At 34.4% G+C, this 67188-nt stretch overlaps 3 protein-coding genes and 1 long non-coding RNA gene across 30 annotated transcripts; 2 read left to right on the plus strand and 2 right to left on the minus strand.

Moving 5' to 3' along the window:
* Positions 1–8877: 8877 nt before the first annotated feature.
* Positions 8878–10560, minus strand: LOC148780646 (uncharacterized). The gene is made up of 2 exons (XR_016040056.1): positions 9785–10560; positions 8878–9729 (listed from the first exon to the last, which is right to left on the minus strand). It is a non-coding gene; the product is annotated as an uncharacterized LOC148780646 (long non-coding RNA).
* Positions 9407–19513, plus strand: ACBP3 (acyl-CoA-binding domain 3). 3 transcript variants are annotated; one of them, XR_016040055.1, is made up of 5 exons: positions 9407–11053; positions 14113–14218; positions 14310–14428; positions 15180–15271; positions 19210–19513. XR_016040055.1 is itself a non-coding variant. In XM_006851846.4 (5 exons), exons 1-5 carry the CDS (start codon positions 10068–10070, stop codon positions 19257–19259), a joined length of 1332 nt encoding a protein of 443 aa, XP_006851908.2. In that variant the 5' UTR covers positions 9407–10067; the 3' UTR covers positions 19260–19513. The 3 variants fall into 3 exon arrangements, 1 of the variants encoding a protein (XP_006851908.2); XM_006851846.4 differs by having other exon boundaries at positions 14331–14428; XR_002282168.2 differs by lacking the exon at positions 14310–14428.
* Positions 19514–25246: 5733 nt separating this feature from the next.
* On the plus strand, positions 25247–40260 carry LOC18441618 (Major facilitator superfamily protein). Of its 24 annotated transcripts, none has more exons than XR_016040062.1 (11): positions 25247–25384; positions 25536–25773; positions 25882–26026; positions 26605–26767; positions 26870–27128; positions 27385–27473; positions 34969–35125; positions 38657–38839; positions 38941–39026; positions 39147–39231; positions 39532–40260. XR_016040062.1 is itself a non-coding variant. In XM_088845886.1 (10 exons), exons 2-10 carry the CDS (start codon positions 25560–25562, stop codon positions 39621–39623), a joined length of 1398 nt encoding a protein of 465 aa, XP_088702012.1. In that variant the 5' UTR covers positions 25247–25384; positions 25536–25559; the 3' UTR covers positions 39624–40260. The 24 variants fall into 24 exon arrangements, 7 of the variants coding, with proteins under 7 accessions (XP_088702012.1, XP_006851906.1, XP_088702014.1 ...); XR_016040059.1 differs by lacking the exon at positions 25247–25384 and adding an exon at positions 28039–28141 and having other exon boundaries at positions 25529–25773; XM_088845886.1 differs by lacking the exon at positions 34969–35125 and having other exon boundaries at positions 39147–39313.
* Positions 40232–45006, minus strand: LOC18441617 (protein NUCLEAR FUSION DEFECTIVE 4). 2 transcript variants are annotated; one of them, XR_002282161.2, is made up of 4 exons: positions 44348–45006; positions 43295–44100; positions 41020–41123; positions 40232–40872 (listed from the first exon to the last, which is right to left on the minus strand). XR_002282161.2 is itself a non-coding variant. In XM_006851843.4 (3 exons), the coding sequence occupies exons 1-3, from the start codon at positions 44681–44683 to the stop codon at positions 40401–40403; spliced, it is 1614 nt and encodes a 537-aa protein (XP_006851905.1). In that variant the 5' UTR covers positions 44684–45006; the 3' UTR covers positions 40232–40400. The 2 variants fall into 2 exon arrangements, 1 of the variants encoding a protein (XP_006851905.1); XM_006851843.4 differs by lacking the exon at positions 41020–41123.
* Positions 45007–67188: the final 22182 nt, after the last annotated feature.

Genomic DNA, 67188 nt, shown 5'->3' on the forward strand with positions numbered 1-67188 from the left:
TGGAAGGGGGTAAGGCTTTAAGAGAAAAGAGGATGGATAATGTGTAACTGTAAACTGTGAGTTGCTTTGTTTTTATTGGTTGGAGATTAATGTGGCTTTTTGGTAGTCTACATTGGTGGAGAAAATTGTAAATCTTCTTTTCTGTTGAATGAAATTTATTTGTTATTGTTGTCAAAACACAAAAAAAAAGAGAGTCTCACTTCGAAAATCCATATTAGAGACACAGGTTGTTAGCTCCCAACACCACAATCATGTACTGGGAAGAAAAAAAAAAAAAAAAATTGAATTAAAAAATAAGCTATTTTAATTTTTTTTATTTTGGACCGTTTATTTTAAATGTGGATAAGGATTCAATTGTTAATTTTCGATCTGGATAACGATTCAATTGTTAATTGACCAAGGCACCTTGGGACGTCAAAATTGGATAGGACTTAACGACTCTAAATAAGGAGGCCATTTTCCTCCATCTCCATTGGTTTAAAAGAGTTATCTTTTCTTTCTTTTCTTTCTTTTTTTTTTAAAGCATTTTTACTATAGAACATTTTGGGTGTTTTCTTGGTGGTCCTACCAGACCAAATGTATAGCAAATTGCATATTTGGTCTTGCAGCCAGATCACTACTAAGATAGAGGGATTTTTTATGACTGGAACCTTTTAATTCAGCTTGTGTTCATTCAATTTATCATTTTCATTAGACAAGGAGGGATATCGAGCTCAAAATTCCATTGATGACCATCGGTCTAAACCGACAATCCATATTCAATCTTTCCCTTGAGTGGTTTCTTTTTATTTTGTCATGTGGATCTTCAAATGAGATCAAGGGGATTTGAGAGTTTTTGAATGCAGTGAATCTGCTAACAAAATATTTGACCTATAGGGCCAATCGTAACAAAGTATTTGACTTATAGGGCCAATCGTAAAATTTGGTCCAAAGCACCATAACCCTCTCCCAATAAATAATTTTTGGGAAAATATAGAATGAGACCATTTACCTTTGATATGAAATGGTCACATTAATCTTGACCGTTGAATGTGAAATTAGTGGCTATAATTATTCCATTGACCTAACTCAAACTTCAAAAGAAGTTTTTTGGAACTTGTGACACATCTAAACTATCAAATTTTACTATTGGATAGTTATAAGTAAAGGAAAATATCTTTATACCCTATATTTTTAGTTTTCATATCTCAATTGATCCAAGATTTCAAAAGATATCTTGTAACATAGAAACCTTAACTTTTATATCTTCTAACCCTTTAGATTAATTTTATCTACTTTATTCTTTTTTTTTTTAACCCAAACAATTTGTTTAAAGACAACTCTTTGTAAACCACATCTTTTCTATCTCTTCCCATGATATTCTCTTTATTTCTCTCTCTTTCTCTTTCTACCGTGACTCTCCCTTGCCCCTTCTCTCTCTTGCCAGACTCCATATTGGCCTCCCGTGAACATAATGAGAGATAATTTCACTAGATTTAAGATATATTTTAAAAGAGAGTGTAATGGAGTTTTACAATTGTTTTAAAGATCATCCCACCATAATTTGTTGTCCATAATTTTGTGGCTTTATATTGGATGATTTTTGTGATATCTCAATGTCTCTAGCCAAAGAATCCGCACACATTTGTATTTTTGAGGTTCATCTGTTTATTACTTTGCATTTCCTCCCGATAATCAAAATTATCACGGAAGGTCGAAGGGCTATGGATTTATCGAGAACACAACAAGAGGAAGCAGCGAGCGCGGCCTTGAAGGAAATGAATGGCAAGGTAATGCTGCTAGATGAGGCTGCTTTCTCTCTCTCTCTCCTTATGGATGACTTTTTCATATCATCGGATGATTGTTGTTGATGGAGGTTTCAGAGAGACGGTGATTCCAAATAGAGAGAGATGGTGTTTTGGGTTTTTTTAAAGAGTTTGTGGTTTACTTTTTAGAAACAGATGAGATAGAAACGATGTAGAAAAGGGCAACTGTGATAGAAACGATGTAGAGAAGGGCAACTTTGGGTACTAAAGACAAATGAAGTGTTGAGAGAGAAGGTGATTTGAGAGAGATATAGTGCTTTAAAAGATAGATGTTATTTTAGTATTTGTGTAGGTCAAAAATTCACGGTAAAAAAAGGTAGGGGTTTGTAAGATTGAAAAGATCGGTGATTCTATACTGCAAGTAACATTTTCAAACATTGGGTTTGATGAGAAATAAAAGTATAAATATTTTCTCTGTAAGTCATTGTGACAACTTTGTATCAATAGTAAATAGTCTCATTGTATACAATCCTATAATTTTAATTCATTAAACAAATCAAAATAAATTGTGATAATGCATTGAAGTTACAAATAGCAAAGCTCATGTCGCATCAACCGCTCATTGGTGATATGAGATAGATGATGTGAACTGCAATTTACAGATTAGAAATTGCACGCACTGTGGAATATAATCCTTAAAGTTTATTCTTGTATACGAGAGGAATATTGCTCCTGACCAAATTGCCATTACAATATAGGAAATCTATATAATGTAACCACTTACTTATGAAAGAATGTCACAACCATGATTGGCGGTCATATTTGATATTGGATGGTTGATGATGCGTGATTATTTAGGCATAAATTCTCCAACAAAATTTTTAGAATATTGAGACACACCTTTATTTATTAGATTTTATAATGATTATAACCTATTTATACCAAAACTTTCAGGATGCCATTTAAAGGTTTGTATGTTGTGCTACCATTCGGTACCAATACAGTTTGCTAGCACCTCTTCGAGGATGTCAATGTTAGCAAGCCACAATTGGGTACCTACTTCAAGGAAAGTCACAGGCTCAAAACTCAACAGTCAATTTTTGCCAATCTTTTGACATTGTAGTTATTGGTTGGAGAGCAATGGGATCGGTCAAAGAGCAATAGGAGACCCATATATTGAAGACGGTCGGGTTCAGGTCTATTTGATATGGACCAAAATTGAGTCGGGTTCATGTCCATTCCATACATACACTATCATGTAGGGTAGGGGTTGACTAGACCCTCATATATATATAAAATAGGGAAAATTTCGTATAGAACTCTAATTCCTCGTATTATTTCATGGTAGATCCGCCTTCTGTTTTTTTTTCAAGCAGTATAAAAAATCTTTAAAGATTTCACCATACCTTTTTATCTTTTATATCCATCTTTTATTGACTTTTGATCATAACATGTTGTACTTCAATTTTATTTTATTTTCGAAATCTCATTCTAAGCCACATGATGAAGATCTGCCGGCTCCAATTCCATATATATTACTATTCATTATAGCTACCCAGCTATTGTAAAGTTTACTCATATATACATATATATGAGTAATGATACTATTAGACCCTCCCACAACTATGTGAGTAAGACCTAAATGATCGCCATTAAATTTTGACACATATCTTTAAAAAAATTATGATATGGTTGAGGGACTTGGGTGAATGGGTTTATAAATAACTTTTCTAAAAATCTATGTCAAATTTAATAGTGATCTTTTAGGGTCCTATTCACATGGGTATAGGAGGATCTCATAATTTCATTACTCAAAGTATTTATGCCATAAATTACTTTCTTCATTTCAAGCCAAAAATAAAGAAATCTATGTCCTTGATTTCACCTTCAAATTTTGATTTTTAAATTTCCCTGTTACGGAGACGCCCATTTTATAAAATACAATTAATTCCCCCAAAACATCTCCACCAATTAGAGATAGAAATTATCTCAAATTTTAAGTTTTTGAGAGAAATATCTTAAAATTTTAGAGAGAGAAAGTATATCTAATTTAGAGAGAAAAACTACCTAAAGTTTTTTTTGAGAGAAACTATCTCAAAATTTTTACAAAGCTAAATTATCCCAAATTTTAAGTTTTAGAGAGAAACAATTTTTTAAAAGAACTTGAGAGAGAAAGTACCTAAAAAATTTTAGAGAGAGAAACTATCTGAATTTTTAAATTTTAGAGAGAGAATACCTGAAATTTTTTAGAGAGAAAAAGTATCTAAAATTTTTTAGAGAAAAACTATCTCAAATTTTAAGGTTTAGAGAGAAATTATCTCGATTTTTAAGTTTTAGAGAGAGAAAGTGCTTAAAAGTTTTTAGAGAGCAACTATCTCAAAATTTTTAAAGAGAGAAACTGTCTCAATTTTTAAGTTTAGAGATAGAAACTTTAAGTTTAGAGATAGAAACTATCTCGAAATTTTTAGGGCGAGAAAGTACCTAAATTTTTTTAGATAGAATCAAAATCTTAAGAGAGTGAAACTATCTCAAATTTTAAAATATAGAGAGAAAGTATTTTAAAATTTTAGACAGATAAATTATATCAAATTTTAAGTTTTACAAAGAGAAAATAACCCAAACTTTTTAGAGAGAGAAACTATCTCAAATTTTAAGTTTTAAAGAGATAAAGTATTTTAAAATTTTAAAGAGTAACTATATTAAATTTTAAAAAGAGAAACTATATCAAATTTAAGTTTTAGAGAGAGAAAGTTTAAATTTTTTTTAGAGAGAAACTGTCTAAAAATGTTTAGAGAGATAAATTATCTCCAATTTTAAGTTTTAAAGAGAGAACATTTGAAAAGTTTTAAATCGAGAAATTATCTCTAAATTTTAGAGAGAGAAACTATTTTTAATTTTAAGTTTTAGAGAAAAAAAGTATATTAAAATTTTAGGAAGAGAGAAACTAAATCAAAGTTTAGAGAGAGAAACTACCTGAAAAACATTTAGAAAGAGAAACTCTCTCACAATTTCAGTTATAGAGAGGGAGTATTTTCAAATTTTAGAGAGAGAAAGCATATCAAATTTTAGAGAGAGAAAGTTCCTAGAAATTTTAGAGAGATAAACTATAGAAAATTTTAGAGAAAGTACTTGAAAATCTTTAATGAGAAACTATCTCAAAAATTTTAGAGAAAAAAATTATCTCAATTAGATGCATTTTTAAAAAAGGGATTGTCTACAAAGAGACATTTATCTTTAAGACACGGATTCTATGAGTCCATGTAGAACAGAGTCACCTCTTAAAAATCTATTTTTGAGATGAATTTTTTGACTTAATTTTTAAGGACATGTAACCTCTAACATGGAGATCAGGAATATAAAAAATCTAACATAGAGATCATGAATATAAAAAAATAAAAGAAAAAGTTTATATAAGTGTGAGGCTCTAAACAATCAAATTAGGGGCACACCTCAAAATTTTCACCAGAAGAAGTTGTTTTGATACCCAAATATCCTCAAATTAATCATCTTGTCCTGAAGATGCATGATTACATGAGAAAAAAATAGATTTAAAGTTTTGGAAATAGTGCATCTTGTAATGCATTTTTTTACCATCAATTTCAATTTTTCATAGATTTGCTTGTTCTATACTATTTTTGAAGTTTTAAATTTTATAATTAGATATGGAAATATATTTAAGGCTATCACAAATATTTCTAGTAATGAAACTGCATTTCTTGATACTATTTGAAGGTGTGCTTTATTTTAACTGTTTATAGCTTTGTCTCTATAGAAAGAAACTGCCTCAAAAAATAAATAAATTTAAAAAATTAGAAATAATAATTCTATTAAGAAGGGGTAATAATGATTGTGACATTCTTGTACAAAAACTAAAAGACACAGTTTCTACGAATCCATGTAGAAATGAGTCGACTCTTAAAAATCTATTTTTTAGATGGATTTTTTGACCTAATTTTTAAAGATATATAATCTATAACATGGAGATCATGAATATGAATAAATAAATGAATTTAAAATCATAATCCTATTAAAAATATCTGGACAGTTAGTTTCAATTATCTTTCGTTGGATCACCTATTTGTATCTATCTTTGAGATGGATGCTTTATACTTCGGAGACCGCAAATATAGAAAAGCAATCCCCATTGCAAGAAATAATTTTCCAAAAGTAAGTAGACAATCCCTTTTAAAAGATGTATAAAAAAAATAAAAAAAAGCCATAAAAGTATTTTGCATTCATGTACCATCCAAACAACACATTGATTTTATAGAAAATACTTTTCTCAAAAAAGTTATTATTTTTTAATATGAAAATACTTTTCGCAAAAAATTATATTTCAAAGGAAATATATTCTTCGTGACAAATTTTTCCTTATATCGAGGAGTTGATGTGAACCTTGTGTCTCCATCGTCATGGGTGTACTGTGGAGGCACATAAACCTTTATGATGTAACATACATCACAAGCCATGTACCAATGTTTGGATTTTTTTTTTCTTTTTTGGAACGAAGTTATAAAATTTTATGAAAGGAGACTAAAACGAAATTACAAAATTAAAGATAATTGCTTTAGATAAAAAAAATGCCGCTTAAGAAGAGAATCACATATCACATTGGCTTCTCGGTAGATATGTACAAAAAAAATAGGAAAAGCCTAGATAAATCCAAGATTTATAAGAACACAGTTTTTAAGCTCTTAGAGCTGGTTCTGCTCCTTTTGCACTACTAACCTTGGAATCACCTTCGATAACACGAAAAAGAATTAAAAAAAATGAAAAAAAGACTTAGATAGATCCAAGATTTTTAACAACACAAGTTTTAAGCTCCTAATGCTGCTTTTACTCCATTGCACCACTAGCATTTAGGGAATCACCTTCCATAACAAAATAAAGAACTAAATTTCTTGCCACAAAAAAAAAAATTGAAAACGATAAAGTAGAGCCAAAAGTTCTACATAGTTACCTCATTGGATTTTACTGTTGAATGGGGTTTTGGTGTGACCCAATTCAAATGCACTTTCCTTTAAAAACCTTATCTTAGAAATGGATTTTTTATCTAAATTTTTATAGATTGATAATTTCGATCACTAGGAACATAAATTTAAAAAGAAGAAAATTAAAATAGACTATTTCGAACTTTATTTTGGACACATTCATCTGAATCCTTTGTTTGCACAAAATTTTTGTACTACAAAACCATTGGATCTAAAGCTGTGACGCATCTGGAGTTACTTAAGATGTGCTTCAAATCTTAGGTCCATTTTTTTTTTTTTTTTGTAAGGCGACCTATTTGAATATGACGGCACCAAAACTTTTCCCTTTATTCCTTTACGACCTGAAAAGCAATTTCAATTCTTCCAAGTTGGGACCGTTCTTATGCATTGCATTAAGGTTTATAAAAAAGGGTCGGTGACCTCGATCGTCTATCTGAAAAATGGGTCATGTTTGGAGGGTCGGCGATCCAGTCAAGTTAAACAACTAACAGAAAATCTAAAAAAAATGCTATAGAATAAAAATTAAAAAATTTAAAATAAAATATGAAATGTCTACCAAAAAACTGACGGCGATCCGGTCAAGTGAAACCGCTAACATAAAAAGAAAAAAAAAACTAGAGAATAACAAATTGAAAAACTTAAAAATAAAATATAAAATTTGTATATAGAAAAAGGAAAATTACAAAAAAAAAAAAAAAAAATTCCTAAAATGAGCTATCTCTGCAACTTACCCACCCCAATCTTTTCTCTTATTTTTTTCCCAAACAACATTTCCTCGCAAATAATCCCCCACCCAAAAGTAGGTATCCAATCATTCCTTCTATTTCCCAAGCTATCTTTCAGTTTACGATTAAATCCCTCGATGGTAAGGAGTGAAATGCTAGCGAATTCATTTATGATAGATGTTGTTATCAAGAGATTTGATACACTAGTCTCAACTATTTTTCTTATTGGATCCTTGGCTAAAGTAAAAATATGTAACGTATTAGGACATCCTATTAGTAAGCCGGTCTGCGCCGATTCGTCAGATTTTGATATTATCGATCAATTTGGACAGATATGCAGAAATCTCTCTCATTATCACAGTGGGTCTTCAAAAAAACACAGTTTGTGTCATGAAATAAGACTAAACTACCCTTATTTGTTTACACACAACCTTCTCTCTTCTGTTTTCACATGCACTTTGCACTTTGGCAGTACGAACATGCGCTCCGGCAATGCAGGTCTGAGCTGCAACAATCCGGCATTATGAGAACTCGCTCCGGTAGTGCAAAGACGCGCTCCGGCAATGAAGTCTCTAGAGCCACGGTGCTCCGTCAATGGAGGAGCGCACTCTGGCAGTATAAACAAGGGCTTCGGTATTCTGAATGTGCACTCCGGCAATGCAGGTCCGAGCCATAGCGATTCGGCTTTATGAGAACGCGCTCTGGTAATGTAAAGACGCGCTCCGCACACGTTACTTGGGACCCACGAATTGATTTGAAAGAACAACTTTTTACCTTGGAGGTTTTTGCAAGGAAATGTTGTGTTGGAGAAAAAAATGAGAGAAAAAATTGGGAAGTTGCATAGATAGCCCATTTTAGAGTGTATTTTGTAATTTTCCTTAAAAAAAAAACTGACTTAGTTCCTAAACTTCAATCTCCACTCCACTGCATATAGGCGGGAAGAACCCAAGAAATAATACTTACCCAAAAAAAAACAAAGGATAATGTTTCTATAAGAACTTGCTTTATAAAAACAAAATAAAGCCCCACCTCATATTTTTGTCCGGAAAGCACTTTCAGTAAAGAAAGTCTCCATGATGGCTCTATAATCAATTTTCAATACCAACAATAAAATTAAAAATTAAAAAAAAGTACAGCTCTTTTCGGATCTATGAACAGTTATTTTTAAAGGTAAATGGACGGTCTAGATAATTTGTTACAGTATACACTATTTTTAGAGCTTCAAATCGTAATTTTTTTCACAACTATAATATTAAAGTCGAGATGATTGAAGTAAAAGATTTCCAACGCTTGAATGGTAATTTTGGATGAGTTATTAAGTGAGGCTTTACTTATTTTGATAGGGGTGCATCCCTATCAAACCATTTTCCAAAAAAACAAACTCAAGAGGAAGAATAAAAAGGAAAGGACAAATTCGAAAAATTCAGCCATCCGAAGGCCACTTCCCCGTTTTCCAATTATAATAATAGGTGGCAATCATATCCATAACAAATGCTCCCCTATTCAACTCATTTAAATATCGCAAGTGCTCTCTTACTCCACGTAAAGAAAGAAAGACAGAAGAAAGAGAATGAGAAGAATAGGATAACTTCAATGAGGAGTATAAAAACAAGTTCCAAATCTAAAGAGGGACTCCGATTTATGCGCCACTTTTCGAACGTCCATGGTACTCCACATAAATTGCAAGCAGCTGCTATGCTTTTGTTGCGACGAAACGTACGTTATGATGCGAAACCGTAACAACCGTTAGATTGGGGGTCGTGGGTTAAATGTATAGAGGACAAATGTTTGTTGGATTTACAACGAGTGTCCTTCAAATCGATGCCGTGGCTCCAACTTGATGCAAAGAATATACCCGCCAAGCTCAAAGGTCCATTCCCGCTCTCTCCTCCTCTTTCTCTCTCCTCTGCCTGTTCGACGAGAGAGAGAGAGAGAGAGAGAGAGAGAGAGAGAGATAAAGAGTGTTAAACTCCTCACGCAAGTCTCTGCGGTTTCTCTCTCTACAACCCTGCACTCATCTTTTTGGCTCTGAATTAACTCGACTTTCTCTCTCTAGACTCCTCTCATTTTTCTGGGCCTCTCCTTTCAATCCCTCTTTGAATTACCCCGGACTTTCTCTCTCTCTAGACCCCTCCTCTCTTTTTTTGGGCATCTCCTTTCAATCACTCTTTGAATTACCTCTACTTTCTCTCTCTGTGATTCTCTCTCTCTCTACCTCAGTTTTACCTCTACTTTCTCTCTGCTTCAATTCTCTCTCTCTCTCTCTACCTCAGTTTTACCTCTACTTTCTCTCTGCTTCAATTCTCTCTCTCTCTCTCTAGACCCCCGTCCTCATCTTTTTGGGTCTCTCATTTCAGTCACTCTTTGAATTAACTTCTCTCTCTCTCTCTCTCTGCGTTACAATCGGCTCTGTCTTCCTACTTCAATAAACACATTTTCTCTTTCTATGCGCTTCTAATCAACCCGAATTACTCTCTCGCTGCCAGGTTTCTCTCTCTCTCTCTCTGCCTGCTTCGATCAAGGAGGTTCTCTCTCTATCTCAATAAGCGTTTCTCTCTGAAACAGTCCGGTATTCGCTCTCTGCGTTTGTTTTGTGAATAGTAAGCATGGAGATATTACAGGAGCTTCTTATAACCGCCTTTATTTCCCTGGTTCTCGCTTTTCTTATAGCAAAACTCGTCTCCGATTCTAATGGAGAACATGATCCAAGCCCTCCGTCGAATGCTTCTAAGCCTAACACACGTATATTATCAGAGGAAGAGCCTTCTAAACTTAATTACACCTCGACACTGCAAGGATCAAACGTAGAGTCTGCTTCTGCAACAAATCCCGATAAAAATGGCGATGATTTGGCTGAGGAAATGGTAAATGTGCAGGAATTTGCCCTAAATTTGGTCAAAAAATCTCCTGAAAAGGATACAGTAAACGAATTAGACCTTGGATCTCTGGAAAGAGAGGGAGAATTCCTAGTTGCTGAAGAACTTGACCTAGAGACTTTGACGGACACCTTGACTGAAGATGAAACGGTTGGTGACGTAAACCCTGAACCAGTGCCATCTGTAACAGAAGAACAAGAGCATACTAAACCTTGTGAATTTGAACAAAATTCAAAGGAAGAACCGGAGTTAGTTGATGCTATCAAATCTGAACTAGAATTGGAAAAGGAAGAATCGAAACCAGTAAAGGTCTCTGAGGTCGAGGAGAAACTAACAGAGGATGGAACTCAACATGTAAATCCTGGCTTTGGAGAAGAGAGGATAGAGAAAGAGAAAACGTCTGGTGAGAAAGAGGAGTTGCTTTTAGAGGATAAAGGAGAACCAGCCTCTGAAGATGATAAAGTGAACAATTTGAGAGCAAACGAGAGAGAGAGCTTACTTGGTGATGATGAAGAATGGGAAGGGATCGAGCGGAGCGATCTCGAGAAGCTCTTTGCTGTTGCATCAAAATTTGTCGAATCAGAGAGTAATGAATTGCTATCAAGGGTGGGGAGCGATGTGCAAATGCAATTGTATGGTCTTCATAAAGTTGCAACAGAGGGAACCTGCTATGGATCACAACCCTCAGCTCTCAAGATCTCTGCTCGTGCAAAGTGGTACTTTCTGTTTTCCTTATTGAATTCCATCTCTCTTGGATTATTAAGTATATCAAAGCAGGGTGCTTGATTGTTAAGGCTTGGGTTAAATGATATATGTGATGTGGTCTTAGAATTATTTGGACTTTAAGCTATTATGTATCTTTTACAAATGTGTTGAGTAATTGAAAACAAAAACATTGGTGGATATTTGCAATGGGACGATGTATTTTATGAATTCTTTTATTACTTTAGAAATTGGTGGATATTTAGATGGAATGATATTTTGATTGGGCAGACTCTTGATGCTTTTTGGGTGGGTTAAATTTTGTGGTGTTGTGGGTGCCTGAAATAAACGTTTTCTTTCCCCTGAATTCAGCAACATCATTTGGAAATGGATAAAATTCATGTGTATTTATTAGGCGTTGAGGCATGAGTATTGAGACATGGAAGTGGAGTAAACTGCGAATAATTCATTTTGTCTCTTTTGATGTGTCCAATTCGTCTTTGGGCTCCTATACCTGTGTGTTTATTCAGACAAATTTATGCAAGTTTAGTAGGATAGGTAGGTTTTTATTTATTTATTTAATATTTTTAGTTAATAGAAAAGATGATGGTTAAATTTTCAAATGATGATTTAGGATCTTTATTTCTTTCCACCTTTCTTTTCAATTTTGATAATAGACAAGAATCTGACGTGGGTCCTCAATTTTAGGGCCCCTCAAGTTGAACTGCATAGGCAAAACAGATTGGTTACCATTTCGAGTGATGTTTTGTTCTCCAGCCAACAGAAAATATATTTTTCTTGTGACCTATAAAATGATTATACTTTTACCCCAAAAAAATATATAATTATCATACTTTGCAATGCAGAAACTGGTTCAAGTAGGGAAACAATAGTTAATGGAACCATGGATCTAGGAATTCATGCTCAAACTAAATTAAACAAAACATCAATATCTATATCATTTATTTTTTTTGCTTTTTTTATTGATAATTGTCACTCTTTTCCACATAAGTTGTATTGTGCATTTCACCACTCTCATGTGCGAACAACTTAACATTCACTTCTAGGAATGTGCTGGCCTTTTTATTGTGCATAAGATGTGACCCATCAGGAATGTATCCAATATATTTGCTTAAGCAACTTGTGGTACCATACAACCATATAAATCATGTTCAAAAGTAGTTCAAATTATGGCTAGTATTTCCTTACTATTGCCATCACTTTGTGCATTGTGGTTACCTTGGCTACAAATTGTCCTTTTAATGGATCCAATATTCAGAAGTATAGAGAATGCTACCAACCATCATTCCAAAGATCCATTTTGCTTGAGCATAATTTTCTAGACCATATACACCTAATGACCTCTTTTCTTTTCAAATCCTCATTTTCTTTTGATGTTGAGAAGAAAGCTTAATCATGCTTAGCCTTTTGCCAATAGGTTTAAGTGGATGCTTCTTTATATGTTGTAGGCCTAAACATAAAAGCACATGAATGAAAAGATTGATTATGAGTAACTAGGCAATACAATATAGCAGCTATTTCATGTGCCAGCTGTGGAGTCCTCTAAAGAGATCTTGGAGTTCACAACTCATTTTGTTTTTGGACTGATCTTTTTTTTTGTTGTTGAGTCATTATTATTCTTTTACCACTTTACATGGTGATAGTATTTGTTTTATCTCCTTCTTTCATCCGGTCTTGTAATTTATGGTTGAAAAAAGCATATATAGATGTTGAACCATCTAGAAATGAAAAAAAAAAAAGCATAGAGGAGTTGACTATATGGTTACGTTCATTGTTTTCTGCTAAACATTGGCACATCACGTAGTGAATATAATAGGTTAATGAATGATTCCAGATTTATAAATATTAGTGTTTTGTTTAGCTAAAAAATTTAAACCAAGAATAAACAACCATGTGTATGCTCAAAATTATCTTCCACTACATATGAAAACAACTGTACCCTCGAGAGAAATGGATGCCCCTTAGCAATTTTCCAAATAAAAACTTGCACCACAAAAAGACCTCAAGAGAAAATAGAAAAAATGTACTCACCTTAAATATATCTTTTGCAGCTCATCTTCCTGGCTGGTCTCTTGGATTAAGTATTCCTCAGGCTGGATGACTAAGGGTCCATGCATGCTGCAGGATTATCATGCTTCATCTCTTCTACAATCTCTTCTTCAATCCTATTTGTGTAGTGCATTTGTTCAGAATGATGCTCTCCTTTATTTTGTCATGCATTATCTGTAATCTCTTGAATCGGTATTAAATGTTCATTATATGGTTGGATGCTTTCGTACTCTGTTTTTCAAATAAAATATATATGCCATAAGTGCGGTAAGTGCTAAACTACTTGTATCAAATCATGGTATGCATCTTTGGGAAATCCTCTGACCCATGTTGGGGACTTTGATTTTTCTTTCTCCACCACCTTTCTCCTTAGTGGCCTTTAAAGTTTTAAAATACATGTAATGAAGAATGGATGAAAAAACCAAGGGAATTGTGATCAAGAACCTTTCTACGAGATATAATTGACATATCTATGAGATATAATGACTTTCAAGATTGATATGGTTCTTCCATTGCCTTTCCTTGATCTTACGTTGACTCTGGAAGTCAAATCAAGAGAATCTTTGCAACCCTTAGTTGGAACAGAAAACAATCGAGGATGCAATTCAGATTCAACAAAAGCGTAAAGCTTCTTAAGTTAGCCCTTTATGCATCAATATGGGAACTTTTATTGGGACATGGTGTACACACTCAATGAAGTAAGCACCATTGAATAAAAAAATGCTGCAACTCTTAGAATTAGTCTCCTTCAATTTGGTTATGATTTATCATGGAGAAACTAGGAAAAATGGCTTGAAATCTTCTGCTCTCCATGGACAGGAATTGTAACATATAATGTACTATTGGAATTGTAGCATATAATGTATCATAAGATCACATAAGATTCTATATATTGAAATTCCACTCACAAAATTGTTTTCTTAATGTTTGAATCTGAGTCTTGGGAACTATTATCCAGATCTCAATCTTGACTACACTAAATGGGACCCATTATGTTTTCTAGGAATGCTTGGCAACGATTGGGGATCATGAATCCAGAGGTTGCAATGGAGCAATATATCGATCTACTTTCTGACAAAATTCCTGGCTGGAAGGAAAAAATACCAGAAGTAAGTTAGTAATTCCTGATATTACTAGTATTTAAGTATTTGCTATTGTGGGTGATTGTAGATGGCATAGTTTGTTTGTTCTATGTTGTAGTTTCATCTGGATGAGTAACAGGTAGGAGGCATCTATTCCCCGAAAGCAGGAATATCTTTAACAGCAGATCCTGTTTTATGCTCTTCTATAAATAGTCAGGCAACCTCAGAAAGTGAAAGGTGTGGATTTACTTAATACCATTGTTCTTTTAGGAAATCCTTCTTTCTTCTGCAGTGGAATGGGTGCTAATATGTGCACTTATCTGCCTGTGTTGGTATGCTTGCATGTGTGTGTACATGTGCTTTTGTGTGGTGATGGGCAATGTTTTGCTTGTGTCTCCATGCATGTGCAGTGAAATAATTCTCTACAAAAAAGGAGGTGAAATTTGGTCTACATTCATTCGTTCAATGAAACCTAGACTAGCATGCATGTTTCTGCACACGGGTGTGAGCACCAGCTCCCTCATTGGTGTGCTTCAAGTAATTGAAGTTACTGTTCTTTGATTTTTTTACCCCTAATTTACTCTCATAGAAAATCAGTGATTTTCTCTCTCCTCGTTCTCTCTCTCTCTTTACACACACACACGTGACACTTACCATGTGCATGAATACGGTCTAAATCTATGTTATATAATATGTTTTGTTATTTTTTTATTTATGACAAACATGCTAGGCATCTTACTCAATAATATCACTCCAAAAAAGACTAGGGATTGGCAAACACAATAATACCAGAAGTATTTGGAGAATTTTCACTTGATGACTGTTGCTTTATTTTGTTGCACACTTTCAGACTGAGCAGAACCTTTTGATTTGTATTAAATTATGATATGTAACTGCTCAAACATGACTGTTTTTGGGGAACTCTGCCCATCTGTTATCCTGTTCTAGTTGTTGGCAGGCCACTATACAATGATGTTTGGCCTTGCAGGAAAAAGGAAGACATTTATGATTGTGGGCTACAGGGTGATACTATTGGTTTTTCAAATATGGCGCAGCAGGACATTCCTGTTAACTTACATGGTAAAGCTTTTTACTTCCTGATGATTTGTGTTTACCTTTTATACTTGCACTACAGAAAAAAATGTTGCTGAAAAAATTGGAAAACCTGTCTTATTCGTGGCAAAAGAACTCATCGAGGGTCTGTCTTTGTTAAGAGCACATGCTTAGCTGAGCTGGTATGCAGTTGTTAAGGCCATTTGCCTTGTAAGAGAGCCTTTTGATGGTTCCAAAATCTCCAAGACTAAACCAAATTTGTTTTAGAAAATGCTTTCAAAGGCGGAACTTGAGACATTTTGTGATATGTGAACCACATGGCACTTTCATTTTAATGTTAAAGGAGAGTGTGTCTCACACACGTAGATATCGTGTCAAACAGTTATGGACATGGAATCCCAAGAAACTGTTGAAGTTGATTATATTTTAAATTTGTCGTATATATTATGAATGATGTGCAGATTTTGATTAGTACTGGTCTGCTTACTTTTAAGTACCGGTCTGTTTACTTTTTATCGATGAGGTAAGGTTAATGCTGTGGATTGTTTTGTAACTAAAAGGTGTTCTTCTTTGTTGGAATCATGGAATGTTGGTTATTAAGAAGCATACTCCATGATCAGCACATCAACACTTCAATATCACATTGCAAGCCGCAGTGAAAATTCCTCCTGGTGTTAGGATTTAATTTTTATGTTACCTTGTGAATGCATGATATTGATCAAGTGAATTACAACTAGACCAATACTGTGATGGACATCAAATTATGAGCTATAGAGGTTTTACTACAATCAGTTAGACGTGTTTTTGAATCTACGAGCATATGGCTTGGTACACTAGACATGTTGCTGTTATCTGAACCAAGTTTCTTTGCTGCTTAGTTCATTAGTTTGGGACTCAAAGTGAAGTTACTCTGCTCACCTCTTCATTAGGTTTAACTTTTGATATGGTTGGCCTAATCATCAGATTCATGAGGGTCAAGACCCAGAATTAAGAAATAAGAAATATAAGAAACAAGTTTGTATGAGTATCAGGGTGAGCCAACTGAATAAACTGACTTAACCAAGTCCACTTAAGCGAGTCAGGTTTTTTAAATTCAAGATCCCATGCATGTATGAGCATTGAAGCTATGAAAGGAGTGGTAAATTTTCAATCTTTCATTTTTGTTTTATTTCCATGCTCAAATATACTGATGTTGATTTGTAGTGTCTTTCTGTTATTGCCTCCTCGGTATTATATCTCCTTATAATCAGATCCGTATCCAACTTTTCAAGCTTCCTAGGACAAGTACTAAAAGGTTGTACAAGTATAGGTGCCCCCCTCTCTTAGGTTAGAATGGATACCCTAGTTTTTGCATAGTACTAGTGGCTTCATGCTTCAAAATACTGAAGATGCTAGCATAATCAGCCTTTAGGAGTAAGTTGATGAATTAGAGTCAATTCTTTCAAGTAAGAAGTCTTTGTTACTGAAACCTCCCCCGCCCCCCCCCCCCCCACCAAAAAAAAGGGTCTTTGTTACTCTCTTTAGAGAGAGATGCAAAGCTTCATTGTTTGAAAGTCCATAGGGTTGAATGCTATAAGGTGCCTTGCAACCAAAATAATTATTAAAGTAATCGAAGTCATGCCTCAATATGATTTGAAAATATGCAACTAATTCTCATTAATCAATACAAAGAAATGCAAAAATGATTGGACATGTTAATTGCAATGACAACTTGGTAGCACCTCAGTTACATCCTATTTATCTCGCAGTATCTGAAAATAACCTTGATATGGTATCTTGTGTCTCTCTCAACATTTAGAGTGAAGATCCAATTGATCTCAAACTTTGTGTAAAGGTACATTATTTCTTTCCCTTTTTTTCTTGGGGGGGGGGGGGGGGGGGGGGGCGGGGGGAGATAATTGACTGCTTGTGAAAGTAACCTTGCTTGATATGGTATCCATCATTTTCATCCGCCTTAAATATGAACTATGAAGAAAACTAGCGTTTAAAATGCTCTCCTATATTAAAATTTGGGACTAAATGGAAAAATGTGGTTAATGTCCACCTTTACTAAAAGAATCTTTCTACTTAACTGCCTCATTAAATGCTCCTATTCTTATCACAACTTATTCCAGTAGATAAAGCGAATATAAGCTTCTTGAAATTTGAATAATGAATGAATTCTGAGCTAACTTGGTCTCCAACTGAAGGTAAAACTCCTCACTTTTAGCAATAGATTAAAATTCAAGAATCTTCATTTTGTTGTTCAACCTTTTATTGTAGTTGCTTTGTCCGTATCCAAACATCAGGTCTTTGTTATTTTCCAGCATAGAATATGGCACTGAAACTACAGACCCATAGGTTCCTGCGGGGCCATGAGTAACAAGCACCTCTCGTGCCAAGATCTATCTCTCTCTCTCTCTCCACCTCTGGGATTACATTTATATCCTTGGGAGATTCTAGTGAAGAGTCATGAAGTATGGGGAAATCAGTCAAAAAGGATATCCAAGATCTTTCGTAAAACAGATATTTATTATTCCAAATAATCTTATGTGCTATGTGCAGCTCATTACAAGATGGCAAGGAGTCAAAATTAGTAAATTACCATTTTATTCCAAATTGGCTCATACCTCAAAACATACTGCTTTTTTTTCCCCCCAATAACCCAGAGGAAAGGAAATAGGTGGTTTTGGGAAAGTTTCCCTTCCCCTTACTTTTTCAGGTGTTCTCTCGCTCTCTCTCTCTTTAAAGCCTCTTTCCGGAGCCTAGGAGTGTGGATCGTGAAGTGGTGGTTCAAGACTGTCAAGAGGTGGTTTTTCTCTTCGGTGTAGAACTGTTACGAACGTTGCAATTAGGAAATATTTAAAATAGGAAACTATTATCTAAATATTCTAAATAGGAAAAGATTAGGTTTTGGGTTAGGTAGGTACGTTGGAGTTGAGTTGGGTTTCTACTTCCTTATATGGGAGTAGATAGAATATGGATAAGGACAAGGTCGATTTGTCTTTTAATAGTGATTAGGAGTTCAAAGTTAAGGTTAAGGTTCTAGTAGGTTAGAGATGACAAATAAGGTGTTATGAGATATGTAGAGAGAGAGAGAGAGAATTAGAGAGAAGCCCTAATGGAGAACCAGCCCCCCTCAAAGTGACTTGTAAGGAGGTTTGCCTATGAAGAGGCTATCTAATAAAGTTATTATTCAACTTTAGCATTTCTTTTCTATATATGTATGGGATCTATGCAAGTGGTATCAAAGCACTTTTCTGGAGCACAATCAAAATTATGAACACGAGGTGGGACCAAATCTGAGAAGACATTAACTCTTGTGCTATATAAAATAGTAGCACAACTGCATAGGTGCACATATATGCATGTATATGTGTGTAGGGCACCATGAAACCGAGGCTCCCACCTCGATGGCTGGAACCAACAAAACGGCATAACTTTGTAGCAAATGCTCTTTGGCTGGACCTGCTATTGAATTTGGGAGACAAACTCAAAAATAGGGTCTGTGTAGAATGATTCATCACATCCTTAAAAAATTTATCCCTTCCCCTTCTTCTGTTTTCTTTTCTTTTTCTCATGAAGTTAGCTGCAAGTCTGAATTGATGCGAGGAAACCAGCCCAAGTTGACCTGCGAATGGTACTCCTTACACAGTGGGATTCTACAAAGATTATGTTTTACTCCCATTCCCTTTCCAGTTCTTTGTGTTTTCCCTATTAGGGAGGAATTGTTTTTGTTTCTATATATGTTTGTAGTTTCCATTGTAAATATTGGATCCTGTTAATACCTTATTCTTTATGATTAGTGTATTTTATTTGGTAGTAATTTTCCTTTCAAGCTAGCAATTATTGCATAGTAATTTCTTCTGCTATAACCTAGAGTTCATTTATATAATTCTTTGGAGCACATTGAACAGATTCTAATGTATTAAACTTGAGAATTTGTATGTCTTGGACTGTGACTGGTTTTTTATCTCAACATCAAGGACATGGAAAGGCGGAGTCCACTACATCGTTCTCTACAGGCCCAACATGAAAAATACTGCTGAAGTATCATTTTTATGCTTGAAGGGCCAGCTATTGTGACAATCCCTGCAAGGATTTGGGATAGTTATGCTGATCATGATTTCCATGTCTCACAAAATCAAGATTGCAAATAATCTAAAATTCGTTTGTCTTGTGTATATGCATGTAATTATGTTGAAGAAGCCTTCCCTTTTATGTCTATTCTACAATGACTGGCATTGATTATCTGTATTTAATTGTGGTTTGGAATTGGTAGTTCCAAAATGGGATCTGGGAACTGGTATCTTGAGCATTCTTGTCTATTTGATTGTCCTATTTTTGTAGTTGTTGTGAACGCTTTCTTACTTGTCTCTGTGCGGGGTTTTTTCTTAGTGATTGGTGGGACTGCTAAGCAGTTCTTACTTACCTTTGTTCGAGGCTGCTGAACAGGTTAGGGCAACCTGTTCGGTCACCCAGCCTGATCTGGGTCTGGATCTGGGTCTGAGTTTGGACCCTAAAAGTGGGCCAAGGCGGTGGGCTCCTGCTCTTTTTGATGCCTGGAAGGGATTGATCCAACCAGGACTTTGACCCATTTGCAGCTCTAAGCAGACCCATTGCAGCCCTAGACTGCTTAGAGCCTGAAGTCTATCCAGTTCCTCAAATTGACTATATCCTCGACTTATTAAGAAATGCTTCCACAAATTTACCTGTTTTATCATTAATTAACCAGAATACTTGTTTAGATTTCAAGCCAGTCTGGTTTGCTCAAGTTCGGGAGTCTCTTTGTACGGAGGACTGGTCATATGGATTGAGTTTTCCCTTAAGAAGCGGAACGTCCAATTTAATTATTGATTTTACTCTTTCTTTGGCCTAGCGTTTGAAAATCGCCGGGTCAGCAATAGTTAGTTCTTGACTGAATTGGTGAGTTGACCTCCTGTAATTTACATATGAAATTAAGTAAATCCAGTTTTTAAAATTTGAAATCTATTAAATAATCAAGGAAACATATGAAAATAAGATTATTTCCTTTCTACTGTTTTTCTCTCTTCTGTTTTTTTTTTTGAGTTATTTTGTTTGGTGGTAGTGTTTTAATAAGGAAAAAGGTTTATATAAGGTTGCAATCTGATACTATAAACGTAACATGGACATCGGAAATTCAAAAAATAATGTTTTAAAGTTAGAAAACCTTTCTTATTGATCATGTTAATCTCAAGATGTATGGATATATGATGTAAATAAAAAAAGTATTTTTTAAATGGGTTAGCGTGAGTTTTTAGGAGATGGTTAAGAATTAGGGTGATTGGATTGGTTCGGATGCGATTAGATTTGGTTTTAATGTGAGGTTGCATGGTGTAGGAGAGAGGAAAGGAAGATATTAGGAAAATTGAGTGATGGCGTGGGGAGCTTTCTAAATTCATGGACTCGTGATGGGATTGAGGGAGAAAGAGATTTGTATAAGATTTTGTGTTGAGTGAGGTGAAGAGAGAGAAGATAGGGAGAGAAAAATGTAGGATTCAGGGAGAGTTTTGTGAGTTTGTTTTATTTTACTTTATTTATTATTTATTAAATTTTATTTAAAGAAAAATACGTCTCTGCAAAGATAATAAAGAAAGTTTGATTTTGCTATGAAAAGATTTTATCTACAGAAGATTTTTTTATAAAATCAAATTTTTTTTTTTTTTTCCAATAACTATCTCTACAAAGAAGGGGCTTCTTCTTTTTAAATACAAATGACAAGGAATAAAAAAAATAAAATAAAAATAGAAAACTAAATTCTCTCTCTCCTATATTTTTTAAAAACAATGATAAGGTATCCTAATTAACTTAACCATGTTAATCTTTATCCATATCTATCTTTTTTAAAAAAAAATAAAATAAAATTAAAGGAATCTCAAAACCCAAATAATCCTAAAATCTAAAAAGCTAAAAATTGTAAAATTTAAAAACCCCGTTGCATCAATATAAAGAGAAACAAAAAAGAATTTTCAAATCCTAAATATAGTGTATATTGTAATAACTTATCTAGACCGCCTATTCATTTTTGAAAATTTAAATTTTATAATTAGAGTGAAACATGGATTTTCACGCCTTTGTAAGGTTTCCTATATTAGAACTATATCTTTCAAGAAGCACCTTATATGAGCCTTTCCCTTTAATAAGTAGGGTTTCGAAGGGCGCCTCCCATGAATAGTGGAGCAATCTAGGGGTGGCAACATGTCGGGTATGGGTCGGGTCCGGTTGGACACGGATCTACATCCAAATGTACTCAGGTCTAGGTTTTGGATCCGGACCCGATCCGTCGGGTCTAAAAGCTGGACCCATACTTGTTGTACCCATCAGGTCTCGGGTCTGTTCAGGTCCATTGCCACCCTCACTATGAGCTTCTTCTTTTTTTTTCTGCTTTTTTTTTTACCATCATATAGTCAAATTATTGACAAAAGGTCACAATCACTTGCTGTTAGATTCAAGCCGTCTTATTTGTCGTTTAATAGCTAAATATGATTACGAGTTTTTATTGTATATGATCTTTAATACACCCAAATGAATAGGGCTTGAAGTATATTATCCCCAACAGTTTGTGGGTACGGGTGGATCCAACCGGACCCGGACCTAGGCCCGAATAGTGTTCAGGTCCAGGTTTTGGACCAAGACCCAACCTGTCAGGTCCAAATGTACCTAGGCTCGAATAGTATTCAGGTCCAAGTTTTGGATCCAAACCCAACCTGTCGGGTCCAAATGTTGGACCCATACCCAAACCGGGTGGGTATACCCGAAGGGTCTCAGGTCAGGTCTGGGTCTATTGCCACCTCTAGAGCAAAGCAAGTTGTGCCCCTTCTCACTTCCGAGTGGGAGTGAGAAAGCGGGATGCTCTTCATTAATAAAATGGTATGTCTTATCGTGCTTGGGAACCCATGAACTAAGTAGGGTTTCCCATAAATAATTTGTCTCCAAAGAATTGGAAAAAGACTAAGTAGGGTTCCCCATAAATAATTTGTCTCCAAATAATTGGAAAAAGGGACGGAGAAACTTCGTTAGCCTACACACTCATTCTCATGTAGTCTTCTTCAAAAGTCCATACTAAAATGACTTTGTGCATGAAATTTCAAAGACCGATAATTTTGACAATCACGATAATGAATTTGAAAAAAAAAAGAAAAAAGAAGAAACGTTTTTAATTAGAAAAAATATTATTTTAAACTATCTTTTTGGACGTTTATTTTAAGGGTGTGGTTTTGATAAGGTTACAAGTTTAAGCAATCCATTTAAGGTGCACCTTCAAATTTTATCATAACATATAGTTTTGATGTAAAATATTCTTAAGATTATCTCAAAATTTATTTTCATATCTAATTTTAAAAATTTAGACTCCAAAATTGATTAAAATCAAGTAGATCTATAAATATATGAAAATCTTGAAAATGGATAGTCTAGATAATGTGTTGTAAGATGCACCATTTTTGAGACTCAAAATCCTTTTTTTTTTCATAGTCATTTATCTCGACGTCAAGATGATCAATTAGAGGGTTTTTCAATATTAAAACAACTTTTTCCAATAGATTTTTGAGGTGTATCTGTAGTTCTACATTTTAAGATTGCAACCTTATATAAACTTGTCTCGTATTTTAATTCCTTTTCTACATTTTAAAATTGCAACCTTATATAAAATTTTCCCTTATTTTAATTCCTTGAACGTAATTAGATATGCACTATCATTTGGGTTTCAGAACTCATGGATCTAAAACAGAAATGTCTCTGGAGTGATTTAAAATTTGTTCAAATCTAAAATCCATCTCTATTACAAATTTTCGGAAGTGACGATTTTTTCCCTTTATTTATTCTGTACATAGGGCTTATTCACAACATAATATAAAAATAAAAATTTTATATAAGGTATCAGAAGTAAGGTGCATATCAAGAATCCATTCGAAAAGGTCATATGAGATGAACAAATATGGAAAAAAAAAAGATTTAACATCCAAAAGTAGAGTATCTTGTAACACATTATTTTGAATCCTTATTTATAAAATTTTCATGTACTTATTAATTGAAGACTATGTTAGTTAAACATTGTTTTGAAAAGGAAAATAGTTTAATAGGGCTGCAGCTCTATCAAAATAAGTAAGTCCTCACCTTATAACCCCTCGAAAATTGCAAGTCATGCATTGGAAAACCTTTACATGGATCGTCTCAACTTGAATATTGTGGTTGTGAAAAAGAATTAGGATTTCAAGCACTAAAAATAATATATATTATAATAAATTAGCTAGATCGTCCATTTTGCCTTAAAAAATAAGTGTTCTTATATCCGCAAGTTTTGAACCATTTTTTGAGTTTTCAAACTTATTTTCGGTGTTAGAAATTGATTTTAGAGTCATCATAAAGATTTCCATTGTCAAAAATACTTTCCACACGAGGATTTGGGATGGGGCTTTATTTTGTTTTTATAAAGCCTAGGCCCTATAGAAACCTCACCCTTTTGAAAATGCCTATGAGTGTATAATTAATCCAGTTGTACAGCTTAATTGATATCATTAATCCATTCGTATAGCTTCATTAATTGGGCAACTCTTCGCAATCAATTTGCATTTTCAAAAGATTAGTTGAATTATGCAAAAACCAATTTGAACAAAGGCTACATTTAAATGCCAAAAGCAGCCATCACATGTTGTTATAGAATGCAGAGGTAGCGGCAAGGAGAAACAATAGTCTATCACAATGTATTTTGAATTTTTATTTTCTAAATTCATTACCTTTTTTTTATTTATTTTTAACCTTTTCTGAAAATGCCCCCACTTTGGACTTTGGACCTTTGAGGTAATAACCACTTAGGACTGAAGTTTCGAATAATTTGTTTAATGTCACTTTTAAATATTCATGATCCGATGCCAAGTTTTATCGCAATGTCAACTCTCTTTCAAAATTTTTTTAATTGATTTAGATATTGAAGATTTGAAGTTAAACCTTCAAATCTTAACCTTACATTTTTAAGATTTGAAGCTAAAAATTGTCTTCTTAGACCTTGAAGGTCAATAAATAAAAAATATAAAAAATAAAAATAATATATATATATATATATATATATATATATATATATATATATATATATATATATATATATATATATGATAAAGATATAAAGAACAATAATGTAGAACTTATTTTTTTATGATAATATTACTTCAGGGGAACATGAGCCTAAATTCCTCTATAAATGACGTTGCAAAACGGAATCACACCGATGATACATGGCCTCAGTTTTTACATACAAGGCTTAGTTTTTATTCATAAAATAACTTGCGGAAATGGAAAATGACAAAAAATACGATTATGATTTAGATTAGTTTATAATATATATCCTTCTAAAGTTCTGTGTTTTATAAATCCCTAAAATTTTCATGTTAATACATCTATACCAATTTGTTTACAATTTTTTAAAAATAATAATACTGCCCTACATCGGATTTTGAGAGCCAAAGTTTAATATTTATAGACACCGGACTAGTGAGGCTATTAAGGAAATCTAAGAATACTTCAAAATTGGAATATTCGAAGTAATTTTAGTTGAGCAACTACTTTGAAACTTGTAATTCCAATTATTTTTTGTCAAACTTATAGAATATCAAAATATTTATCTAACTAAAATACTTTGAATTTTAAAGTTCTGAAGAATTTCCTCAACTAAAATACTTCAAAATTTCAAATTGCAAGTATTCTTATGGCTCCTTACAATATAAATGTTAAACTTTGGATTCTCAAAAATCCAAAGTAGTAGCGAGATCGTTATTTATGAGAAATTACAAACAAATTGCATACAAATTTGCTAAAATGACAATTTTGAGGATTTTTAAATAATGGGACTTCATGAGGATACTCACGTAAATCACTCTAAAAGGTCTTGAGAATAATGCCCTTACCTTAGTGTACGCCTTTTTGAATTAGTAAAACAATTTTCTTAAAAACATTTCTCATGATTTTCAATTTTCTTTCGGTTTTCGTTATTTTACCTTTGACTCCATATTTTCCCTTTTTATGGGTAAGCCTAGTTTCTGATACAACGGTCATTACTGTTGCAAAATAGAAACGCGCCAGCTCCGATCCGTTACGTTATACCCGTTTTTTCTGAACATTAACAAAACAAGGCAAAATTGCAAATGGGTAATTTTCCGATCACTCTCTTGTAACCTGGTTTCTGAAACTACTTTTGAGTTGTTATTCTACGAAATTGGAGTTAGTTCAGAGCAGAGAGCAATCAATTTCTATTTAATTGGTTTTTTTTTTTTTGCTTTATTTTGCGCATTCAATCTAGGGTTTCAAGAACCAGTACACAACAATGGGTGTGGTGATCCAGAACCAAGTATGGGAGCCACCCCCTTGGCTCAATCTCTTCCTCTTCTCCTCTTCTTTCGTCTCCATTTTTGGGTTTACTTTCTTCTCTAACAATGCCAACCCATCAACTGCTTTCGATCTTGGAAGCTCTCATTCTCTTTCTTCCATCTTTCTAAGATTTCAAAGGACCTTCTTGGCTATATACTCGCTTGTTTCAGGTGGGTGCTCTCCTACCTCTTTCTTTTACTTCATGCAATAATAACGGTGGTCGATAATGGTTCTTTCTGTTACTGATTTGGTTTTTCATTTATCACACTGTTTTTCAGTGCTTGAGGGGCTACAATCTGTTTATGGAGAGGTTGAGTACAGTTATTATGGTTTTACAAGGGATCAGATGTTCATGGTTGTTCTCTATGGGTTTATTGTTTGCACTTCTGTTGGTACTTTTTTGGGTTTCTTTGCTAGTTCCATGTGAGTGAACTTCTTTCCTTGCTTCATCTGGGTTTATTATGTTGTATATGATATCCTTGTTTTTTTCCATTTTCAAATTGGTGTTGCCATTGGTGATGGTCTTTTAACCATGGTGATCTGTGTTTTAGCTTTTGTTGATATGTGGGCATATTGTGATGCTTGATGAAACAGTTTGTTGTGGGTGTTAATGATGTCAAATCTATGTTATCATTGAGCTCGTTTGGGATCATTTGCAGAAATTTTAATTTTATTTTTTTCAAGAATTGTAGTGGAAGGTATCCAAATTAGTAATCACATGGATGATAACACTATAGGATTGAAAATAAGACAAAGTTCTTATGAGAACCAATATGCAATGTGCTTGTTTAAATGACACACGTTGAGAACAGCACTCGGAAAGAAAAGAATCAGATCAGAAATCCTTCTTAAATACCTCGATAAGAAAGTTATTTTTTGTGTAATTTTTACCAGTGTTATCGTCTCAAATGTTTGTTTTTTTGGTGGATATAAGTATTTAGCTTATGAGTTTTAGGAGAATGAGTATTTGGGCTTCTGATAAAATTGTCTGGCTTTTGTAGGGATCAGAAGAAGGCTTGTGTTATATGTTGCATTTTCCATCTCGTTGCATCTGTCTTAAAGGGTTTGGCTAAGCTTCCATTATTGTCTAGTATCTGTTCAGCGATAGCATCATTTGTATTTTCCTACAGTTTTGAAGCATGGATGGTATCTGAGATTGAGAAGGTTAGTATCTAACAAAATTACTCTATATTCTAGCTCTTCCTAAGAGTGATATGCTAATCCAATTCACTCTTTTTTATGAATTAAATTTCCTTTGTTTTTCAGCTCGGTTTTCGACGTGACTCTCTAAATGAAATGTTTTGGTTAATGACATTTTGGGAATCTGTTGCTCTCATTGGAAGCCAAGTGATAGCGAATTGGTTGATCAGTGGGAATATTGAGAATGGGGTGGTTTTCCCATCAGCTGTTGCTGCTTATATGGCTATCGCATGTTTGATTTGCATTGGCAAAGGTTGGAAAACAAGTGTTTTCACTTCAGTATCAAAGAGCCATGAGATGGCTTTTTCTCCTCCAATTCTCATTGGTAGGCACTAATTCTTTTCATAAAGTTGAAGACTACTCCAACTTTATGTGTTATGTCAGTTTCATGTAGAAGTCTCCTTACCGTAACATACATTCTAGTTTCCCTTTTGCCAAAAACTTTCATGTGGTTTTTTTATGATCGTCCTTGGTTGATTTTTTTTGGAATTTTCAATAAAATCTTATGATACCTGTCACTAAATTATTCGAATATATACCTTTTAGATTTTTGTTGATCAGAAATAATTGTTGTGTGGCAGATAAGAGGGTATATTTATTGGGAGTAGCACAAGCATGTGTTCACTTTGCTCTGACTATCTTCTGGCTACTTTGGACACCTACCATAGTGGTACTTACTGAATTTGACATATTTTCCTCTTTATCCTATTATGCATTTTTGTATCGGGTGAGACTATGCATTACTTAGCAAGGTTTTAGAAAGTATTAGGCAGCTCCTAGTCGGCCAGGGGAGACTAGCAGGCTACACAGGCACCTCGGATTGGAGGCATCACAGCCATACATATATGCATATATTATGTAACATACAAAGATATACATATATTGTATGTTACTGTATTAAATTACAAAGGGCGCGGTTAGCATGCAGCCAGCCCGCATATTGTAGAAATGCAGGCTTGGCAATAAATTTATTTTTTAAATATAATTTGATCCTAATTTTTAGAAAATATATAATCTTTAACATAGAGATCATGTATATGAAAAAATTAATAAATTTTGAAAACTAGAAATAATAATTATATAAGAAAACATTTGGACTGTTAGTTACAATTGTTTTTAGATGGACCACCTATTTGCATCCATCTCTAAGATGGATGCTTTATACCTCTAGACCGCTTATTGTAGAAATGCGGTCCAGCCTGCATGAAACAATTGTTCAATTGCATATCATGCAGGTAACATGGGGGGGCTTTAATATGATGGGAAGACCAAAATGCCCAAGGCCCAAGAACATTTTTTGCCTGCAGGCCAAGGCAAACCCCTGGGGGGGGGAGGCAGGTGCTTTATAGAACACTATATCTTTGATTTTGATGTCTAGAAAAATCAAGCAAGGAGTTGTATGCTATAAATAATTAAATACCCTTAAGTATACTGAGCATGTTTATTTTATAACCACAAAATTAACAGGATTTAATATTGTGATTGTTGTGTTTTTTTCTTGTTTCTTTTTATTTCAAATGGAAGAAGGATTTGCTACTCAACTTGGCTATAGGTGTTAAATGATGCATGTGCATAGATTAGAGCAACTATTATTTGGTTACAGCCTTCTCTTGCTCGCATATTCCAAGCATTGTTACATAAACACCGACATAGGTATTGTATTAAGTAACGCATCTCAAGTGTTTAGCATGTTAACCCACAAATCCAGTACGACGCTAACACATCCATAAGATCATATATATGTATATATATAGGAAAAAGCTGGGATTAGCCCACTAGGTCATATGAACATATGAGCCCGGCTCAGATTGAATTTGGGCCGATCTGACTCTCACGGATATCCGGTAGTGTTTGAATTTTGTTTTTTTCTACAAATCCAAATCACTTGAAATTTTAGGCGTGTGTTTATCAAAAATAGGTGAATCTTCGAAAAATATCAAAAAAATATTTTATATGAAATAAATTGACCAAAATACCTCCGAAAAGTTTCAGGTGGTATTTTAGTCATTTTGTTTTTCACAAATAAATTTTTTTTTTTTATTAGATGCGCCTTGATGAGAAAACTCATATGTAAATTTCAAGTGATTTGGATTTGTAGAAAAATAAAATAAAATTCAAGCACTACCGGACATCCGTGATCGTCAAATCGGCCCAGATTCAATCTGGGCCGTTGAGCTCATATGTTCATATGAGTTAGTGGGCTAATTCCAGCTTTTTTCATATATATATATATATATATATATATATATATATATATATATATATAGGAAAATACTATGCAACGCTTATAGGCGAAAATGAATAGTGATTTCGCCTGTGTTCATCACCGTCTAAAGTTCATCGCACGGTCATAGTTGTCCAGTAGTATTTCAGTTTTTATTTTTCTTTTTACAAAATGGAATGATCTGAAATTTGGAGCGTGTGTTCATAGAAAATAGGAGAATTTAATAAAAATATAAAAAAATAATTCGTAAAATATAAATTGATCAAAATACCCCTAAAAATTTGCGGGGGTATTTTGGTCAATTTATATTTTATGAAATATTTGTTTCATATTTTTATTAGGTGCTTCTCATTAAGATGTACACATGCTCCAAATTTTAGATCTTTTCGATTTATAGAAAAAAATGAAAAATGAAATACTATAGGATAATCGTGACCGTGCGATGAACTTTGGACGGTGATGAGCATAGGCAAAATCACTGTTCATTTTCGCCTATAGGCGTTGAGAAGACTTTTTCATATATATATATATGAAAAAGTATAGTATAAGACCATTTACTTTTCACATAAAGAAGTCACAACTGTTTGTAGCTGTCTGATGTGAAATTGGATGGTTAGGGGTACGTCATTAGTTATACACAATGTTCAAGAATTTTTTTCTCGAACTTCGTGACTTGGGCTTAGCCTCTAAATTTCAAATCTAATGGCCATGGTTGATTGTGACCTTTCTATGGCAAAAATAAATGGTCTCATAGTATACACTAGCCCCTATATATATATATATATACACACACACACACCGAAATGTTAGGAACAACCCACTAGCTGACATCTACAGTGTAAGCCAAATGACCCAAATTGAATCTGGGCCGATCCAATCATTGTTTTAAAATGTTTTCAACAGCAGACTGCTCAACGCCTAGGCGGTCCAGACGGTTTTGGCGCATTGCCCAGGACTAGGCGGGTTGTCCTTGGGCGACTACCTAGGCGCTAGGGAACCCGCCTAGGCGGGCGCCCAGTGCCCAGCCTTGAGCTGCCACACAGGACCTACGTCCCTGCCCAGGGGCGGAAATGCCCCTTGTTGAGGGCATTTTTTGGTCTTTTTTTAATAGAAAAGGGGCAGGATAGTGAGTTTTAGGTTCATTTGAAACCTAAACCCCTTAGAGCCTATTTTTAGAGAGAAAAACCCAAAACAACTAGTTTATAGAGGATGGAGGAGTGTGCGCTATGTGGACTTGTATGCTATACATATGATGTGCCATAAGTCCCTAACTCTCTTGTGTTATACAATTATACATATATTGTTAGACTATAGAGACATTTTTCTTTTTACTAGGCTGCACAGTTTCTGAGTGCTCGCCTAGGCTCTGGGCAACCTGAACACCCCCCGACCGCGGTAGCAGTTTCTGAAACACTGGATCCAATGGTCACGATTGCATTTCGTATTTGAATTTTAGTTCTTTTTTTTCTACAAATCCAAATCATTTGAAAATTTGAGAATCTATTCTTTAGAAAGGAAAGTCTACAAAGAGGCAATTTATTTTTTGTACATGGAGGTTACAATCATTCCCACTCATTTGATGTCAAACCTGATGTCTTAGGGTGAGTCACGACGTCCGACAATATTTTTTTTGGAACTTTGTTTTGATTCAATTACGCTTTTACAATAACCCATTTTGAAATTTATGGGATAAGAATGATTGTGACCTCGATGTATAAAAGATCAATGGTCTCTTTGTAGACAATCTTTCTTTAAAAATAAGAGAATCTAATAAAAATATCAAAAAAACAATTCACAAGAAATAAATTGACCAAACGGGTATTTTGATCAATTTATTTTTTGCGAATTATTTTTTATTATTTTTATTAGGTGTGCCTTGATGAGAAGAATGAACGCTTAAAATTCATATGATTCGGATTTGTAGAAAAAATATTAAAATTATGTTATGAAATGAGGTCGTGGCTGTCAGATCGGTCCATATTCAATATGGGTCATTGGGCTTATACTGTAGCTATCAGCTAGTGGGTTGTTCCCAGCTTTTCACACACACACACATGCACACACACACACGAAAATGGTTTGATAGGGCCGCAACCCCATCCAAACAAGTAAAGCCTTACCTCATAACTCATTGAAAATTGCAATTCAAGCATGAGAAATCTTTATATCAATCATCTTGGCTTGAACATTATGGTTGTGAAAAAAACAAAAGAAGGATTTCAAGCTTTAAAAATAGTGTACATTGTAACAAATTATCTAGATTGTCCATTTTACCCTAAAAGTAAGTGTTCATTGATCCGTAAAATTTTAAATTTCATTGTGGGTGTTTGAAATTGATTTTAGAGCCATCATGATGATTTTTGTTACCAAAAGTGTTTTCCAAACAAGGATTTGAGGTGAAGCTTCATTTTGTTTTCATAAATCCTATATATATATATATATATATATATATATATATATAGGAAGATACTACAAAATGCCTATAGGTAAAAATGAGCAGAGATTTCGCCTACCCTCATCACCATCCAAAGTTCATCGCACGGTCACGATTGTTCGGTAATGTTTTATTTTTTATTTTTTTTTCTACAAATCAGAATGATTTGAAATTTGGAACGTGTGTTTATAAAAAATAGGCGAATCTATGAACAATATCAAAAAAATATTTTACATGAAATAAATTGACCAAAATACCCCCGAAAAGTTTCAGGGGTATTTTGATCAATTTTGTTTTTTCCAATTATTTGTTTTATATTTTTATTTGGTGCACCTCACTAAGATGTACACACACTTCAAATTCAGATCATTTCGATTTGTAGAAAAAAAATGAAAAATAAAACACTACTGGATAATCGCGACTGTGCGATGACCTTTAAACGGTCATGAGGGTAGGCGAAATCACTGTTCATTTTCACCTATAGGCGTTGGGAAGACTTTTCCATATATATATATATATATATGGAAAAACCTAAAAAATGCTTATAGGCAAAGTCCTACAGTGTTTTGCCTTCGTCACGGACTTGCTATGTCCATGGCGGTTTAGTAAACGGACACACAACGGGTGGTGCTGTTCGTTTCGGTTCCGCGTGAATTTTGGACCGCCACGGACATCTTTGATATTTGTATTGGTAAAGCTATTAATTTTGAATTAGAAGCTTAGAAGGTTTGCAAGTTCAAATCCCACAAGGGAATTTTACATTAATGTAATACATCTAAATTTTAAAAATATATTGGTTCAAAGCCATGAACCACTAACTTGTACTTACTGAAAAACAAATAAAAGAAAAATTTTAGATAGAGCAAGTGAGTTTTATTAGGGATGGTTTCTTAGTCCATTTGGGGCCATATTAATATGATAACGAATCATTGGCAAATACATATTAAATATATACCATGAATAATAATAAGTTAACTGTATATTAAATATATTCATGTACTTATTCATGCTCCTGTTTCTTTTACATTTTAATTGGTGATTTTTTTAATCATTTTAATATTAATGTTTTGTATAAATATGTCAAACATCTTTGATATTTGTGTTGGTAAGGCTATTAATTTTGAACTAGAAGCTTAGAAGTTTGCGAGTTCAAATCCCACAAAGGAATTCTACATTAATCTAAGGGTGTGGTTTCCATAAGGTTGCAACCTTAAACAATCTAATTAAGGCGCACTTTCAAATTTGATCATAACATATAATTTTGATGTAAAATATTCTTAGGATTATCTCAAAATCTATCTTCATATCTAATTATAAAATTTTAAACTTCAAAAATAGTTAAAATCAAATATACGTAAAAATTTTAAACTTCAAAAAATAGTTAAAATCAAACATATGTAAAAATTTTAAACTTCAAAAATAGTTAAAATCAAGTAGATCTATAAACATATGTAAATTTTGAAATGGACTGTCTAGATAATGTGTTGTAAGATGCATTATTTCTGGGACTCAAAATCCTTTTTTCTTTCATAGTCATGTGTCTCGATGTCGAGACCCTCAATTATAGGGTTTTTCAACATTAAAACAAACTTTCCGGTGGATTTTTGAGGTGCATCCGTATTCTACATTTTAAGGTTGCAACCTTATATAAACTTTTTCCTTAATGTAATACATCTAAACTTTAAAAGTATATTGGTTCAAAGCCATGAATCACTAACTTGTACTTAGTGAAAAACAAATAAAAAAAAAAAATTAGATAGAGCAAGTGAGTTTTACTAGGGATGGTGTCTTAGTCCATATGAAGCCATATTAATATGATAATGAATCATTGGCAAATACATATTAAATATGTACCATGAATAATAACAAGTTAACTGCATATTAAATATATTCATGGACTTATTCATGCGCATGCATAATGGCACTTATCTCTTAATTTAATAGTTTTAAACATTTGGACTTGGTTTATTTTGTACCTCTAACAAATACACCAATATGTTATGTTATACCTCTAATAAATGCACCAAAAAATGCACGGAAAGCCCTACTTGCAGTTACACTATGCATTATATATTAAAAAATCTCACATAATTGAAAACAGTGTTGTCGTGGCTACTGAGTTTGGCATTTGTTTGAATGTTTGTGGGTTCAAATCCATTGAACAAAAACCCTTTAACATGCTAAAAAATTGTGATACCACATGTTTCAACACCAGACACATTTTAATTAGTGTTGACACACTGTATCAGTATAAGAAACACACCTATGGTTAGCTTGTCTAGCACGTGTCTGTGCATGTTGACACGTGTTAAAGTTTCCACATGTGATGCAGAAGGAAAAACAAAGTGTTTCTGTAACACTGATTCCAAGACTGAGTGGATTAGTTTCTTATCTACTAGGAAATCTTTGTTATGCGACTTTAGTAGTGATTCAAATGGCTACTAGCAATGTATAGTTTCATGCTTAGCTTTGCTGAACTAATGCTAGGGTTTAGTTCAACCCCCGTTGGTGTGATGCCATGTATGATTATCTTAGATCCATGCTTAGGTGATACTTATACTATTGACACAGATCATTCCTTTATGCAATTTGGTCTCCTTATGTCATCCACTAGTAGTTACCAAGATTAGTTCCTTGTCAGGAGCTGGTTTCTTTTCTTCCATACTCTGTGAAAAATGTGTATTTATATTTATGTTATGCTTGGTGGTTAATTTTATCTACTGTTTTCCTTTTCCTTATATTAAGTCTTCCTTCCAATTTTAGTGCTCAAGAATTAGCTTTTCCTTAATAGCAGCTCTGATGCTTTAGGCCGCTAAATTCTCAAGCTCTCAGGATCATCCCCTATCTAATTCTCTTTGAGCACCATCCCTATCCGAAACACGATGAAATCATCTCCTTAATCTACCTTACAAGGAAAATGAAAAGAAAACTTTCATGGGAAATTATGGATAGCAAAATGGAGAACGGAAAAATTACCTCCCAATTTCCTCTTGCTCTTTGCAACATAATGAAAACCAGTAACCCATATATGCGGAAAATGGTAATGCAAAAGAAAACCCGCTTTTTAAATACGGGGGGCAGGGTACAATGTTCCTTAGTGTATTTAAATATAAACCAACCAAAAAAAAATCTTGTTTGTTCCTGTTTCTTGGAATGGTAATAAAGTGAAGAGGATCGTATAGGTCAAGTTGCACCAAGAGGTGCAGACAAACATAGACGCATTCATTCATGTGTACCTTTCGTATTTAATCCTTTTTCTTATTTGTTCCTTACCTTGAAATCTATGTTTCTTAGCTAAAAGGATTCCCTAACCTGTCCAATACCTGGGGAATTATCTAAAACCACCAGAAAATGATGTCTTAGATGTGCCCTTTGCTGTATCAGTGCATTATGGATACATTTTCCCTTTTTATTGAAATGTCAACTCGTTATAAAGTCAATTTTATTCTATCGCCTTATATTTCTCATGATGTCTCTTCCACCAATATGACCATTGCCTTGCCACAGGTTGTCAAACCTTCAGCTTCAGAATTGCTAAGTTCTTCCAGTTGCTCGTGATCAGGATCTCTCATTGATATTTAAGTAGGACCCTCTTCTTCTCCTTCCTCAACCTTCGAATGTATACCTATGCAAAATTTGACCCATTCCAAAGCAGTTTACACAGGTCTGTTATGAATCAACTTATTTAAATGAACTTGACTCTCATCTTGGAACTCCTTACCCAAGTTGTTACCTCCATTGCATAGGAATGCATTGAATTTTACTTCACACTGGCCAGTCCCATATCTTTGGAGTGTGTCTTATGCATTCGTATCTTTAGATTCAACACTGTAAGAATTGGTTTGCCAAGTGTTGACTTTCAGGCTTGTAGTAATCTAAAATGGGTCCTATTGAAGTTCTTTGTGTACTTCCTTGCTCAGTTGATTTGTACAAGATGTTTCCTACACCTAATTTTGTTGAGGGAACTTTAGGGTCTTCCTTTATGGGGCAGGGACATCACAACATGTCCATATATGGGACAGGGACCAGCCACCAACTGACCTTCTTCCCCTAATTTAGCATGAGATTGGACTACAACTGGTCCTCGCACCATAATTAATGAGGATGGGTGTCAACCAGGTATACCAAAGTCTTTTGTCACTGAATCCAAGAAAGTAAGTGAATGAATTGTCACTATTTCTGTCTTCCTATAAAGGATCTATAGCTGACATTCTCAGCATGGTAGATCAACATTCATGATGTATGTTATTGTGACAGATATCGATATAATTTACAGATCTGCAGTATTGGACAATTATAGAATGGTGATCTTGTTAGTTGTTACTATATTTAGTATGAGCGGATAAGATCAGCATGTATGTTCTAGTGAAGAAAGCTTGTTGGGCTAGAAAGATGATTGACGCACTTTCTACTGTTCCTCGAGTTGTAAGAGAATGCTTCTTCCATATAATTCCTGTTCAAGAAATGCATCAGATGTTTTTCTCTTATCTTTGAGCAAATGTCTCTGATAAGGCATCTGATAAATCAAATAATTGGGGGTGTGACTGTGACCATACTCTTGATAATATACCTTTAGACAATAAGATGGTCTATCCCCAGTCTATGAATTGTAATCTTCATGTTTGTTTTAGAAATCAGGCTTCTTACCCAAAAAGAATGTAACCAAATCTAGTATAATTTTGAGTGAGGGTATTAAGCTCTTCCCCCCTTCTTACTGTCAATAGGATTGAGAGTAACCTTGAATTCAGCTCTTTCAATGTGAGAATCTGTGTAATTGGAGGGAGGAACAATATACAGGAGATTAAACAAAAAGACAAACCATAGTTACCAGAATCTTTCACCTCAAGTGGCAATACCGTGTAGGAATCTGCTCCAGCACTCCAGACAAGGGATCTTCAAGGAATCTTGTTTGTTTAATTTGGAATTATCCCTCCCAATATTTAGGAATTTCTATCCTGAGTTATTTGGGATCCAGATTCCACAACCTCAAATCCCAAGGTTCATAGGTGCACCAAACCATGATTTGATCAACATGGGATCAAAGTTTTGATAACTCAGAATCGATATTCAAATGCAAACGTCTAGATTTATTAAGCTATTAACAAAGGTTTGCAGGTAAGTGTCAAGCAGCAGACCAGCTTCTACTTGGGCCTTGGAGCATTAGAGGTAAGATCTTCAGCCTCTTTATGAAATCGGAATAGTAACTAATTGCCCATAGCCCCCAAAGTTGACATGTGAAACTGTTGTTGATAGGAAACCTTCTTTAGGGCATTTGAGGGCCTCCCCTTGCTAAGGCCACTCAATAAATCAATTCCAATACTAAGGGATTCTCGGTTGTAGATACTCTAGAACCTCAAACCTTCTGCCTTATGGAACCTGTTCCTTAATAATTTCTTGCACTGTCCTGAATGGCTAGGAAAGCGATTCCCAAATGGTTGGGATCTCAATTCCCAAAGCATTTGGATCTTGATCCCATGCATTGTAGGGACGACGCTTCCTACCATTGGGGTTTTCTAGTCTATCGTGGTTCCCTGCTTCCGACTCCCATTTCCATTTACTATGAGACAAACACAAGCAGGAAGGCTTTGCTTCTCATAGGTGTTATGATAAATATCTTATTGTTTTACATCTGCAAGAGCATACCAACTTTTTCCATGAAACACTATATTTTTCTTTAGTATTTTTGAGTTTTTCTAAAATTCTGGGAAAAAAGAAAATTATGTTTTAAGTATAAACAATATTATTGAGACCCCAGTTGGACTGCGAGCTTGGATTGGAACCGATCTTGTTTGAGGTCTTAATCAGTCAATTAGTCAAAGCATTCAAACTGTTCCTCATCAGTTTTTGAATAATTTTCCTTTCTTTTTACTAGTTACTTATTTAGACTGGTTCGACTAGTAAACTGAGTCTGACAGATTTGGACTGGACAATGCCCTCACTGATTGATAACCACTTTGATCCATATAAAATTGTTTACAATAGCTAGGTTATATAGCAATTTATAAGTCAGACTTAGATTCAAACGAAAGAAAAAGAAAAAGAAAAAGAAAAAGAAAAAACAAACAAACAAATGATGCTTTCCTTGGTTGAGAATGTTTAGAGAGATCAAAATAGCCAAAGAAGGGTTAAGAGGGTGTAGAATGAAACTTGGATGGGAGTTTCTCCTCATGTTGGAGGAATATTTGGGTGGAGAATTCTAGAGAGTGGAAGAGATGAGAACCTTGTGCCGATGGGTTAATTTTGAGGTCTTTGAGGCACTAGGAGAAACCATGATTTTAGATCTTGGAGAATGGGTCCCCACTCATAATCCCCTCTAGTCAACTCAACTCGGCACTTCGTGGGATTGTCTCAGCTTGAAACTTAGGCATATGCAATTTGTCTTGGCTTGGTAAATCCTCAGAAAATTGGCCGAGTTAAGGTTGATTTGATTGAGTTAAGTCTAGTCAAATAATTTAGGCATTGTGGATTGCGGAATTATGCAGCCCTTTCTAAAGTTATGATTTTTGTTTGCATTGCTGCTGCTGTAGTAGATGCCCTGATGATGGCAAATCCCTTAGCTTAAGGTAGATATGAAGTTGTGAACTATGGGGCAGGTTGTCGACTAATAGAGTTGTCTGACTGATGGAAAAAATTTCAGGTCATTCGTTCATTTCTTAAAACCTTGATCAACATTTTTATACATTATTTGGGGTCATGGGGTTTGCAGTAAATGCTCCATATCTTTTGCATGGGTAGTGCCCTGACCAATGCAGACACCATGTGCCCCCTTCCCCTTGTTTTTATGGATTGAGGACTAAAACCATTCTAAGTCCTCGCTAATCTATTTCCACCAAATAGATGTGGATCTCCTAGTACATTGCAAACATGACTGATCTAGGGTTGTATGTAAGGGACAGTCAGATCGCATATTGAGATGGTGTTCAAGATGTAGCAGTTTTTAGACCACGAATCCACAATCTTGATCTCGAGGATCAGGATATGGAGAAATGAGGAGGACCATGCTTTCGGTTGGTGCTCCTGCCGCACCAATTACTTTTCCCTTCCTCGTTGCATATTACATCTGCTTTTCTTTTCTTCTTGGTTCTTGCTTTAGGTAGGTGTCAAATGTACTAGTTATTTGACTGTTTCATGTTTCCATAAAAACAAAATGTTATGGACCATAAAATTGGCATTGATTGCTGACCTATACATGTAGGCTGATGGTAGAGAAGTCAATATGGGGATGATATATCCATGTCTACTCGGTGCAAGGATGCTTGGCAGCACTGCATTTCCATGGATGGTGACTGGACCATTTTCAATAAGGACAGAGGATTATGTGATCATGGCCTTTGCAGTTGCAGGTGTCATGTTGTTTGTGCCAGCTTTTGATTATCAGGTACCATGAAAAAGAAGGGAATTTAACCCTTCCTTTATTGTAGTCTGTTTCTTTCTTTTTGAATTTTCTCAAGGATTGAGTTCCATTGTCATGGTACACAGGAGATTTGGTTTCTAGTTGCTGTGTTCTGTATCTTCCATGCGTGTGTCGGATTCATTCTACCTTCACTTGCAAGACTGAGAAGCTTGTAAAGAGAAACCTCCTCCTCTTTATAACTCTGGCCTAAAGCTTTGTCAACTTTCACTATTTTTATTTTCCATTTTCTATTGATAATTACTTTGCTCTAACTGTTCACCATCGGTCACAGGTTTGTACCAAATGATCATCGTGCAGCGATGATGAGCATGTATCACGCAGTCGCGAGTTGCATGGTTTTGTTGGTTCTGGGCGTAGTGAGTCTCTATAACAAAAAACTCGTTATACAGTACCGAGTAGTAGAGTCCCATGGACTGTGGAAAACTTTATTCCGTTGGGGTACGGCCATTCCATGAAATGATGGATGGTGATGAGGATGCTTTTGTTCGAGTTGAGTACCTCTGGCAGCTTCTCCATCACCATTCATCCTTGAGAGCCCAATGAATCATGGTATTCTACTTGTCCATGATCCGTTGGGTTATAATCTTCTTTCCCTTCATAATACTGCATTTAGTTAAATAAATTTTAAGGTAAATTGCCTCCTTATTTTGGATCAGGACTTCTACGTTTGGAAGCTTGGAAATGCATGCATTATGGGCATGGCTGTAGTGGGCTTGTTTGCTGCTGGTTTCTGCATTTACAATCTTAGGAAGCCTCAACAAGATCACCGCTCACTTTAGATGCTGATATCAACTAATTATCGAATCGAGGAAGGCCAGACATTAACATGCAGATTTTCTCCATGATATTCATTCATGACTTGCTCTCCATGAGAGCACAAAGTTTTGCAAGCGACTGAAAGTGATCTCCCCAAGTCTCAGAAATCAGCCAAGGTTTATCATGCATGAGGATCCCAAAATTTTAGCATTCATCAGGCTCTCTTGGATGGGTCAGTTTTGCCATTTACAAGGGATTTCCTTTTTTCGGGACTTTGGAACATAGTACCTGGAGCATCCTCATAGATCAGGCAAAGTGGTCTTCAGATATGGAATATTAGAACTCTTTAGACCCTTAATTTTTTGGGACTATTTTGCCCTGTTTTGCTTGGAATTTTAAGCATCCATGCCATGAATCAGGCATCCAATAGTTGGTCAAAAAAATTTGAGTGGTATCTGCTGAAAGTTTGGACTACCTGCATGATTTAAACTGTCCTGATTTTTTTCTCTTAAACTGTTGAGGCTCATTACAGTGACTGCCAATTTTTATGTATATTTTTCCTTAAATCGACTATTTTGATGTATATTATTGAGGATGTAATAGAGAAAACAAAGGAAGCATTTTTGTTATAACACTTGAAAAAGGACTGGTAATCTGCTTCAATGAGAGACCATCAGAGGCAAAAATCAGCCTAGGCTCTCCATGTAAAAACAACAAAAACAAAAATCGTAGCTCTAACAAGGTAAACACAAGGCTTCTATACCTCATTTCAATTCTTGATCAAAGCCCTCGATTTCTTCATCTTCATCTTATAGATCTTTGCATATATCCTCCTTGTCCTAAAAACCAGTAAAATATCAAGCCCGAATCCAACTAAACAGGCGAAAGCCGTGACGATGAACACTGTTCTATAACAATGAGCCCCAACACATGTATTGCTACCATCGCTGCCCTCAGTCGCTTGTGTATCATAAAGAATACCAGCAAGCAGACCAGAGAAGAGGAAGGAACCAAGAGGGAGGTTGAGTATGAGAATGTTGTATATCAGGCCGTAGTACTTGAGACCAAAGAGCTCTGAAGCAGTGGGCACTGACACAGCTAATCGTACACCATAACATAAACCGACAATCACTGAACCGATGTACAATGATCCCGGCAAAGCTAAGGCGAGAATTATGTAACCAACTGTCATTAAGACTTGAGATACTGCATTCCACATAGGCCGAGGGGTCGCTGCTTTCCTGTAAATTCACCAGATGCAATTAACATGAGTTTTTTGAAGAAAGATATGCTATGTAATCCATATAGATTCATCAGATCAGGTCATGACTATATACTCCAATGCAGTATGGTTATGGTAACCCAAGGGACAGGAACTGGCGGCTTACCGTTAGTGAGCCCGACAGGACATTTACATGGGTACGGTTCATCTCCACTGTCGGTTGTCTAGAATGGACAGTGGACGGTTGCCCGCAATGGATCAAGAGGTATCCTTATCCATCAGAGAAATGGGACAATCAATAGAAGAGAAGAGATGGGATGAAAGGCTAGAGCGATAAGTTCATTTCCTTTTTGTCTATCCATTTGGCAGTGGAATCTGATCCAGAGTTACTTGGATCATGTCATTGTACTAAGGAGGACAACTTAAAATTGAAACAAAGGAGAAGCTACCAAAATTAAGAATGTAAGAAATAAAAGTTTTCAAGAAAGGCTAAAGGAAGATCACTTTCCCATTTGGTTGAAAAATAAAGTTACGATCACTTTTACTTATTGGATGTAAAATCATGAGGCCGGAGGTGTCTCATTTTTTTAAACAACGACAAGTATTTTATCTGACTAGAGTGATATCAATGCGCATCCCCGGCAGTCTCACCTCGTGTCGGACGGGGCTTATTGTGACATTTTTGTGCCTTCCCGTGAACAAATCTTAAAAAAATAAATTTTTTTTTTTATAAAAAGAAACGTTGAATTTGCCACCCAAAGTTTTTTAAGGTATTGGGAATTTAATAAGTTGCATCACATGTCACAATCGCAATTGAATACAAGAGTCAGCTTTCAAGTAAACGGTGTGGTTTATATGGAAGCTAGGCTCCAAACAAGCAGCCAACCTTCAGATAGCATCGAGAAAGTGGTTTTAATACTGAAAATACTCGTGAGAGCTTTAAAATATATTTTTATATTTATTTATAAAGTTTAAAGCTTTAAAAAATAGTGCAGATCAACTCAACTATAAAAACTTGAAAATCTTGAAATTTAATGGTCCAAAAATCCTTTATAAAATACACTATTTCCAAAACTTGAAATCTATTTTTTTTTCATATCCCTCCATCTTGACATGGAGATGATCAATTTGGGGATATTTTGGTATCAAAACAACAGCTTTTTAAAGTAGGCTCCAATTTGATTGTTTAGAGCCTCGGCTCTATATAAACTTTTCCTATATACAAAAAAAAATTAAAAAAAGAAAAAAAATTAAAAAAGGAAAGATTGTATAAACAAAAAAATTGACGTTCATAAAAATAACAAAATAAAAACTTTCGAAGATATTCAGAGGAACAGACCCAAAACTACAAAGAAAATGGCTTAGATCACAAAAAGGAAAGGAAAAAACAAACAAACTTGAGTATTGAAGTATGGGGCATATCTAAAAAGGGAGAGAGACAGAGAGAGTGGGTTTTAAGCAAGAGGAGAGAGAGTGGGTTTTAAGCAAGAGGGGAGAGAAAAGCAGGGAGAGATAGGAGGAGGGCAACAAAACTGATGAAGAAAGCCTACGCATTACTTTTTATTTTATTTTTTAACATGTACGGCACGTTTGGTATGGGTGAAAATACCTTCCTACAAGATTTTCAAATAAAAACTTTTAGGTGATGCGAGTTTTTTTATACCAACCGGCTGTCAATTGGGTATTAAAAAATTGGGCGGCGTCCAATTAGGGTGAAAAAACATTCGACATCTAGTCACATGGTGAACTTCTTTCGTCTGAAAATATTTTCAGACGTATCAAACGTGATAAAGAGAAAGCATACAACATTACCAAAGCCAGAAGCCAAAAGCCAAAAGCCAAAAGCCATAGCTAAGCACAGAGAAAGATGGAAACAAAGAGTTAGTTTAAAAAAAACATTTATAGATAATTTTGAAAGTATGTTATGTCAATGGCCGTTAAGTGGAGTGTGGTGCAAAGGACGGTAAGCGGTTTTCCGAGTGTTTGTTTTTTGAGAGTCAAGTCTGTGATGGGGTACCCATATATGTTAATATTAGCGTTTTTTTGACGAAAACAATGTTCATTCCACCGGGCCGGGTTGATGTATAATGAGAGAGAGGAGAGGAGAGATGATAAAAACAGGAGGGTAAGACGGAGCAAAAGTAGAAATAGAGAGAGAGAGAGAGGAGAGGGGGAGAGATGATAAAAACAGGAGGGTAAGAGAGAGCAAAAGTAGAGAGAGAGAAAAAGTAGAGAGAGAGAGATGATAAAAACAGGAGGGTAAGAGAGAGGAAAGTAGAGAGAGAAAAAGTAGAGAGAGAGAGATGATAAAAACAGGAGGGTAAGAGAGAGGAAAGTAGAGAGAGAGATGATAAAAACATGAGGGAGAGAGAGATGATAAAAACATGAGGGTAAGAGAGAGGAAAAGTAGAGAGAGAGAGAGAGAGAGAGAGGAAACGAACCTAATGAAGAATTCAGATAGAGTGCCGGAGGCGATGCGACCAAAGAAACCCCAAATGCTAATCAAGGAAACAAAGATAGAGACATCAACATAGCCAAGGGCCAGCCCAATCTGGGCCATGTTATTCATCACTGCCAGCCCAGTCCCCACGCCACACAAAAATGACACAAAAAGTACCCAAAAATCCACAGTCCTTAACGCCTCCCATATTGTATGCTCCTCCCCTATCTCAGGCCTCTTCACCACTCTTTCTCTCTCTTCCCCTGAACCCTCCCCTTGCTCTTCCAGTAAAGGCTCGAGGGCTTGCTCTACATCAACCCTGTTGCCATCACAGTATCTTTCCTTATAAGCAGCATGAATCGGCACAAACAGTGGAGAAGCAAGCAATAGCACCAACCCACATGCAAAAGCCCGAGAAATCGCCTGCGAATGAGTCCCTGTTAAATCGAAAATCAACAGATAGCAAGCTATAACTACTGCACAGGTGTTTACGCCAAGAAAGTATTTGGATTCTTGATCTTCTTCTTCGAGATCGGAGGAGGCCGTCGCCTGCTCTCCCATAAAGAACATCGCGAACACGCAGACGAGGCCTGGAACGAAGGTGAGCATGAGCAAGAAATACGCGGGGCTATCCGCGAACAGAGCCGAACAAATATCTGTGAAAATCGCAGTGCTCAAACCGACGTAGCCCTTGAGAATTCCTGATACAGGGCCCCTGTTTCGCCTGAAGTTCCTTAAACAGGTGACTAGAACTGAGGTGTTCATCCATGTCGTGCTGTTTCCTCCCATGCACATGAATATACACATCTACAGAGAGAAAGGGTAGGGTAGACATTAGTCAGTTTAGAGAGAGAAACCGAGAGAAGAACTCATTACAAAGGGACAAGAACAAATACCCACTCATTATAAATCCATTTGAGAAGCTTTTTTTTTTTTTTTTGTTGGGGGGGGGGGGGGTTGAAGCCATGTCCTTTAATTCTAGAGAGAGAAACAAACCAACTACCATTCTAGTGAGAGAAAGTGAAGGAAGAGAGAGAAAGATAACGTTTTTCACCTGCCAATACGGCAAAGGGCTGATGGTTTGATTAACAACAAGCCATTGAGCACCATAGCCGACTGCACCTTCCAATGAACCTATCAACAAAATAACATATGTGGGCAAACGATCAGAGGCGAGACCTGCAAGAAGCCCAAAGGCTTTTCCCACGTCTTTTGCAACAGAGAGATTGTTGAGCTCGAGCTGAGTAAGACCCATCAGAGATTTCAGAGCGGCCGAGTAATTGGCGAATGTGTAGTTGTTCCCTGAAATCGCCTGCACCCAGACGGCTGCAACCAAACCAACCCACTTCATGGTCTGTGAGCTCAGCCGGGGTTGTGTCCTCGTTCCCATTCTCTCTCTAGATTTTCTCTCTCTAGATTTTGCTGGTTAGAGAGAGAAGATTGTGGGAAAGGAGAGTAGAAAAGGAAGGTCTCTTCGAATTCTTGCAGGCAAAGTTAGAGAGAGAAAGAAATAGAAGATTTTTTTAGTGAGAGAAAGATAGAGATGATTTTTTAGTGTGAGAGAGAGATAGGAGGGGAGTCTTTCAACTTCTGCACGCGCTGGAGAAGTTACGAAGAAAGTGGGGGAAAGGATTGTTCGCTGTAATGTGAGGGGGTGACTTTTTAGTGTGAGAAAGGAAAGAGGTTTCCTAGAGAGAGAAGAGGAAAAAGGACGGAGTATGCTTTTTAGAGAGAGAAAATTGGGGTCTTTGTGGGAAAATGGGATCTTGCAGGGGTGTTATATATAATAAGCCCCCGGGGTTGCGTTTCCGTTTTCTTCGAGGTTGGTTTGAAAGATGATGACGCGTGGACAATCTGAGGGTGATGCGCTTTGATAATTGCGGCTCCTCAAAAAGTGCCGCATGGATTCTCTCTAGTTTTTGTTTCGTTTTTTTTCTCACTACAATTTTTTCAACAGTATTTTTTTTGAAAAAAATTAATGCAAGGAACAATATAGAACTATTTATATACACCTTTTGATGGATTTTCTCACATCGAGATGTATAACCATGAAAAATAAAAAATAACAAGATTTTAGAGATAAAAAATAATAAGATTTTAAATATAAAAAATAGTGTATTTTGCAACACATTATCTACACTGTCTATTTTCAAGATTTTCATATCTATTTGATTTTAACTATTTTAAAAATTTAAAATTATATGATTAGATATAAAATTTTTTTTTAAAATAATCTCAAAAACATTTTACATCAAAATTATATACCACTACGAAATTTGAAGGTGCACTTTACCCCCAAAGTTATGGATGCATCCGTATACCATTTGCACCCATTTTTTTTTGAAGTGTGAGCTTCATTGAGATAATAAAAAGATTACAAAAGAGATAAAAAACAAATCAGGAAAAAATACAAAAAGGACCTCCCCTCAAGTACCACAAGGTGGCAATTGGCCGGGTCAATGGCTAGTCGATCCAGCGTAAAAACCTAAAAAATTAGGTACTAAGCCATAATATGTAGCCCCAAGAGTTGGGTTGGGTCGGGCCGGGTAGGATTAGGGCGATGATAGGGCCGGTCCGGCTCAATCTGATATTCATATTTTTTTTTATTTTTTTTCACTTTAAAAGGACTAGGTCGTGGTGGTACCATCTCTATGCCTGGTTATCCTCAATCCTGCTGGCACCGTTAAAAAAAAAAAACAAAAATCCTGCTAGCATCACCCACTCCCCACTTAATTAAAAAAAAAAAAAAAATGCCATAACTCTTTTATGTTTACTTGTTTGTCTTCTTTATAGGGTCATAACTCTGTTTAGTTTAGGTTTCACTAAGATTAGACTATGGTCTACTCTGGGGTAATAACTTTATTGGTTTTTAGTAGGCTTAGGGTTAACTATAATTAAGACTATGGTTTACTGGGGTAGGGTCATAACTCTGTTTGATCTAGGGTTTACTATGATTAGATTATGGTCTACTCGGAAGCAGCTGATTTACAATGTTTCTTTCTTAGTCTTCTAGAAACGTGACATTGATCTTCGTTTTAATATATTTATGTTTATTACTTTATTATATACAAAGGGGTGAGGTTTACATAAGGTTGCAACCTCGAACTATTAAAAGTAAGGCGTGCCTCCAAAGGTAGAAAATTTTTAAGATGGCCTGAAAATCCACTTTCATATCTAAATGTAAATATTAAGTTGAAAAAATAGTTCAAATCAAGCGCATCTATAAATGCATGAAGTTTGAAAATGAATTCTTCAGATAATGCGCTGTAAGATGTATTTTTTTTTTTTTTTTTGTATCCATACATCTCGATGTCAAGATAATCAATTAGATATTTTTTAATGTTAAAATAGCTTTTTTTAACGTTTTTTAAAATGTACCTTAATTCTACAATTTAAGGTGTCAACCTTATATGATGAAAATAGGTGTGGGGTACAATATTTTTATGCGATTAACTTTGTATTTTTTCGTGTTCAAGTGAGAGAAAGTGAGGGGTACAATATTTTTACACGATTAACTTTGTATTTTTTTCGTGTTCAAGTGAGAGAAAGTGTCATTTTTTCAAATGGAAACATTCACATGATCTCTATGTAGTAGGAACTCAGAAGAAGAGAGCCCTTTTGAAGTTTGTGTTAATGTTCAAAAAAAAAATAAATAAATAAATAAATAAATAAAATAAAATAAAATAAAATAAAGAGAGCCCTTTTGTATTAGGAGATGTTAAAAAACGTACTGAGGTGTGTTTTCCATTCCGTTGAAAATTGATTTTACGGTCCCCCTTTTATGTTTTGTGGTAATGATTTATCTGACATTACCACCTTTACCACAACGACGTTGTCTATAGATAAAAATCTTTCGTAGATTAGATTTCACTTGACTGTCTACTGCTGCATTGTCTACTGCTGCATTGTGTGTGCTCGGGATAAAAATTATGTATAAATGATTTTACTTTACTGTCTACGACCTTTCACAACTCTTTTTTAAGAAGGACGCACACTAACACATTAATAGTTTGATGGCCTTTTATGTTTTAACTCAAATTCACATATATTTTTCATCTTCCCTTCCCTATTGTTGGCAGAAATAATGCGAAAGGCAAAACATGACACTTACGGCGGCACGAATAATGGTGGGCTAAACAATAAAAAAATAAATTTACAGAAGATGTTATTTTATTTTAGGATGTTAAAAACTATATTACATAGTGTATTTTAGTTATAAACAAAGTTTATACAAGTATTTGGACTCACACGTGCATTATGAGTACCCTTGGTAAAGTCCATCATATAGATGGATGGTGATCTTGAATATGAAACGAAAAAAAATTTGAATTGCACCGTTTATTTGGGTGCTTTACTTTTTTAAACTTCCATCTTAAGATGGACGTTTGATGGGTCAGAGAGCGCATGTATCATGCAGTTTTTTTGTTTTTTAATTGAATTGCTCAATGTGATACCTAGAAAAAGCTAAAATTAAAATATATAATATGTTCTAAAAAAGTGGGATTTGAATAAAAAATATGACATACTTTCTTTTTTTAAAAAAGGAAGAGGTTTATGTAAGGTATCAACCTTGAATAATCCAAGTAACACGTACCTCTAAACTATACTGAAAGATGTAGTCCAGGTGCTGAAAAGCATTGCGATGTCATGAAAAGCTCTTTCACCATTAATTATGAAATTTAAACCTCCAAAAATAGTGTAGATCAAGAATACTTATAAACAATTAAACATTTAGAAAATAAACGGTCCAGATAATGCGTAATAAGATGCAATACTTTTATAACTTGAAATATAATTTTGTTTTTATAGTCATACATCTCGAGGTCAATATGATCAATATGAAGGTTTTTCAGCATTAAAATATTCTTTTTCAATAAATTTTTTATGTATATTTTTATATCAATCTCCATGATGTGGATGCCTATATAAACTTTTTCTTAAAAAAAAATATCGTGTGCTATTATTTCTAATAAATTCACATTGTAATTCATTCTCCCAGTAAAACAACTATTTTCATGCATTATTATTTCTGCTTCTTTGTATATATATATATATAGCATTCCTTATCAGTTTGACATTTAGCTCCTTTGCAACCAAGCATCGGTAATACGCTGACAAACTCATTATGGGGAAGTAGTGGGATGAGATGGACTTTTGCTTGTAATTTGAGAGTAACTAAGTACTGTATTTCCATCCTAGCTGTACCTAACTTCAATCCAAATTCTCGAGACTATAGTATAACTGTGTGGTTGTTTTTTTTTTTTGGTAATTCAATGGGGAAGGCATGCCTCTACCTATTTTTTCATATAAATTAGAGAGTTGTTAGGTTTGGTGATATCAAAATCACCATTCCTGTGTTTTTATTAATAGATTAACGGTATTATGGAAAAAAGAGAAAAATTTCTTGGGAAGCAAGAAAGAAGCTAAAATGATATCTATGAGAGTGGATCATGGAAAACATAATACTCATCCTTTTGAGAGTCACCCCTTTGGGGGTATGGGCAGGGATCTTCGAGTTGAATATGGGTCTCCAAGCGAGAGAGACATGACCTCCGGGAGAGAGACGGTATTCCTATAGATTTTGGGTTAGTTAACTTTCACTTCTAGAGAGAGAAAGTCTATCGGTTGCTCTTGAGGTTATTTTTTCGGTAGCGGTGTTGTTCAGTCGGCAGAGCAGATTTAGAAAGGAAGATCGGTGATTGTCTTTTACCAATGTTTAGAGATAAGTATTGCCTCTTATAATCCAAACCTATAATCTTCATTGTGATAGTGGATTTCGACTTGCTGAGGCCGTAGTTGTAGCCCTATGGGTGAACCACATAAATTGTGTAGTTGTAGTGTGATTTTTATGTTTACTTTATTTTTTGCACTCGATTTATAGTTGTATTCATTTACTTCGTATTTAGCTAATTATGTAAACAATCTTGAATGGGATATCGTTATTTTGAATTCCATTATGCAAGCCGAGGGTTCCATAGAATCCTATATGAGTTAGCTTTTTTTAAAGTGTGAGTGGGTGGTTTCAGCAGGGTTGAAAACCACAACATGGTATTAGGTATAAGAGTGCTACCACCACGACCCAGTCCCTTACCTACTGTAGCTCTATTTGATACTTTTTTGTACTATTTCATCAAGAATATGTGAGAATTTTGGGATTTTGGAAACATTGAGAAAGTTGGTGCAATCACTTTCGCTAGTTTGATAATTTAGTTGGAAAATCAGAGCAATCAGTTTTCCCTTGTTTGAGAACCTACTTGAAAAATTGGTGTAGTTAGTTTTGCATGGGGAAATATTTTCTTCAATAGTATGATGTTGAAAGTTGCTGTAAATTAAAAAAAAAAAAGATGAATTACATAAGGAAATGATATGTTTCATAAATTATTATTATTATCATCATCATTTTAGTTTTTTCCTAATTATAAGTTTAGCAGGATTCATGATGGGTTTTGATAAAATTTTACGTTGGCTGTGTACCTAATACAATCATACCCTTTTACCAGGCATGGGATGAGTTAAGGAAAAGTTTAAGGTTTTCACCCTTCTTATACCTATATTATCAATTAATTGTAAATTGATCTTAAATACTCCAATTTCACTTTCATGGGTCCCTCTACATAGCTATTAAAACAAATCATCAGTATATTGCGATTTGATCATAGACATTGTAGATTTCCACATAGCTTGTTCACTTTGTGAATATATATTTTTTACAGTAATTAACAATCATTTGTGAAATGAACAAAAAAGCATTATCCAATCGTCACAAATATTCATCAATTTATGTGTTATTTAAACATTTTCAATCGATTATGAATTTATCATATTAGTGTCTTTATGGGGGTTGGTAAGGATGGGTGGGGAGAGAGATAGAGATCTAGGGGAGGTGGAAAGGAAGGCTCTTTGAAGAGAGAGACCTAGAAGGAAGACGTGGGGTGGAGGGAGTAGATTTTTGAAGGATAAAGAAAAAAAAAAACTATAAGAAAAATTGAGATATGCTCACTCTAGGGTCTATCCAAAACTGGCGTGCCCTTATTTTGGATACACCCTACGATGAGCGAGGGTTCACTACTATAAAAACCTTAAACCATATAAAACAGTGGGTTTATAAGGTTCAAGGTAAAATCATAAAACTAACTATTTGATATTTTTTTAAGGAAAATTGTTTCATGCAGGCGGGACTGTATTTTTACAATATACAATGCCAAGGTATAATGCATTTATTTTAAAGATGAATACAAATAGGTAGTGGTTCATTTAAAAACAATTGAAATTAACTGTCCAAATGTTTTCTAAATAGAATTACTAATTTTAAATTTTAAAATTATTTATTTTTTTCATATTCATGATCTCCATGTTAGAGGTTACATGTTCTTAAAAATTAAGTAAAAAAATTTATCTCAAAAATAGACTTTTAATAGGTGACTCATTTTTACATGGATTCATAAAAACCATATCTTTTTTTAAAAGTTGATTAAATGGGTGGCGTAACTTTCTCCATCATTCCCTATCGCAGAGACATGAAAGGTAAAGTGGTGTAATTTCTTCAAGATATCCTTCACCACAAATACAGGTGAAAGCTGTCTAACCAGTGAAAAGGAAGGAAAATTACGAACTTTCCGGCCTTTTCACAGTTATCAAACGCCAGCTACTTGTCTTCTCTTTCAGAACATTACAAATGTTTTGTAACACAATCTAATATTTGGTGGTGGTGGATTTAGTATTGAAATCCATGATAAAATTTGTCCCCCCTTCTTAAATGTACGACCAGATTTTGGCTTACATCAGTCCAAAGGTTATTGTTCATGTGGACAGAAGTAAAAACGTCTAGTCGAATAGGAACGCAGAAGGTGATCCCGCGGGTTCAATTGTACATTTGGACCTTCCATACATTTTGGACTCACTCCCCAAACATCATCATAGGGAGATTTTTGTTACCTAAAAAGTTCTCAAAAATATTTGATGATCCCCATCAACTTAATATAAGTTGATTATAAGCTCAAACTTCCTTGGATCTGATATATATGTTCTAGATTTAACCTTGGAGGGGATTTCGATTTAGGGCATATTTTATTAGAGGGGATCTAAAAAAATACTAAATAAACTTTTTTAAAAAAGTGAAAAAAATAGATATAAGAGAACTTTAGGGGGAATCAAGTCGTGACCCATATTATTTCGAAACTAGTTCGTCCCGACCGATTCCCATTCAGATAAAATATTGGGTACGTTGAGAAAAAATAAAATAAATTGGCACACCCAAGATTGAACTGGGATCAATGTTTAGTTATTCACTAAAGGGCAAGCTTTCTATGCTTCCCCTACAGCATAGAAGTTCTACCCTCCCCTTTATCCAACCGTCTATTTTGAATGGAGGGTTAAGATTGCCCCAATCACAGTGTCACATCGCTACACTATTTTATTTCTAATTTGTTTTTATAAACTATTTTGACATCAAATTTTGGACGACCGTTCCTCTATTAAACTGCACTAGCGAAAAATATAAAAAAGAAATATTTTCAATAAAATAAAATGACCAAAATACTTCTGAAAACTTCAAGGGGTATTTTGGTCATTATATTTTATTGAAAAATTATTTTTAATATTTTTTATAGGTGCGACCCAATGAGAAGATAGTACGCACCAAATTTCATATTCATACAATTTGTATAAAAAAAAACTAAAAATAAAATACTTTGAGACATCAGATCTAATATCAAACGGTGAGTGCCGCTCTTGATCAAAACTGGATGGCTAGATGATAAAGGGAAGATAAAACTTATATGCTATAAAGAAAGCATAGAAACCTTTCCCCAAATAAAAATGGTTTTGGGTATTACAAACTATTCCAAGACAACCAAGTTCTCATGTTTAGCTACTCTTTGCATATTGCTATTCAATTATCTCATCTTTACAAAACGTCTCAATTGAAAAAGGTGGTGTGTCTTAATCTAGTTTATGAGGATCTAATTCATTGTCTGCTGTCTTAATCTAGTTTATGAGGATCTAATTCATTGTCTGCTATTTTAATCTAGTTTATGAGGATCTAATTCATTGTCTGCTACACCCATCATTATCGTTTCATACGAGACTTATCTCAATTATTTAAGGTCTTATCTCAATTATTTGATGTCGGCTATTTGCTACATTCATACAAAATATTACCCTCAAAAGTTACTTTAAAGTTGTCTTAAGAATACTTTCACCACTAAGAGGTACTCCTATAACCTAACAAGTTTTATAAGTTTTTGTAATCATTAAAAAGAAAAGTTGGATTAGTTTGACAAACACACATCCCTTGAGCTAAAGACAGACTTAATGTGTTATTCTCACTATGTCATTTTGAAATCCACTTTAGAATCACAAGATGAGTATTCTCAGGAAACGAGATGAGTATTCTCAGGAAATGAATTTTGAATTTCTAAACGCTTAAATTTGAACCATTAAAAAATGGGCCAAACCTTGGTTAGCTTAGGACAGAGATTCATGCACTTGTCTTCAGCGTATAATTTATTTTTTTGGAAAAAGTTATATAAGGTTAACACCTTAAAATGTAGAATTATCGAGCACCTCTAAAATCCTTCGAAAAAAGTTGTTTTGATGTTGGAAAAACATATATTAGCCATTTCGACATTGAGATGTATTGATTTGGAGAAAAAAAGAGAATTCAAACCCTAAAAATAGTACATCCTTCAACACATTATCTGCACTGTCTATTTTCAAGATTTTCAGGTGTTTGTATATCTACTTGATTTGAACTGTTTTTGGAGTTTAAAATTTTATAATTAGAGATAAAATTAGATTTTGACACCATTCTAAGAATTTCGACACCAAAATTATATATCACGACAAAGTTTGGAGGTGCACCTTACTTTGATTGTTTACGATTGCAACCTTATACAAAGGTCGTGTTTGGTCCACGGTCCATATTTATCGTGAAGCCAATATGGTCGTCGATATTCTTGTCAAGAAGGCCACGGTTTTATTAGATGACACTATTTGGCGATCTAGACCGCCGTATTTTTTTCTCTTGCATATTACTTCTTGATGTGGCACACCTGCCCTATTCTGGGATTGTAAATTTATGAGCTGCATTTTTTTTTTCTTTTTTATATCATTAATAAAAAAATGGATAAGGGACTTTTTCCCTCATTGACTTAGCCCCCAAAAAACAAAAAAAAAATCACCCTTCTTTTTTTCGTTCTTTTTTAAATGGATCACTTGCTGAGGTTACATCCCCAAAATTTAGGGTCCTTTATCGCAGGGAGTGAATCTAATATGTGCTCCCTCGAGAGCGTATAACTTTTTGCATAAGTTTTCTGATAAGACAGGTGTTTTCAATGGTACTCGAACTTTGTAAGCCACGAGTTTCAACAGATCCTAGTTGTAGTGCCCCACACATTTCCTATGCGACTCTCAATTGCTTTTAATACCTTCACAATGCCGTATGGGTAGCTACTAAGAGACGGCTAGCTTTCTATGTTTCTCTTACAATGTAAAACTTACATAATTCCCTTTATCCAACCCTCCATCTTGAATGGAGAATTAAGATTGTTCCAAATACATTGTCACATCTCTATATTATTTTATTTTTAATTTTTTTTTATAAACTATTTTGATACAAAAATTTTGAAAGTCTAATCTTTTATAAACTTGCACTAGCGAAAAATATAAAAATAATATTTTTAATAAAATAAAATGATCAAAATACCCTTGAAAGTTTCAAGGGGTATTTTGGTTGTTATATTTTATCAAAAAATTATTTTTTCATATTTTTTATAGGTGCGCCCCAATGAGAAGATGGCACGTACCTAGTTTCATATTCATACAATTTGTATTAAAAAAAACTAAAAATAAAATACTTTGAAGCATCGGATCTAAAATCAAACGGTGAGTAGCTCTTTTGATCAAAATTGGACGGCTGGATGGTAGGAGAAGCATAGACCTTCTATACTATAGGAGAAGTATGGAAACCTTTCCCATAAGAAACACTACTTATTTATTCTTTTCAAAAGACCAAAAATGAATCACCGCACATCTTTAAATATCTTGGGATGTGATCGATCTCAACCGTTCAGGTACCCAAAATTTAAGGTCCACACAAAATTCGTCGAGCATGGATGGAATGAGTCCACTACCGCTGGCTCACCTTTTTTAGAAGGAATCCAAGGCTCAAATTCTAGCAAAAGTGAGGCTTTAAAGTGTTGAAAATATCTTGTACTATGAAAATTCATATATCAAGTTGTTTGAGAAACCTCGCTTAGGTGGTTGATAACGGGGAAAGTAGGAGAAAATCTATAGCTTTCCCATCACTATCGTGTTCTTTGGTCAATAGAGAGTTATATATTAATAAATAGGAGATAAAATAAGAAAGAATATACTTAGGTGGACTGGTCATGTGTAGCGTATATCCAGTACATGAGTTAGTTCAAGTAGAAAACTCCAAAAGAAAAAAAAGTAAGCGAAAATGATAAGGTTGAAGGTAATGAAAAAATATATGGAGACTTATGACTTCATTGAGGGTATACCCTTAATAGAGTAAAATAGTGAACCGAGATTTGTGTAGCCGACTCCAATTAATTGGAAAAAAGTTTTTAACGATGATGATGATGATGTAATGAATGATTAAAATAGACATGTCTCCATATTTCTATGCTTCGAAACTTGAGAATAGCCGATACCAAAGAATCGTGGAAGATTGATGAATAAGATTTCCCAATATCCGGGCCATCAATTTTTCGAGCTTCTCATTTTCCTGACCTATCAGTTTTCCTCATTTTTCAAGAAACAAAAAAGGAAGAAGTTTATATAGAGTCAAGGTTCTAAACAGTCAAATTAGAGCCCATCTCAAAAATTTCACTAGAAGAGGTTGTTTTGATACCCAAATATCCTCAAATTGATCATCTCGACATCAAGATGTATGGATATGAGAAAAATTGGATTTCAAATTTTGGAAATAGTGCATCTTGTAATGTATTATTGGCTGTCAATTTTCAATATTTTCAATTTTTATAAATCTATACACTATTTTTTAAGCTTTAAATTTTATAATTAAAGATGAAAATATATTTTAAAGCTATCATAAAAATTTCTAATATTAAAACTACATTTTTCGATACTATTAAAAGGTGCGCTTTACTTTGATTGTTTAGAGCCTCGGCGTTATGCAAACCGCACCCAACAAAAAAATTCCTCTTATAAGAGTGTACTAAAACCGTATTCTAGACGTCCATTTACTGTTGTTTGATAGCTAGGTCGTTCCGAGGACAACAACTAAAAAGTAGAATAAATACACGAAAAAGGCCAGAAAGGTGAGGAATGCATGACGAATGGAAACAAAAATCAGCGGAAAACCCAGATTCATTCTCTTGTCTTTGCGTCCTTTTCCTTTATAAAATTCAAAGGAAATTATTATTCATATCTTCTCGCTTCTTTTTAAAAGTTCGAAAAGCAAGTTGCAACCTTTTACTATAGAAAAAAAGGTGCCGGTAGAAAAGAGTGTATGAGGTAGGAAGACTTTTCAATCGATCATCTCGACCGATAAAAGATATATGAATATAAAGAGAAAAAAATTAAATTTTAAAAATAATACATATTATAATAAATTTTTTATATTATATATTTATAAATATGTTTAATTTGCACTGTTTTTGAAACTTTTTATAATTAAGGTTAAACATAGATTTTGAAGCGTGATGTCCAATACCATAACTATATGTTTTGACCAAATTTAAAAGCGCACATTACTTTTATATTATATTGTGGGCGCCTTATACAAGCCTCATTCTCTCATGTTTATTCACTTCTTAGAGGAGTTTTAATTAAATTAAAATGAAGTATTAGCCGCATTCTAAAAAAATGTGGACCTACTAATCAAGGATGGTTGTATTTCCGAACGACGTGATTTTGGATTTCGACAACTCAGTGTTGTTGGGTCAATTCTAAAGTCAGGCAACCATCTAATGCTCTTGTTGGATTGGAAAATGTTGGACTATTCGGATTCGGTAGGATTCTTTCTTTTGAATTATACTTTATTATTTAATTTTGAACGCCATCTCTTTTGTAAATGGCCGTTGTTCAAACTTCTACTAGACATGGTGAGCAGAGAGGGCAAGTGGTGCAGCTCTGCAGTCGCTACTTTTAGAGAGAGAGAGAGAGAGAGATAGAGAGAGAGAACCCAACAATAGACTTGGTCTGGGAACTTATTCATTGAGAGAGAGAGAGGAACCTGCCCTTTAAACTCAGGCTAAGTCACGCTTTATGGGGTATAAAAAATGGTCCCATATCACAATATGGGCAGTTCCCTCTCTGCATGCATTTACTTGGCATTAATGGGGAGATCCCAAATGCATTTATGAATTAGGATTTGGCCATTGCACTCCTACTTCGCCGATATTGATGGTGCCATTGCCTGAATAAAGATACATGTTGCCCTCGTAATAGATTATTTGCTCTCACAAATTCTGCTCCTTCTTCCAAAACTGTACTTTGTTTATATTTAGGGCATCGAATTTTGGGATGTAATCTACGCATCCCACCAACCAACTTAAAAAAAAAGCCATTTATTTCATTGGCAGTTAGATCCCATCCCATTAAGGATTTGTTAACTTTGTAAGGGATTCGATATTATGAGAGCACTCATTTTTGTTGAAAGGAGATCACAATCCCCCATTGAATGTTAAATTGGATGGATTAAGGTATATGTTACAAAGTTCGAAAAATGTATTTTTGAACTTTGAGTTATATTCAAAGCCATTCGATTAGAAACACAGTTCCTAAATTAGATATTAAATTGAATGGATTAGTGTAAGTAACAAACTAAAAAAATTTTGTTTCTGGACTTTGATTTTAGCAAATGACACGTTCAAAATCTTTCGATTTGAAATCTAACAATAGTCTTCTCATGTACTTGCTCCCTCTTTAAATGTTAAAAGGTGACGGACGGGTAACAATTTAAAGATTTTAACCTTGTTTAGAGTTGCTCTGGTCATTTATGGGAAAAGATGACAAGAAGTAATCCCACGGTGCTGAGCCATTTGAAAGAGTAGGCGGGGTGGCCCATAGAAATCAAAACTTGAGGTATCTAAACCTAGGATTTCATAACAAATATTTTAAATTTTTTATTTAAGACTGAGAGGTAATGTGAGTAGGGCAAGCTTTCAATGTTTCCCCTATAACATAAAACTTGTATATTTCCCGTTATCCAACTATCAATTCTAAATGGAGGGTTAAGATTGTTCCAATCACAATGCCACGTCTCTACACTATTTTTTTTTAATTTTTTTATATAAACTATTTTGATACCAAATTTTGGACGTTCAATCTTCTATTAAATTCACACTAGCAAAAAATATAAAAAAAAATATTTTTAATAAAATAAAATGACCAAAATACCTCTAAAAAATTCAAGAGGTATTTTGATTATTATATTTTATTAAAAATTAATTTTAATATTTTTTATGAGTGCGCCCTAATGAGAAGAAAGCACATACCAAATTTCATAGGCATACAATTTTTATAAAAAAAATTAAAAATAAAATACTTTAATATATTAAATCTAAAATTAAACGGTGAGTAACTCTTTTAATTAAAATTGAACGGCTAGATGATAAGGAAAGCATATATCTTCTATGCCCAAGGGAAGAATACTAACCTTTCCCACAAGGGTATTGGATAACTAACAAAGTTGTTGTCCAGTGGCCTTGATTACTTTGTTATTTCTCTTTTAATCTTTATGATAGAGGTGTCGTTGCTGTATATTATTGGAGGATCGTTGTCTGAAAAGGACTGTGATGCACCGATCGTTGTCTGAAAAGGACGGTGATGAGACGTGACCAGTCGTGCATCAAGGATGAAGACGTGCACCAACTTGCACCGACGCCGACGCTGTCAATAAACAACGACAACATGCGCCATCTTTCAAACACACGCATTCTCTCTCTCTCTGACCTGTGTTTGAACCACAAATCCATACTGTACTCTAAGGACCACCGAGCAAAGTGATGGACGAAAACTCCATATATGCACCTTTGTCATCCTCATGCCATAAAATTCCATTTCTCAAACTACGCCTTTTAGTGAAGGGAAAGGTTTCTATATTTCCCCTACAACATAGAAGATTTATGCTTCTCCTACCATCCAGCCATCCAATTTTGATCAAGACAGTTATTCATCGTTTGATCTTAGATCCGATGTCTTAAAATATTTTATTTTATATAAATTATATGAATATGAAATTTAGGATGTGCCGTATTCTTACTCATTGGGACGTACTTATAAAAAATATTAAAAATATTTTTTTGATAAAATATAATGACCAAAATACTCATTGAAATTTTAAGGGGTATTTTAATCATTTTATATTATTGAAAATATTGTTTTTTATATTTTTCGCTAGTGAGATTTTAATAGAGGATTGGACGTACAAAAATTGGTGTTAAAATAATTTGTAGAAAAAACAATTAAAAATAAAATAAAGATTGGGACAATTTTAGCTCTCCATTCAGAATGGATGTTTGGATAAGGAGAAATATATAAGTTTTATGTTGTAGAGAAGCATAGAAAGCTCGCCCTTCTCTTAAAAGTTTTTAAATGATTATGTGATTTACTTTCTTGAACACTTTGGCGATAGAAAAGCTTTCCAGTTGTTAAACCCCTGGATTTTTCATCCTTCCCCTATATGGTTTAGAGTCAGTCTTTGTGGATGATTTGATTTGGAAATTTTTTAATCTAAATCAAATTTATGATTGATATCTTAATAAATAAAGCGATACGAGAATTTTCCCCTGAAATATCACCCTAACTATGTTGGGGGAAAGTTACCTTAACTATGTTTTTGGTGGGGCTCACGTGATTAGATAGTCCGGCAGACCTCTTAATAGATGCCCATTATTTATTTATGTTAAGATGGACAATTTTGTAGGAAAAAGTTTATATAAGGTTCGCCTTAAATTGTAGAAATGAGGTGCACATCAAAAATATATTGAAAAAGGCTGTTTTGATGTTGGAAAACTATCTAACTAATTATTTGTTATCAATATGTATGGAAATGTAAAAAAAAAAAAAAAAGTAAATCTAAAGAATAGTACATCTTGTAATATATTATCCGGACCATCTATTTTCAAGGTTTTCATGTATTTATGATCTGTTTTATTTGAACTATTTTTAAAATTTAAAATTCCATAATTAGGGATGAAAATATATTTTTGAGGCATTTTAAAAATTTTCAACACCAAAACGACATATTATGACAAAGTTTGGATGTGCGTCTCACTTTCGGTACTTCAAGTTGCAACGTTATGCAAATCACCCCCAACTTTGTATCATAGTTTTAATTTACTTAAATCAAGAGAAAGGCATCGCTCACATGGATATTCGTATTTGATTTGCAGGGGGAAGAAAACTTCATTCTTCTTTTGATTCCTTTCGTACCAAGTACATGCTTGACCTAAGTTGTCTTTTTTTTCTTTTTTTTTTGAGAATGTTATATTAAAAAAACGTTGCATAAGCATGTGTGTGGGGGCACATGTATCCATTTGGAGTCTTACAACAATGGTGGAGGCTCTTTGGTTTTATCTAGATCGTGAGTTGTAGGGTTGTTTATTTATTTATTTGTTATTATTATTTATGAACCAAGAATGTTATATGTGAAAATGTGGTTTGTATAAGGCTACAACTTTAAAAATCAAATTATGGTGTACATCTAAATTTTATCATAAATATAATTTTAGTGTAAATTGTTTTTAAGATGGCTTGATAATCTATTTTTATATGAGTAATGATCCTATGGGATCCTCCCACACACCCATGTGTATAGGATCCCAAAGGATCACCATTAAATTTGGTACAGATCTTTAAAAAAATTATCACATGGGTGTGGGAGGGTCTCATAGGATCATTACTCTTTTTATATGTAATTATAAAATCTTCTCATAGGATCAATACTTTTTTTATATATAATTATAAAATCTTAAACCGTAAAAGTAGTTCAAATCAAATAGATCTATAAACACTTGAAAATCATGAAAATAGACACTTCGGCTAATGTGTTGCAAGATACTTTATTTTTAAAAATTGAATTTTTTTTTTTTTTTTATATTCATACATCTTAATGTTGAGATGATCAATTAGAAGGTTTTCCAACATCAAAACAACCTTTAACCATAGATTTTTAGGCTACACCTTAATTCTACATTTTAAGGTGGCAACATTATAAGAATTTTTTCCTATATATAATGTACAGTAAAACTTTATATAAAGAACAAAACAAGGTGATAGGAGGGTTGGGTATATGCTTATCAATTGTGGAGGACATTGAGAAGTCGGTGGTTGTGGGACCAGGTAATAGGGGTGCGTATGATACCCTAGCAATTCATTTGGACCTTCCAAAAAACCAAGGGGACCACATGCACGTCCACATCTCCCTTACTTTATTTTTATTTTTATTTTCTGAGTCACATTCTTTACAATTCAGTTACACTGTGGTAAAAAATATTGTGCTTAGTTTATCTTGCTCAAGCATCGTGCAATGGGCATCCGTCTCAATAATCAGGTGATTCATAATAGGATGAATTTCAATCTGGATCGCTAATTTGGATGAAAATTGGTTAGGATCTCGAATCAATTCTAGAATAGTACAGGTCTCGCGTGGATTCTCCCTAAAACCATGCTTAATATACAATATCTTTTTTTTTTAAGCTTGTCTAAGCTTTTTTTAAAGGAAAATTGTTTCATGCGGGTCTATCTAAAAACAAATGTAACGAACGGTCCTAATGTTTTTTTTAATGTAATTACTATTTCTAATTTTCATTTTTTTTTCTTTCATATTCATGATCTCTACGTTAAATATTATATGTTATCCAAAAATTAAGATCAAATTATATTTAAAAATTATATTTATTGCCAAGCCCACATTTTTATAATATATAGGCTGATCGCATAGAAACCATAAACCACATTTTTATTATTTTATTTTATTTATTTTCAATATTTTTTGGATTACTATTTTGGATCAACGCAAACCCAATCTAGATGTTCGATCCACTGATACGACACAGATTTGTTGATGAAATATAAGTTCCATTGATTCCGGTTTTAAAACCGTGAGCTACATAGGGCACCATTTAGCATACTTCCTTGGATGCTCCAATTTAATTGCTTAATTAACAAGAAATACTATGGAAGTACACTACAATCCTCGTTTTCATAAGAAATATATGGTCATGAGTGTCATTATTTCAGATGGACAAGTGGACGACGATGGAGAGAGAGAGACGAACTGCGGCAACATCACACGATCTCAAATAGAGGATGAACCTCGAGAAGATAGATCTCACATGGACACTAAAATTATGGCGTACTTTCGGAAAAAATGCATTATTTTGTTGATTTGAAGTTATTATTTTTATTTTATTTTATATCTATACATCTCAAAGTCGAGATGATTAATTTGAAAGCTTTCTCAACGTTAGAACACTCTTTTTATAAGAAGTTCTTTGAGGCGTACCTAAATTCTTTTATCGCTTTTGTTTTTTGTTTTTAACTAAATGACATACGGAACTTTTATAAATAAAGTTGCAACCTTATATAAACTTATATCAACTATAACATGATATTTTAAAATAGAAGCCAGTATATAACAACTATAAGCGGAAATGAACAGTATTTTCATCCGTAAGTTTGCGCTATCCGATTTTTTCAAACGGCATGGATAAATCGAACGTGTTTGTTGCAACAAACATAACATATCTAATACAGTTAATTTTCATACGATAAATACATGAAACCGCAACAGCTCTACAAGAACCATCATAACTTTTCAAATAAAATTGCAATAAGTGCCAGGGCAAAATACTATTTATTTTCGCCCTAGGACGTTTTTAAGGCTTCTCCTTTTAATATAAGAGACGATAAGTTATGAGTCGTGGTCCATTGGCTTGGGTTATCGATAATGACACCCATGTGCATGATAACCTTTCATAACCTGCCAAACGCATCTTACCCCTCAAACCAAAAGCACGTGGATATGTAACCATGCCTTTGGACCATCCACGAACTGTGTACGCTTATATCTCTTGTCCTGTTGCCCTCTCAAAGGAGACAGTCTATTTTTATATTGATGATTAGTACGGTTCGTTTTTATTGAATAAAATGCACATCAAGTGTACGGTGTACTCGTGACGCCTGGAAAGATTCGTGGCTCGAGCCCCAATTGGGTTGCACTATTGGTGATGAGATTTCGGTTTTATTTTTTCCTCTGTCTCGATTTATAGTGGTTGACAGTATATTCTGCTTTTACAAATTAAATTTTGCATTTTTTAAGAATCAATTGTTTTTCATGAATCTTGAATCTATATTATACGTTTGATTGGGTAGAATGGCGGAACATGATTCATAAAAACATCTTTTTATAATAATGTTTGAAAAGTTTGGACTTGGGTTTCGACTCGCCAAAGGCACGAGCCCGAGTCCTTGTGAACAACTTAAGCTAGTCTGGATGGAGCAATTTTTAGAAAAAGATATCCAGAATTTACACATATATATGAAAGGCTTAGGCAATTCAAATGTTTTTTTGACCAAAAATTGCCTAGCTAGTGATTGAAAATTCAGCAGTCCTGATAAAATTTGCCAATCTAAATAAAAAATCGTATATGACCATGCTAGTTGTTGGTCAGAATTGAGGATTCATTTAGTGTGAAGTATGCAACATATGCAATTCATAACAATAAACTGTAACAATTGAAACGAAACTTCAACAGCTGTGTTGGTTATGCCCCACAAGTCTTTAATTCAAGGTTTGAGATCAGAACCTCCTCTGACCATCTTTTTAGTTTTTCCTGGCGATATAACTTCTATGCATTATCTTATTTTCTCTTCTGTTTAGGAAGTTGTAGAATAGGCATTTCAATTCAGCCCATCCTAATACAAGCAATATCGGTCCTTTTTTTGGAACACTAATCTAAACTAACTCAAACGAATTTTGAGCCGGCTTGACGAATTTCTAACTGGCGGTTTGAACACCCCCGGGTAAAAGCCCAAGTGCCAAAGCATGCTTGAAAGGATCCTTTCTTTAAAGCATGACATGAGCTGTGTAGATTTTTTTTTGTGTGAAGTTGTATTGTGCTAAGAGGCCTGTGGGAATCAATTGACCATTTTTTAAATATCAAAAAGGCCATAAATAAAAGCAAGTGTACTAAATGTACACTGAGTTGAAAGGTTGGTGCATGTGGACCACACAAAAGTCGCTGGTGGGGTTTATCTAAGGCTTCTTGTCTCTTTGTGAAAGGAAGAGGACCATATTTCTTGTCCCTTTGTGAAAAACGAAAAAAGCGTTCAAGCCTTTTCTTTTTTTTTTGGTCTCCTAATATTTATCTAAGGGAAAGGTTCCTGTACTTCCCCTGCATACAAGATATATGCTATATCCCTCCACCCCTACCCCCACCCCCACATCCAGCCGTCTAATCTATAGATCAAGTGAGTCACTAACTGTTTGATCTTAGATCTAATATATCAGATTATTATTTTTTTATTTTTTTACAAATTATATAGATATGAAATTTGGTATATGCTATCATCTCAACGGGATACACTTAAAAAATAATAAAGAATAACTTTTTGATAAAATATAGTGAAAATATCCTTTGAAACTTTCATGGATATTTTTTGTCATTTTATTTTATTGAGAATATTATTTTTATATTTTTTACAAGTGCGAGTTTAAGATAGGAGTGGACATCCAAAATTTGGTATCAAATTTTTTTGTAAAGAACAAATTCAAAATAAAATAGTGTAGAGACATGATATTGTGATTGGGACCATCTCAGCCGTCCATTCAGAATGGATGGTCGGATAGGGGGAAGTATATAAGTTTTGGGAAAGTATAGAATGTGACCATTTACCTTTGATACAAGGTGGTCACATTAATCTTGACTATTAGATGTAAAATTGGGTGGTTGAAACTATTTCATTGACCAAGCTCAAACTTCAAAAGAAATTTTTTTGAACTTTGTAACACATCCAAGCTATCAAATTTCATATCAAATGGTTGTAAGGAATTGTGACCGTCTTGTATCAAAGGTAAATGGTTTCATTATATACAATCCCAAAATTTTTATGCAATAGGGTGTTGAGATGTCTTGCATTCCAAGCAAGATTCGTGATATCTCTAGGTTTCCATATATAGTGGGACGTTGATCCTACAATTTTAGGAAATAACTATATTTGAATATCTCTCTCTGCAAAAATCCTTCAAAGTTTTTTCTATTTTTTTGGATCTTTTTCTCTCTCTAAATAACCCAATATATAGAGGAAAAGCAACCCACACAAAGTAGTACGTGATGCTCTATCTTTTCCCATAATTTTTTAGTGTGGACGCTCATGTCCATCCTAACACAACTAAAACTAACCCCGAAAGATAATCATCCTAAATAATAGGAACTACCCAAAAATAGGAAACCTAAATAGAAGTCACGTGATGCCCCTATCTCTTTGCAAATTAGAGATATTCAAATATAGTTGTTTCCTAAAATTGTGGGATCAAGGCCCCACTAAATATGGAAACCTAAAGATATCACGTATCTTGCTTGGAATGCAAGACATATCAACAAAATGTCCACCTTGGCTTGGATTCCAAAAGAGATTCCCATCGACCGTCTTCTCCACATGTGCCTCCGCTGGCACTCACTTAGGCAACACATTAGTCAAGTCTAAGCATAGCTTGAACTTCTATAACAGAAGCGGCTTTATCAACATATATACAACATTCTTCTTAGTGTCAATCTTCAGTAACAAGATATCATATCCAACTATAATTTCATAGATAAAATGGTATCTGATATCAATATGTTTCGTCCTTGTATAATATACATGGTTCTTCACCAATGTATTACACTCTGACTGTCACAATAAATAACAGTATCTTTTTACGTAAGCCCAAATCGCTTGCAAGCCCTCTAAGCTAAATGGCTTCTTTCACTGCCTTAATAACATCCTTGTATTCTACTTCAGTCGTTGACAAGGAAATTATGGCGTGTATCATTGACCTCCAACTTATTAGAGCTCTTGCAAGTGTAAACATATAACCTTCAGTAGATCTCCTACAATCCAAATCACTTGCAAAGTCAGTATCAATATAACCAACAACCTTGTCATCAAACTTGTTATCTCTGTCAAACATCAGACCCACATCTGATGTACTATTTAGGTAACGCAGAATCCATTTTACTACATACCAATGCTCATTTCCTGGATTAGTCATATACTTGCTAATAACACTAATGATATGAGAAATATCTGGTCAAGTGCAAATTATTGCATACATGGGGCTTCCAACTGTACTAGCATAGGGAACACGTGATATGTATTCCGTTTCAACATCTGAACTTGGAAATAATGCTGCTGACAATCTGAAATGTACAGCAAGAGGAGTACCCACGGGCTCTGAATTTTCCATCTCTAATCTAACGAGGACCTTCTCAATGTACTCCTTTTGAGATAACCACAATTTACCTAACGTTTGATATTTGTAAATCTCCATGCCCAAAATTTTCTTCACTGAACCTAAATCTTTCACCTCAAATTCTTTGGCAAGCAAAGTCTTCAATTTACTGATTTTTAAAGAATTCTTCGCAGCAATAAACATATCATCTAGATAAAGCAATAAATAGATGAACGAATCATCAATAAATCTCTTAAAACATACACAATTGTCATATTGACTTTTAACATACCCATGTCCAATCATGAATATGTCAAGACGCTTGTACTACTGCGTAAGAGACTACTTTAAGCCATATAATGACTTCTTCAACTTGCAGACATGGTCCTTCGTTTATTTAACAACCCTTCTACGTGAGTCATATAAATTTGTTATTTTAACTGTCCATGAAGGAATGCAGTCTTGACATCAAGTTGCTTTAATTCCAAATCAAACAATGCAACCAAGGCTAGTAAGAATATAAGTGTGTTTCACAACTGGAGCGAAAATCTCATTATAGTCAACACATTTTTTCTGTGTATAGCCTTTTGCAACTAAATTTGCCTTAAACTGATTACACCAGTCTTGAGTGACCCAACTTTCTTCTTATAAACTCATTTACAATCAATGGCTCTCTTGCCTTTAGGCGACTTCACGAGATCCCAAATACAATTCTTCTTAAGATATTCATTTCTTCATTCATGGCTTCACTCCACCTGCTACTGTTATTATCCTGTGTAGCTTCCTTAAAAGTGGATGGCCCTTGGCTTGTGGCAGCTAATGCATAAGCCACCATGTCCTCAAAATTGTGCTGCACGATTGACTTTTTTATTCTTTCCCTTTCCAACCTGTGGCTCTTCCGCAAGTGGAGTAGGCTAAATGACCTCTTTATGGTCAATATCTTCCTCCACTCTCTTACAGTAAATATCTGGTACATATTTTGAAGTATTTTCTTGAGTTATCAACTCCACCTTAACTACATCACTACTACTGCAATTTTCTTTTTTTTATACTCTTAGGAATGTGCTTTAACATGGCAGACTCATCAAACTTAACATCACAACTGACAATAAACTTAGGTGAATTAGAATCTGGGCACCACATTTTATAGCTTTTAAGCTCATTCGCATAACCAAGGAAAATACACTTCGCCTTGGACTCAACTTATCATCATTTACATGAACATAAGCAGAACAACTAAAAATTCTTATATAAAAATAAGGAACGGGTTTACTGAACCAAAAGTCCACTTCACCTTGTAATCGATTTTTGTAGATGGTGACCTGTTGACGAGGTAACATGTTGTATTGACTTCCTCTGCCCAAAAGACCTTTGACAAACCAACATTATTCAACATGTTGCGAGCCTTCTCTAGAAGCATAATATTCATATGCTCAGTAGCTCCATTATGTTGTAACGTCTTCGAA

Source organism: Amborella trichopoda, chromosome 9 (assembly GCF_054954075.1).
Source record: "Amborella trichopoda isolate Santa Cruz 75 chromosome 9, AtrichopodaSantaCruz75HAP2 v2.0, whole genome shotgun sequence".
Classification (NCBI taxonomy): domain Eukaryota; kingdom Viridiplantae; phylum Streptophyta; class Magnoliopsida; order Amborellales; family Amborellaceae; genus Amborella; species Amborella trichopoda.

Bases quoted from the DNA above. Each gene is read 5' to 3' on its own strand.
- ACBP3 (XM_006851846.4), top strand. From the start codon at position 10,068: ATGGAGATATTACAGGAGCTTCTTATAACCGCCTTTATTTCCCTGGTT. The intron at 11,054-14,112 runs GTACTTTCTGTT...TATGTTTTCTAG, and splicing joins ATCTCTGCTCGTGCAAAGTG to GAATGCTTGGCAACGATTGG. The intron at 15,272-19,209 runs GTAAAGCTTTTT...CTCAACATCAAG, and splicing joins CATTCCTGTTAACTTACATG to GACATGGAAAGGCGGAGTCC.
- LOC18441617 (XM_006851843.4), bottom strand. From the start codon at position 44,683: ATGGGAACGAGGACACAACCCCGGCTGAGCTCACAGACCATGAAGTGG. The intron at 44,101-44,347 runs GTGAAAAACGTT...TTCTCTCTGTAG, and splicing joins GCCCTTTGCCGTATTGGCAG to ATGTGTATATTCATGTGCAT. The intron at 40,873-43,294 runs GTTCGTTTCCTC...GTGAATTTACAG, and splicing joins CTATCTGAATTCTTCATTAG to GAAAGCAGCGACCCCTCGGC.
- LOC18441618 (XM_088845886.1), top strand. From the start codon at position 25,560: ATGGGTGTGGTGATCCAGAACCAAGTATGGGAGCCACCCCCTTGGCTC. The intron at 25,774-25,881 runs GTGGGTGCTCTC...ACTGTTTTTCAG, and splicing joins TATATACTCGCTTGTTTCAG to TGCTTGAGGGGCTACAATCT. The intron at 39,027-39,146 runs GTAAAGAGAAAC...CATCGGTCACAG, and splicing joins CTTGCAAGACTGAGAAGCTT to GTTTGTACCAAATGATCATC.